This window comes from Chiloscyllium punctatum, chromosome 39, assembly GCF_047496795.1.
Source record: "Chiloscyllium punctatum isolate Juve2018m chromosome 39, sChiPun1.3, whole genome shotgun sequence".
Lineage (NCBI taxonomy): Eukaryota > Metazoa > Chordata > Chondrichthyes > Orectolobiformes > Hemiscylliidae > Chiloscyllium > Chiloscyllium punctatum.
The window spans coordinates 67,753,974-67,826,062 of NC_092777.1; the positions used below are offsets into that span (position 1 = coordinate 67,753,974).

At 43.0% G+C, this 72,089-nt stretch overlaps 2 protein-coding genes across 4 annotated transcripts in view; both read left to right on the forward strand.

Moving 5' to 3' along the window:
- Nucleotides 1–2,884: 2,884 nt before the first annotated feature.
- Nucleotides 2,885–57,016, forward strand: pctp (phosphatidylcholine transfer protein). Of its 3 annotated transcripts, none has more exons than XM_072559005.1 (8): nt 2,885–3,062; nt 6,899–7,016; nt 11,962–12,041; nt 15,219–15,384; nt 16,206–16,273; nt 44,280–44,456; nt 51,396–51,608; nt 56,433–57,016. In XM_072559005.1, the coding sequence occupies exons 1-8, from the start codon at nt 2,943–2,945 to the stop codon at nt 56,466–56,468; spliced, it is 978 nt and encodes a 325-aa protein (XP_072415106.1). In that variant the 5' UTR covers nt 2,885–2,942; the 3' UTR covers nt 56,469–57,016. The 3 variants fall into 3 exon arrangements, with proteins under 3 accessions (XP_072415106.1, XP_072415105.1, XP_072415107.1); XM_072559004.1 differs by lacking the exon at nt 56,433–57,016 and adding an exon at nt 53,560–53,744; XM_072559006.1 differs by lacking the exons at nt 44,280–44,456; nt 51,396–51,608; nt 56,433–57,016 and adding an exon at nt 21,931–25,655 and having other exon boundaries at nt 2,890–3,062.
- A 5,923-nt stretch (nt 57,017–62,939) lies between these two features.
- The window catches only part of ankfn1a (ankyrin repeat and fibronectin type III domain containing 1a), a 338,629-nt gene continuing 329,479 nt past the window's right edge, over nt 62,940–72,089 (forward strand). Inside the window, exon 1 of the mRNA XM_072559008.1 lies at nt 62,940–64,791. The gene's annotated coding sequence lies outside the window, so the exon portion shown is untranslated. The remainder of the gene's footprint in view (nt 64,792–72,089) is intronic.

Sequence of the window (72,089 nt, forward strand, 5' to 3'; positions counted from 1 at the left end):
TGACAGGTATACTGTGTAAAGTGTATACTGTGTGAAGTGTATACTGTGTGAAGTGTACAGGTGTGACAGGTATACTGTGTAAAGTGTATACAGTGTGAAGTGTACAGGTGTGACAGGTATACTGTGTGAAGTGTACAGGTGTGACAGGTATACTGTATAAAGTGTATACAGTGTGAAGTGTACAGGTGTGACAGGTATACTGTGTGAAGTGTACAGGTGTGACAGGTATACTGTGTAAAGTGTATACTGTGTGAAGTGTACAGGTGTGACAGGTATACTGTGTGAAGTGTACAGGTGTGACAGGTATACTGTGTAAAGTGTATACTGTGTGAAGTGTACAGGTGTGACAGGTATACTGTGTAAAGTGTATACTGTGTAAAGTGTACAGGTGTGACAGGTATACTGTATGAAGTGTACAGGTGTGACAGGTATACTGTGTAAAGTGTATACTGTGTGAAGTGTACAGGTGTGACAGGTATACTGTGTAAAGTGTATACTGTGTGAAGTGTACAGGTGTGACAGGTATACTGTGTAAAGTATACTGTGTAAAGTGTACAGGTGTGACAGGTATACTGTGTGAAGTGTATACTGTGTGAAGTGTATACTGTGTGAAGTGTACAGGTGTGACAGGTATACTGTGTGAAGTGTATACTGTGTGAAGTGTACAGGTGTGACAGGTATACTGTGTGAAGTGTATACTGTGTGAAGTGTATACTGTGTGAAGTGTACAGGTGTGACAGGTATACTGTGTGAAGTGTATACTGTGTGAAGTGTACAGGTGTGACAGGTATACTGTGTAAAGTGTATACTGTGTGAAGTGTATACTGTGTGAAGTGTACAGGTGTGACAGGTATACTGTGTGAAGTGTATACTGTGTGAAGTGTACAGGTGTGACAGGTATACTGTGTGAAGTGTATACTGTGTGAAGTGTACAGGTGTGACAGGTATACTGTGTGAAGTGTATACTGTGTAAAGTGTACAGGTGTGACAGGTATACTGTGTGAAGTGTATACTGTGTGAAGTGTATACTGTGTGAAGTGTACAGGTGTGACAGGTATACTGTGTGAAGTGTATACTGTGTGAAGTGTACAGGTGTGACAGGTATACTGTGTAAAGTGTATACTGTGTAAAGTGTACAGGTGTGACAGGTATACTGTGTGAAGTGTATACTGTGTGAAGTGTATACCGTGTGAAGTGTACAGGTGTGACAGGTATACTGTGTGAAGTGTATACTGTGTGAAGTGTACAGGTGTGACAGGTATACTGTGTGAAGTGTATACTGTGTGAAGTGTACAGGTGTGACAGGTATACTGTGTAAAGTGTATACTGTGTGAAGTGTATACTGTGTGAAGTGTACAGGTGTGACAGGTATACTGTGTAAAGTGTATACTGTGTAAAGTGTACAGGTGTGACAGGTATACTGTGTGAAGTGTATACTGTGTGAAGTGTATACTGTGTGAAGTGTACAGGTGTGACAGGTATACTGTGTGAAGTGTATACTGTGTGAAGTGTACAGGTGTGACAGGTATACTGTGTGAAGTGTATACTGTGTGAAGTGTACAGGTGTGACAGGTATACTGTGTAAAGTGTATACTGTGTGAAGTGTATACTGTGTGAAGTGTACAGGTGTGACAGGTATACTGTGTGAAGTGTATACTGTGTGAAGTGTACAGGTGTGACAGGTATACTGTGTAAAGTGTATACTGTGTGAAGTGTATACTGTGTGAAGTGTACAGGTGTGACAGGTATACTGTGTAAAGTGTATACTGTGTGAAGTGTATACTGTGTGAAGTGTACAGGTGTGACAGGTATACTGTGTAAAGTGTATACTGTGTGAAGTGTATACTGTGTGAAGTGTACAGGTGTGACAGGTATACTGTGTGAAGTGTATACTGTGTAAAGTGTACAGGTGTGACAGGTATACTGTGTAAAGTGTATACTGTGTAAAGTGTACGGGTGTGACAGGTATACTGTGTAAAGTGTATACTGTGTAAAGTGTACAGGTGTGACAGGTATACTGTGTAAAGTGTATACTGTGTAAAGTGTACGGGTGTGACAGGTATACTGTGTAAAGTGTATACTGTGTAAAGTGTACAGGTGTGACAGGTATACTGTGTAAAGTGTATACTGTGTAAAGTGTACGGGTGTGACAGGTATACTGTGTAAAGTGTATACTGTGTAAAGTGTACGGGTGTGACAGGTATACTGTGTAAAGTGTATACTGTGTAAAGTGTACAGGTGTGACAGGTATACTGTGTAAAGTGTATACTGTGTAAAGTGTACAGGTGTGACAGGTATACTGTGTAAAGTGTATACTGTGTAAAGTGTACGGGTGTGACAGGTATACTGTGTAAAGTGTATACTGTGTAAAGTGTACGGGTGTGACAGGTATACTGTGTAAAGTGTATACTGTGTAAAGTGTACGGGTGTGACAGGTATACTGTGTAAAGTGTATACTGTGTAAAGTGTACGGGTGTGACAGGTATACTGTGTAAAGTGTATACTGTGTAAAGTGTACGGGTGTGACAGGTATACTGTGTAAAGTGTATACTGTGTAAAGTGTACGGGTGTGACAGGTATACTGTGTAAAGTGTATACTGTGTAAAGTGTACGGGTGTGACAGGTATACTGTGTAAAGTGTATACTGTGTAAAGTGTACAGGTGTGACAGGTATACTGTGTAAAGTGTATACTGTGTAAAGTGTACGGGTGTGACAGGTATACTGTGTAAAGTGTATACTGTGTAAAGTGTACGGGTGTGACAGGTATACTGTGATGTGGTACATCTCAGCTGTGGACGGCCTGGCTCCACCCACCTCTCCTGTGTAACAGGTGTCTGTGTCACGTGATCCATCGGGGCGTGTCACTGAGAGGGCGGGGTTTACCGTTCCCATGTGACCCCGGCTTTTTCCGTGGCGTTGCGAGGGCTCTAGGGTCGTCACTATGGCGTCGTGCTGTCCAGAGGCGGCTTTGAGGGAGCTGCAGGAACCTGAGGTGGGCGGGGACTGGCAATTCTTCTTGGAAATCAGCGATGGCATTCGCATTTACCGCCTGTTTCTCCAGGTGAGCCCGAGGAGTGGAGTGGCCTGGTGGTGTTCTCCTGTGAGAGGAGAGAGAGGCCGCAGGCTCCAGCACCGGCTCGGGAAGGCTGCGGGAAATCAGGGTCCATGAGGGAGTTAGCTGCAGCCATGGTATCATTAAGTTGTGATATAAGTGATGTTAGAATAATATTTCAGACTTTACAGAAACAGCTCTTTAGCCTTTATTACGTCTTTGATTAATACCTATGTCCCACGATTCTGCCCTTAGTCTGCATAGAATATATTTTCACAAATTGTGAACTTTTTATACTTTTCTAACTCAAGACTCATTGAGTTGAGTTAGTAATCTCAGTATAAAAGGTGCAAACATGAGATGTTCATGGTCGTCTCACTCCTATCTTGAGTGTGGTGATGATGGCGATTCTTCTGTGTTGGTTATGTCAGTGTCACAGGCTAACCTCAGTATTCTAGGAGAAAGTGAGGACTGCAGATGCTGGAGAGTATTCTGTCAGCGTTTACAAATGTGATACGTGGAAATGATTTTGAATCCGTTTTCTGTTGTTAACTAAGGGATGCATATTGGTCAGGATGCTGAAATAATTCAGGATTGGTGGTGCTGGAAGAGCACAGCAGTTCAGGCAGCATCCAACGAGCAGCGAAATCGATGTTTCGGGCAAAAGCCCTTCAGTTTTTACCTTGCTGAAATAATTCACCTGTTCATAATACTGAGGATCTTGTACACCCACTTGAACAGACAGATGGGAGTTTTCTGTATACACATCCTAGTGTGAAGATGGTACAGGCACTAACATACAGTACAGTGCAGTTCTCCCTTCATGCTGCACTGATATGTTTTGTTTGCATGAGCCCTGCAATGGGTCTTGATCTTGGAATCTTGTGACTCTAAATGAGTGTACTATGAAAATTGAACCACAGCTGACACTGGTTCAGTTACATTTTGGCAATTTTATTCTGAGATGAAAGTGGAAATATTTCACAGATTGAATTCATATTCTGGAATCATAGAGTCCCTACAGTGTGGGAAGAGGCTACTTGGCCCATCAAGGCAGTACTGACCCTTTGAAGAGCATTCCACCCATTAATTCTACTGCCACCCCACCCCTGAACCCATGTCCATAATCCAGCATGATTTTTTTTTAAACTATGGCTAACCCATTTAACCTGAACATCCCTGGATGCTATGGAGTATGCACTGTGTGACAGGTATACAGTGTGAAGGGTGACTATGGACTATTTAGCATGGCAATCCACCTAACCTGTGCATACTTGGATTGTGGTAGAAACCAGAGCATCTGGAGGAAACCCATGCAAACACTGGGAGAATGTGCAAACTCTACACAGTCATCCAAGGCTGGAATTGGTCTCTGGCATTGTGAGGCAGCAGTGCTAACCACTAAGCCATTGTGCTGCCAATTGAACTACCTATTCAACCAATTTGAGTTGTACCTGCCCAGGAAGATTTTGATGGGGACAGTGCAGAGGAAGGCTGAGATGGAGCTGAGAGGAAATGTTTTGCAAGATAATTTCCTGCTAATGTCTGAGAGAATTACTGAAATTGCTGGGCAAAAGCTCAATGATTGATATTGTATACCTCTGGCTGTAGGGATTGAGATTATTTCCTGGCCTGCATGCCAGTCCCATATGCAATTGTTTGACAAGCTTGAATAAGGCCTCAGCAAATTGAATTACTGAGTGGTCACTTCATTTTTAGAAAAGATGGATGGAGCTGCTAGATACAGTAGAGTACTAAGGATGCTTTACAGAGCAAAAATGATCGCCATTAGTCAGAATGAGGTGGTTTTGGCCAGCTGTCATTGTGAATGAAACATTTATTGCTAAAAAGTTGTAAAAGTGAGGAAGTACAGGGTTCTTGAAACTGCAGGCATTAGTGAGACTGCACGTGGAAAATTGTATCCAATTTTGGTCCCCTTCCTTGATGCATTGGAGGTCGTTCAGAGGAGCTTCACTAAATTATTTCAGAGATAAGGGTTTGTCTTGCGCAAAAAGAATGCCATTTAAGTCTGTACTCTATGGAGTTTAGGTTTATAAGATACTAAAGGAAATTGACAAAGTAGACACAGTGGGGATGTTTCCTCATGTAGATCAGCCTCAAATAAAAGGGCATGTTTTAGGATACGGGGGTGCAAATTTAAAATGAGTGAGGATAGATTGCTTCTTGCAAAGTGTCATGAATCTGTGAAATTCACTACCCCAGAGAGCAACAGATGCTGGGACACTGAATAGATTTGAGGAAACTGGCAGTGTTTTAATTTAGTAATGCCACAACTCTATTTTTGTACAACCTCTACAATGTTAATTGTATATTAAATGTGTATAATTAGACAGGTGATGGATGTGAGCTCAGGATTCTGACTGGATGGCTCTTGTAGCACAGTGGTAGTGTCCTTAACTCTGAGCCAGGAGGCTTGCATTTGACCAACTTTCTTCAGAGTCATGAGATCGCACATCTGAACAGATTGACTTGAAAATATGAGATTAGATTAGACTCCCTACAGTGTGGAGACAGGCCCTTCGGCCCAACAAGTCCACACCAACCCTCTGAAGAGTAACCCACCCAGACCCATTTTCCTCTGACCAATGCACCTAACACTATGGGCAATTTAGCATGGCTAATTCACCTGACCTGCACATCTTTGGACTATGGGAGGAAACCGGAGCACCCCCAAGCATACACAGGTGGAGTGTGCAAACTCCACACAGGCAGTTGCCTGAGGCTGGAATCAAACCTGGGACCCTGGTGCTGTGAGGTAACAGTGCTAACCACTGAGCCACCTTGCTGCCCAAGGTTGAGAAGGAGAGTCCTTCATGGTAACCTCAAATCAGTGATGGGAATTGAACCCATGCTGTTGGTGCCACATTGCTCTGTAAACCAACCCTTCAGCTAACAGAGCTAAACTGATCCCTAATAAAGTATGGAACACTTCACAAATTTACATGTCATATGTCCCATGAAATTGTGGTGGGTGAGGGTTAACAAATGCTGGTAAACTAAATCTGTCGGTAAATGCTTTAAAAAGTGTAAAGATTGACCCCAGTTACACACTTCACCAAGTGGCACTTAGATCTATGGAAGCTAAGGGCTTCATATTTCAATCAACCATTGCCTTGAGTACTTTCATTAGCTGAGTATCCACCATTGTATATGTTAGAGAATTCTAAAGCTCCCCTCTTCAAAACAAAATTTCTTTTCATCTCAGTCCTAAATGGCTACCTATTGTTGTTCTCATTCTTCTAAACTTGGGGCGGCATGATGGCTTCATTGCTAGCACTGCTGCCTTAATGCTAGGGACCCAGGTTCGAATCTGCCTTGGTGCCACTGTCTGTATGAAGTTTGCACATTGTGTCTGTGTGGGTTTCCTTTGGGCGCTCCAAAGATTTGCAAGTTAGGTGGGTAGGCTATGCTAAATTGCCCATCATGTCCAGGGATGTGCAGGCTCGGTGGAATAGACATGAGAAATGCAGGGTAACAGGGATAGGGTTGGGGGGATGGGGAGGAATCTGGGTAGGATGCTCTTCAGATGGCTGGTGTGGACTCGATGGGCCAAATGGCTTGCTTCCGCAATGTAGGGATTCTGTAAAACCTAATTCATTCAGTATCTTCTCACGGCTGATTTATTGGGTGCTTTTCAATCCTTAATGATAATCGGTGACATCGCTGTTTTCCTGATAGTTCTTGTAAAAACCTTGCCTTTTTTGTGTTTTATAAGACCAGACCTTGTGCTCTTTTCTTGTGTTGTGGAATTTCAACAATGTAGGGTTTTGCTCCATTGAGAACTGTACAACTTTTTATAACTTGCTGAGTTTTGTATTTTTCAGGAATCATGTCTTTATGAATACAAAATCTATGGAACCTTTCCAGATTGTGATCCAGAGTTGTTTGTAGATGTGTACATGGACCTGAAATATAGGAAGCAATGGGATAGTTATGTGAAAGGTTGGTTCACACTGTTTACAGTATCAGTGATGTTTTAATGACAGTTTGTCTTAATTCTTTGAAATGAAGGCATGTATGTTGAATAGGGGCCTGATTTTTTTGTTCCTCTTGAAAGCAATAGGTACCTTGTGCGGTACTGAACCCCTGAAGTTCTGAAGAGTCCCATTGAACTGAAATGTTAATTCTGTTTGTCTCTCTACAATTGCTGCCAGACCAGCTATGTTTCTTCAGTATTTTAGTTTCATTTCAGATCTGCAATGTCCTCAGTACTTTGCTTTTAACTGAACTTCATCAGTCACCATCGAAAAGTGTGGTGCTGAAACAGCACAGCTGGTCAGGCAGCATCTGAGTAAAGTTTTGAGCATGAGTTCTTCATCAGAAACTTTGTCAACCTGGAAACTTTTACATTTTTTCAGCTGCGTGTTCAAGAGCATTTAAGAGGAAGTTAAAGCAACACTCCTGCTTCTGACCACTTTCCACTTTACCCTGCATAAAATTTGGAAATAGGGTCCCATCCATATTCAACCAATTCCCGTTCCACCTATTTACTTGACCATGTTGAGCTAAAGCAAGGCAGAATCAAACATTGATGAAAGCCTGGTCCATGCCTTCATTATGACTGTGCTTTCAGCTGTTTCGGCCCAGAACTCTGGAATTTCCTTTTAAATCATTGCTCATCAACTTCTCTTTTCTCCTCTGTGTCAAACAACTTGCACTGTATAAATGCGCATGGTGTGTAGATGTGAAATCCCTGATCTTAAATGGTCAAGTTGTACATCAAAATCCAGTATATAAATTATTAAATATTGTGGGCATCACTCACTATCTTTAAAGGTGGGCATTCTTCTGAGCTGGTACCACTTCCCTCCCATTTGTACAAAATGCGATGAACTGGGGTCAGCTCTGAGGAAATTCCTGACCGAGATATTTTGTTGTAGTTCTTTGTTTAAACAGCTGCCATACATCTGTGAGCTTTGCTGAACTATAGGTCAGGTAGTCTTTGAACAATCATGTTCTTTCCACTTGCTGTGTGTGATGTTAAAGACTCCTCTGGTGTGTGGTGTTTGTGATGGGATGGGGGTGGTGGTAAATGTATTTTTTGCATGATAGTCTATTTGTGTTTTAAAACAACCAGCCCAGGAAGCTGCAGGGAAGTTCCACCCTGTGCATTCTGTATCAGACAGAGATTGTCTGTCTGTTAACTATTTTTGAAGGTTCTGGTTTCTGTTAACCTGACTGCTAGTTACATCGGGTGATATGGTTTATGGGGTAAAGTTGTTGCACTATCAGCTTTCATCTTGGGTGTTCACCCACCTGACCTGGGTTTGGTTTATTTCAAAGATGTCTTCCATTCCTAACTGGCCCCACTAGCTGTAAATCCATTATACTTGTGTGCATGCAATCTCGCATGCTTCTACAGTTATGAGCATCATATTAAGGCAGTTTCAAATCTAAACATGTTTCAGAACAAAATTACCTCAGCACAGGTAATGATAAAATGTGAAAACCAAAGATTGATTAAAAATAAACCACATTAAATGATTAAAACTTTGTATTTATTGGATACAAAATGCTTACTATACAGCGTCTGTTTGTTTTCCATATTTCTGTGTGGGCTGTTTGCAGCGTGGGCTCCTTCTGAACACATTCAGGTATTGTTCATTACTGTCTAATCTTGTGGTTGTTACTAGAGTAGTTGAAACACTTTGTGCTTGTTTGACTTGTTGATGGGTCATGTGATATTCAAACTCCCTAAACAGTGTCTTTGCACAGAATTTACAATAAAGAACAAGCCACTCCTCACTAACTTCATGCTGGCATTTCAACTCCACATGAACATCCTCCATTGGTTTTTCTCAGTCTACCAACGTATCCTTCTACTCCTTATCCCTTGTTTTTTTTAAAATCAGGTAACCTCTTTAAAGCTTTGCTCATCATCTAATCCATTCCTGTGGTAGAGTTCCATATTCTCAGCGCTCTGGATAAAGAAGCCTGTCTATATGTCTTTATTGGACTTATTAATATCTATTGTACATTTACAACTAGCTTTGATTACTCCATAATTGAGAATGTCATCTCTACTTAAATTATGAAGGGCTTTATATAATTGAATAAAAACATTTAAGGTTAAATTAACACATTCATTTCTGATGTTTGAATCCAGCCTCAACTGCTTGACTTAAAACTCTTAAGTTGAAAAATGTGGTGCTGGAAAAACACAGCAGGCCAGGCAGCATCCGAGGAGCAGGAGAATCGATGTTTCGGGCATAAGCCTTTCTTCAGGATCCCTGAAGAAGGGCTTATGCCTGAAATGTCGATTCTCCTGCTCCTCGGATGCTGCCTGGCCTACTGTGTTTTTTCAGCACATTTTTCAACTCCGGTCTCCAGCATCTGCAATTCTCACTTTCTCCTAGTTAAAACTCTCTGAACCAATTGGAACTTGATCACTTTTCAGAAAGGTACAGACCCATAGATCAGATCTGCTTGAAAAGTCCCACTAAATTGGTAACCAAAGGCAGCACTGTTGTGTCCTGGGGTTGTGTTCTAAATTTTGGCCTCAAAGAACATGCTTTGATCCTATCGGATAGTGTGCCTTGTTACAATGGTAGACCAGGCTCAAGAGACGAATGGCTACCAGTGAAAAAGAGGCATTTGCAATGTATTCAAATTTGTTGGTACAAAAATAGGTGGGAGGGCACGTTGCACTGGGGACATCAGGAATCTACAAGTGGATATTGATGGGTTGACAGTGGGGGAAAAAAACCTGGTAGATGGAGTTTAATGTTGGAAAGTGAGGGGTTATGTACTGTACTAAGAATTAAAAGGCAGGCTGTTTGGGGAGAGAGTCCAGAATATCTGCAGCACAGAGATCTGAGTGTTCTGCATCAAAGGACAGTTAGCGTGCAGCAAGTAATTAAGGCAAATAGAATTTTGGCCTGCATTACTCAGGGTTGGAGTTTAAAAATAGGGAAGACTTGTTAACAACCAAATAGGGTGGTGGTAACACCTGCTGTGCTGTGTGCAGTTTTGTCCCCATCTTTAAAGAAGGATATATTGGCATTGTCGCCAATCCAAAAAAAGTTCTCTGGGCTGATTTGTGGAATGAAAGATTTTTGTATTTGTTCATGGGGTGTGAGTATCAGTAGCTGGGCCAGCATTTATTGTCCATCCTTAGTTGTCCAGAAGACAGTAAAGAGTCATTTGGTACAAACCATGTTTTGTAGAATTATGGAAGGAGTTAGCTGCCAAATGAAGGCCTATTTTCCAACAGCTCAGGAAATTCCCAGGTTCCATCCTGCTGTGTGTGGTAACTAATTTCCAGGTTAGGATGGGAGTGCATGGATTAGCTTATTATAAATCAAACAAGGAGAGGTAAAAGGAGCCAGTGTTATCGTTCCCCATTGATATTGGGAGATAATTAGTTAATGCTGGGTCTGGCCTGTAATGGCCCTTGTTTGTTATAAATAGCCTGCTTTGTATTATACTATGCAAGGGAAACTACTGTCTGTGTGGTCCCACACCCTAAAATAAGAGGCCTTGCTAGAACGTTGGCAGCATTGTCCAAAATAGGTATCTAGTTATACAGAAGAAAGCACTCCTCAATAGAGTCGCTACATGCTGATGCTTGGGGAAACTGATGAATCATTAGACAATAGACAACAGGTGCAGGAGTAGGCCATTCTGCCCTTCGAGCCTGCATCACCATTCGATATGATCATGGCTGATCATCCTTAATCAGTATCCTGTTCCTACCTTATCTCCATAACCCTTGATTCCACTATTGTTGAGAGCTTTATCCAACTCTTTGTTAAATGAATCCAGAGACTGAACCTCCACTGCCCTCTGGGGCAGAGCATTCCACACACCCACCACTCTCTGGGTGAAGAAGTTTCTCCTCATCTTTGTCCTAAATGGTCTACCCCGTATTTTTAAGCTGTGTCCTCTGATTCGGCACTCGCCCATCAGCGGAAACATGGTTCCTGCTGCCAGAGTGTCCAATCCTTTAATAAACTTATACGTCTCAATCAGATCCCCTCTCAGTCTTCTAAACTCAAGGGTATGCAAGCCCAGTCACTCCAGTCTTTCAGCGTAAGGTAGTCCCGCCATTCCAGGAATTGACCTCATGAACCTACGCTGCACTCCTTCAATAGCCGGAATTTCTTTCCTCGAATTTGGACACCAGAACTGCACACAGTACTCCAGGTGTGGTCTCACCAGGGCCCTGTATAGCTGCAGAAGAACCTCTTTGCTTCTGTACTCAATCCCTCTTTTTATGAAGGCCAGCGTGCTATTAGCCGCCTTCACTACCTGCAGTACCTCCACGCTTACCTTCATTGACTGGTGTACAAGAACACCCAGATCTCTGTACTGCCCCTTTACCTAAATTGATTCTATTTAGGTAGTAATCTGCCTTCCTGTTCTTGTCACCAAAGTGGATAACCATACATTTATCCACATTAAACTGCATCTGCCACGCATCTGACCATTCACCTAACCCTGTAATCTCCAATCTGCAGGAACTGATCCCGAATCTATCGAACTCTGGAAAATAATCACCAGCGCATCCACGATTTCTTGAGCCACCTCCTTCAGTACCCTGGGATGTAGCCCATCAGGCCCTAGGGACTTATCAACCTTCAGACCTGACAGTCTCTGCAACACCAATTCCTGGCAAATATAAATTCCCTTCAGTTCAGGTCCTTCAGCCGCTGTTACCTCAAGGAGATTGCTTGTCTTCCCCAGTGAACACAGATCTGAAGTACAATTCAATTCTTCTGCCATTTCTTTGTTCCCCGTAATATATTCCCCTGTTTCTGTCTTCAAGGGCCCAATTTTAGTTTTAACCATTTTTTTGCCTTTCATATACCTAAAAAAACTTTTACTATCCTCCTTTTACTATTAAGTAGCATTAAACATTCAATTATTTCTTTCTTTTACTCTGCAGAACTGTGTGAGCAGGAGTGTAACGGGCAGAAAGTGATTTACTGGCAAGTCAAGTACCCGTTTTTTCTCGCCAATCGTGATGTATCCTTTCAAGTGTCCTGTTTGTTTTTCTAACTGCAATGCAGACCCCCTGGTGGGGGTTCAAAGGGATACTGCATTGGGAATTCAGATTTCTTTGACATTAGAATTTGTTTTTTCTCAGTTGTTTTGAGAAAATGGTTTGTTGCCAGTGAAATGTTAAAGTTTTATTCAATGCTGTTTGAATGTGATCTCAGTGACCTTTTACAATCCAATGATAAATGCATTAATGTGGTGAAATATTGGGATCCATTATGTATCCCTCTGCATCTTGGTAGTGCATTGTGGCATGCTGCTGAACTGCTTTTGCTATTGCAGTCTTCAGAAAAAGGAAAGTAATTGATGTCTCTCAGCAACCAGTTTGTGTATTGCAAAAAAATCAAAGTACACTTTTGATGTTATAGTATGGAATTTATTGCTTAAAAGGAAACTGGATAATTACTTAAACAAGAAGTTGGAGAACTGTGGAAATGAATTAGGGGGATGGAGCTAATTGTATAATTCTTTCTTTCAAAATGTGTACCAGGTGCTACTGTCCTCCTGGGGCTAAATTCACAGACTTGGCCTGACCGTTTAATCTAGTTATTTAGAGATACTCGCGACACGTTTGGATGTTCTAGAACCTGTGCTATCCTCGGCAAAGTGCAAAAATAAACATTTTCCTTCAGTTCCTCCCCCTAGCTAAACCCTGAATTCTCCAACATGTTTGGGATGTTATTAGGCCTCCTGTGTTTTCCTAGATCATCTCCTGCAGGAGTTCCTCAGGGTAGTGTCCTAGGCCTAACAGTCTTCAGCTGTTTAATCAATGGCCTCTGTGCAATCATCCTCAGTTCTGACCTTATAATGGAGCAATATTCAGCAACTCCTCAGATACTGAAATAGTCCATGTGTGAATGCAGCAAGACCCGGACAATATCCAGGTTTGGGCTGATGCGGCAGGTAACATTTTCACCATGCAGCTAACCAAGCAATGACTGTCTTTGACAGGAGAGTATTTAACCATTTTCCCTTGACATTCAGTGGCATTGCTATCACTGAATCCCTCCACTCTCAGCACCCAGGAGTTTTACCATTGACTAGAAACGGAAGTGGACCAGCCATATAAAATACAAAAACAAATTGCTGGAAAAGCTTAGCTGGTCTGGCAGCATCTGTGGAGAGAAATGAGAGTTAACATTTCAGAACTTGCTTTGAAGAAGAGTCACTGGATCTGAAATGTTAACACTCATTTCACTGCAAAAATGCTGCCAGACCAGCTGAGCTTTTCCACCAACTTCTGTTTTTGTTTCTGATTTTTAGCATCCACAATTCTTTCAGTTTTTATTCAGCCATAAAAAAATACTTGGCTACAAGAGCAGGTCAGAGTTTGTGAATTTTGCAAGTAACTAACCAGTGATCTGTCTCCTCAAAGTCTGTCCATCTCTTACTCTCACAGGTCATCATGGTGACTCAGTGGCTAGCACTGCTGCCTCACAACATCAAGGACCCAGTTTGATTCCACCTTTGGGAAACTGTGCAAATTCCATATAGACATTCTCCATAGAATCCTTTACAGTGTGGAAACAGGCCATTCAGCCCATTGTGTCCACACTGACCCTCTGGGGAGAATCCCACCCAGACCTGTTCCCTTACGTTATCCATATCTCCCTGCATTTCCCATGGCTAACCTAATGGATACACCCCTGAATACTGTGGGTAACTTGGCATGGCCAATCCACCTAACTTCCACATCTTTGGACTGTGGGAGGAAACAGGAGCACCTGGCAGACATGGGGAGAGCATGCAAACTCCACACAGACTGTCGCATGACGGTTGAATCGAACCTTGGTTCCTGGCACTCAGAGGAAGCATTTTTAACCACTGAGCCACCACTCTGCCCTCGTGTCTGCATGGGTTTCCTCTGGGTGTTTTGGTTTCCTCCCATGGTCCAAGGACGTGCAGGTTAGGTGGATCGGCAATGCTAAATTTCCTATGTTGTCCAGGTATGTGCAGGCTGGGTGGATTAGCCATTGGAAATGCAGGTTACAAGATTAGGGTAAAGGGTTGGCTCTGCGTGGGATGTTGTTTGGAAGGTCAGTGTGGACTCTATAGACCAAATGGCCTGCTTGAACACTAGGGATTCTATGAAGTCGTGATGAGCGTGATGAAATGCTCCCCTACGTGCCTGGATGAGCACAGCTCCAGCAATGCTTGAAACATGACTCCATCCAGGACAAAGTAGCTTGCTTGATCAGCATTCAGTTCGCCATTTTAAACATTCTTCTTCTACCACTAAAGCACAACAGCAGTGTGTACCATGTGTAAGATACAGCAGTAACTGATCAAGTCATCTTCGAAACCTTCCAAACGTGTAACCTCCGCCATCAAGGCGGCCAAGAGCAGTAGATATGTAAGAACACTACCCCTGCACGATACCCCCTCCATGCCATTCATTATCCTGAGTTGGAAATATATTACTGTTCACTTTCACTGGATCAAAATCCTGTCACTCCCTGTTTTACAGTTAATAAGACGACAAGGACTGCAGCTGTTCAAGGAGGCAGCCAACCAATACCTTCTCTAGGACAATTAGAGATGAGCAAAAACTATTGGCCTGCTGCGCAATGTTCATTCTCGAGAACAAAAGCTGCTTCTGGAAGTGTATTATTCAGTCTTTAAAGAGGGAGCAAATTACTTCCAAAGAAAGTAGCAGTGTAACTTTGCAAAGTAAATTGTTTCTCCATTATTGTAACAGTATTGAAGAACGTCCTGTTGTCATTACGTTACTGGTGTTGTAATCCATAGAATGAGTCAAATTCCTACTATGGCTGTTTTTGAGAATTAACATTAACCCCGACATAAGTGATCTTGATGTTGCATTATCACGAAACACTCGTCTGTTCCATGTATGCCCTTGTGAAGTCTGCTGTATGTGCCTCAGTCACATGTTGATGTGATTGCATCTTAACTGACCTCTGTAGTAGTCGGTTGAGCCCTGTAGTAGTTTTCAAATTGCTAGGAATGTGCAGTAATGAAGGAATAACTGAATGAGAAGCTTTAAATTCATTTTTTGTTTCTGTAATCCTGTGACATGAGATTGAAGTTAGTTTAAAAATGCAGCATTTCAAGTGACTCCACTTTGTAAATGAACAAAATTGTTATTTTGAGTCTTCACAGTTCATTCTCTAACTTCACCCTCAGTATGTTTTCATTCGTGAGCACCATGATTTGGATGTTGATGGACGAAAGATTTGGGTGTTTGTGTCAAAATGTGTGCCCGGATTATCTGTGAAATCCGGTGTCATCAGAGTGGAGGATTATCATCAAACTGTGGCTGTGGAGAGTGATGGTAAACAAGGCACCAAAGGTACCACAGATTTTCAACCCTCAATATTGCCTTAACATTTCAAATATTCAGTGAAAAATGGGAATCCTTTTAGACTGTTCATCTGGATTGTGTGTTCTGATTCCAGCCTTCTAGGTTGGCTTGTCTGGATGAAGTATTTTGAGCTATGTAATGATATTCAGTGGGTATGATAGATAGGGTAAAGTTCTCCTATACACTGCTTTCCAAAAGATTATTTGGCACAACTGGTCCATGCTGGTATTTACAATCTTATCACCACATAATCCTCGGCTGCAGTACTGGTGGGGACAGATCTGTCACTGCAAAACAATGGGGTGCCGTGCTGTTGGGTGGAGGTCTGTCATTGTGTAGCACCAAGGTATGATTCTGGTGGGGACTGATCTCTCACTGTACACATTGGGGTACTGTAATAGTGGGATCAGATCTGTCACTGTAACAATGGACAGTGGTGGAGACAGATCTGTCACTCTTTAATACTGGGCGGCAGTACTGGTGGGGACAGGTACAAACAATGACTTGGTTCCCCTGATTGTTTTATTGAGGAAGACAGCTTTGATCCTTTATTGACTATGAATCCCTGGAATAGCTGTGACCCATAGGGTTTTGACTTGTGTATTCAGCATCTTCTCTAAATAGAGTTGAAGATATGATGAGAAGGGAGTGCATGATGGTAAGAAGTTCCTTGGCGCAGCACAAAAGTTCAAAGTCAAATTCTATAAACCCCACTTGGGTAAATTTATCATTCTAAATTTGTTAATAAATGTAGTCTGTGGTAAGATTAGTTTGTGGTCTGTCTTACAGCTGACATTTTGTTCTTTCAGTGTTCATGCATTACTTCGATAACCCTGGGGGTATGATCCCAACATTTCTTGTTAACTGGGCAGCAAAGGTAGGTGGCTTCATTTTATGGGAAGAAACATGTAATTGTTTATAGGAAATTATTTTCCAGCTTGTGACTGTGGTGGAAGAATCTGTAACAGATGGTGATAGGAAGTTGAATGTCTTGGAATCATCAGTCAACTCCTGTTTGTGGAAAAGTGTAACTGAATGGATGTGGGAATAGCAGTCTGCTCTTTGCTGGAGTTGACACGTTTCAGTGAGTAACAGCAGATCAGGAAAGGTGAAACCAGTCTCTCAATTGCTATCCTGTCTCAACAGTTGATCTAGGCCGGACCTGGCTGTGGTGCCCTATGTCATGCAATATATTGCCAGGAATCAGGGTTCATAGAACATAGAATCTTACAGTGCAGTACAGGCCCTTCGGCCCTCTGCTGCTCCAACCTGTCATACCAACCTTAAGCCCATCTAACCTACACTATTCCATGTACGTCCATATGCTTTTCCAATGATGACGTAAATGTACTTAAAGTTGGTGAATCTACTACCGTTACAGGCAAAGCATTCCATGCCCTTACTACTCTGAGTAAAGAAACTACCTCTAACATCTGTCCTATATCTACCACTCCTCCATTTAAAGCTATGCCCCCTCGTGCTCGCCGTCACCATATTTGGAAAAAGGCTCTCCCTGTCCACCCTATCTAACCCTCTGATTATCTTATGTCTCTATTAAGTCACCTCTCAACCTTCTTCTCTCTAACGAAAACAGCTTCAGGTCCCTCAGCCTTTCCTTGTAAGACCTTCCCTCCATACCAGGCAACATCCTAGTAAATCTCCTCTGTACCCTTTCCAAAGCTTCCACATCCTTCTTTTAATGCGGTGACCAGAACTGTACATAATGCTCCAAGTGCGGCCGCACCAGAGTTTTGTACAGCTGTAGCATAACCTCATGGTTCCGGAACTCGACCCCTCAGTTCTGACAGATAAAAATGAATGACTTGCCATAACCAATGAAATTTTCTACCTTTCATGAGAAAGTTAGGAAGGACAATTTCTGTTTAAAGGGTCACCAGTGGATCCATGTGTTTTTGTTTGGGAAGTCAATGATGAAAGATTTTAATATCTCAGCACTTGGAAAGCAGTGATAGAATTAGGTGGAATCGGCATGGCTTTACAAAAGAGAAATTATGCTTGACAAATCCAATGGAGTTTTGAGGCACGTAGCTAGAAGGGTTAATAAAGGGGAGCCAGTGGATGTGAACAAAAAAAAAACTGGATGTTGCAAATCATAAACAGAACTTGAAATTCCTGGAAAAGCTCAGTAGGTCTGGCTTCATCTGTGGAGAGAAATCAATTAGTTTTGGGTCAGGTGGCCCTTCAGAACTGATAGGAGCTAGGAAAATGTTCTTCTTTTGCAGAAGATAGGATGGGGGGGGTGGGGGGGGAGGGGTAAGGAGTAAATTATAGGTGGCAATAGAGCCCGAAGAGAGAAGGACAATTGGACAAACAATGGATTGGTAACAGCCTAGGAGAATGAATGGGTTGTATGTAATAACAAACCATGTGATAAGGCCTGTTGTGAGGGGTTTACAGTAAGGACATGGGAGAAGGTGCCTCAAGTCTGAAAATGATTGAACTCTATATTGAATCCAGAAAGCAGCAGGGGTCCCAAGTGGAAAATGAGGTGTTGTTCTTTCAGCTTGAGTGGAGTTTCGTTGGAACATTGCAACAAGCCTGAGACACAGATGTTGGCTTGGGAACAACATGTACGTTGAAGTGGCAGGCAACCAGAAGCATGGTCATTTTTGCAGATAGACCATAGGGGTTCTGTGAACTGGTTACCCAGTAGAGGTGGTTTACTTGGACTTTCAAATAAAAAGTTAACATATAAAACTAAAATGCGTAGTATTGGGTAGTATGCTGTCATGCATAGAAAACTGGCTGACAGACAGGAAACAGGAATAAAGGGAACTAAATATATCTCCAAATTTGCAGGGACGATGCTGAGATACTTGTGTGATTTGGACAAGCTGTGTGTAAATGGATCACAGATGAAGTATAATGTGGAGAGATGAGACATTATCCATTTTGGAAGCAAAAACAGGAAGGCAGGTTGTTTATTATTTAAATGACAAATTAGTAAAGGGGAGGTATAATGGCACCTGGGTGGTGTTGCACACCAGTTGCTGAAAATAAGCATGCAGGTGCAGCAGGCATGAAGAGGGCAAATAATATGTTGGCTTTTGACAAGAGGATCAGCGTACAGGAGCAGGGATGTCTTGCTATAGTTGTACAGGGCCTTGGTGAGACTCCCCCTTCAGAATATTGTGTGCAGTCTCCTTACCTGAGGAAGAATGTGCAACAAAGATTTACCAGACTCATTCCTGGGATGGCAAGAGTGACATGATGAGAGACGGGATCAGTAAGGAATATATTCACTAGCTTAGAAGGATGAGAGGAGATCTTGTAGAATCTATAAAATTCTAATAGGGTGAGACAGGGTAAATACAGATAGAATGCTTGTGATTGGGGAGTCCAGAACTGGGATCATGGTCTAAGGATGCATTTAGGATGAGATGAGAAGTGTCTTTACCCAGAGAGTGGTGAGCCTGTGGAATTCTCAGTCACAGAAAGAGCTTGAGGTCAAAGCTTAGTTTTCAAGAAAGAGTTAAATATAGAACTTTGGCTAAGAGAATCAAAGGGTGTGAGAGAAAGCAGGAGCAGGGTACTGAGGTGGGCAGTAAGCCTGATCATATTGATCCAGCTCCAAGTTTCTGTTTTGGGTTTGTAGGAGGAGAACAAGCCTCAGACAATAGCTATAGGGAAATGCTCAGCACCTCCCAAGCTTGAATGAGGGAAGGAATAAAAGGATAAAGGGGGTAAACCAATATCTGAAGAGGTGGTGTAATGTTCAGGGATTCAGGTTTTGGATCATTGGGATGTCTTCTGGGGCAGAATAGTCTAATTCAAAAAGGATGGGTTTCACTTGAACTGGAAAGGGACTAATATCTTAGTGGGAAGATTTGCAACTCCTATTCAGGGAGACTCTAAACTGTTAGGACACCCCCTGCATAGCCTGTAAGTAGCAGAGCAAGTAGAAAGATAATTGAGCATGTTTTGGAATTTGAAAAGAACCACTTTCTTAGAAAAGACACAAGCGCAAGTCAGAAGGAAGTAACTCTGTAATATTAAACTGGATTTATTTCAATACAAGGGGTCTTACAGGTAGAGTTGATGAACTCAGGGCATGTTGAGAATATGGAATTGGAATGTTATTGGGATTACAGAAACTTGACTAAGGGTAGGGCAGGAGTGGTAGTGCATTGCCTCAGGTATCACATGTTACAGGAAGGATAAAAGGTGGTGGGGTTGATTTAAGGAAAATATTGTTGTAAATAGAAGATATTTCTAAAATATTGTCCAGTGAAAATGAAATAACAGGAATTAGTTTGATGGGATTATTTAAAGGTAAATTGGGGAACAACGATGTAGAGAAATCTCATATGGAAGAGTAAGAAGATTTTAATAGACCTATTTCTAAACATTGACTAAGGCTATCATAGTGTTGAAGGTTTAGATGGTGAAGAATTTTAGGTGTGTTCAAGGAAATTGATATTGATAAAGACAATGTTCCTACGAGAGAGCAAAATGTGGCCTTTACTTGGGAAATAAGGCAAGCATGTCACTGATAGTAGCGGAGTACTTTGGGTATAATGATCATAATTCTATGTTGAACCTCAGGAGTTGGGAGACATTAATTTAAATATTTTGCATCCGCTTCTATTATGGAGAAATAAATGGAGGCAAGAAAACTCTGGGAAATAGATACTGATGTTTTTGAACGCAGTTCTCATTATAGAAGAGGAAGTGTTGGAGGTCTTAGAAAATATGGAAGTGGCTAAATCTTCAGGACCTTTTTATCAAGTATTTCTCAGAACATTATGGGAAGTTGAGGAAATTGCAGGAATCCTTGCAGAAGTATTTATCATTTCTAACTACAGATGAGATGTCAGATGACTGGAGAGTGGCTAATCTTGTACTTTTGTTTAAGAAAGAATGTAAGGAGAAAGCTGGAACACTTCTGTGTGTCTGACCTCCATGGTGGGTAAGTTGTTGATTCTGAAAGATAGGATTTTTATGCTCCTGAGAGGTAAGGAATAATTAGAGATAGTCAGCATGGTTTTATACAAGGGAAATAGTGTCTCAAACTTGATTGACTTTTTTGAGGAAGTAACCAAGAAGATGGAGGGAAGACTTTACTGAAAACTTTGACAAAGTTCCACATGGTGGACTAATCAGTAAAGTTAGATTGCATGGGAGTCAGGGTGAACTTTCAAATTGGATACAAAATTAATTAACAGCAGGTGACCCGGTGAGTGGAGGATTATTTTTCTGACTGGAGGCCTGTGGTGTTCCATAGGGAGCAGTGCTAGGTCCACGTTTGTGATTTTTTTTTTATAAATGATTAATGAGAATATAGAAGGCTGGTAGGTAAGTTTCTGGATAACACCAAAATTGGTAATATACTGGACAGTGAAAAAGGGTATCTAAGATTACAAAGAGATCTTGATCAGTTGGGTCAAGAGCTGAGGAGTGGTGGGGGAGGGGGGTGGAATTTCATTTGGATGAATGTGAGGTATAGCATTTTAGTAAAATAAACAAGGGCAGGACTTCAATTAAATTCTGGATTAGTGGTGCTGGAAGAGCACAGCAGTTCAGGCAGCATCCAAGTAGCTTCGAAATCGACGTTTCGGGCAAAAGCCCTTCGTTTCCTGAGACCTCTGGAGTCATGTGCATAATTTTTTAAAGTTTGCATTACATGTAGACTGGTTAAGAAGGCATTTGGCCTTCGTTGCTCCGACCTTTTGAGTATTGGAGTTGGGACATATGGAGGTTACACAGGTGAGACCTATTCTGGAATACTGTGTCCAGTTCTGGTTGATCTTTTATAGGAAAGATATTATGATAAAGGTTCAGAAGATATTTACCAGGATGTTGGAGGGAATGGAGGGTTTGAGTTATAAAAATAGGCTGGGACTTCTTCCACTGCTGCGTAGGAGGTTGAGGGTGACTTTGTAAAGGTTTATAAAATCATTAGGGGTGTAGATAATGTGAATGGCAATTGTATTTTCCCTAGGGTTAGGGGCTTCAAGACTAGGGGCATATTTTTAAGGTGAGGAGAGAAAGATTAAAGGTGGTCATGAGGGGCAGTTTTTTTTTAGTGGTTCGTGTGGAATGAATTTCCAGAGGAAGTGGTGGATGTGGGTACTGTTATAACATTTAAAATACATTTTAATAAGTACACGAATAAGAAATGTTTCAGAAGGATATGGGCCAAGCGCAGGCAGGTGGGACTAGTTTAATTTGGGATTATGGTTGGACCAAAGGGTCTGTTTCCATGTTGTATGATTCTGTGACCTTTTTGTCTTTGCCAGAGTTGGATCTCTTTAAATTGCATACAAACCATTACTTCACCATTTTTAGCTTTTCAATGGTGTTGAGCACATTCTTGCAGAGGAAAGAGGGAATCTGATTGTAGTTTGATTAAACACTCCTTATTCCCATTTATACGTGGATCTGGATCAAAGGATAGGCACTAGTCATACATTGAGCTTAAAGTGACTGCTATTCTGAACTGTGATAATTGATATGCATATTTAAATTTTGGATAACTTATTTCGGGTCATTAACACTTGTGTATTTCTGCAGACTGGAGTGCCTTCATTTCTGAAAGATATGCACAAGGCTTGTGCCAACTACCCTGAGTACTGCAGGAATTCTGGGAAATAATTGCCATACTGCTGATTCAGATTTGATGCTCAAAGGATGAGAAGACTTGTCCCAATTTAAATACCCTGTACCTTTTTGCTATACTGTGGTTGGATTATACTGTTTGAGCAGTGCAGAAATCATGTGCTCATCAATAAGACGGTCTGCACTCACTGCACTGTATAGCTCCCCTTTTTATACTGTTCTCCTTCTCTAATGAGACCTTGGCATCCCAGTCATGTAATGTTAACAAACTTGAAATAATGACCATCCAGAAACTACACTTTCATAAATGGGCAAAAATTCTGCAGCCTTAAACTTAGCCATGCAATGTTTCAATGAATGAGCAATGGGAACAAATGGCAGGTGTGGAGTTGAAGTTTCTTTTGAGTGAAGCAGGGAGAAAATTGTCATTGCACTTTGAATTGTTCGGGATTTTTTTATGTCTCTTGGTATTTGAATAAATTTTCCATTAGCTATGTATAGGAGATAGCTCTCCACTGCTTGCTCTTAGTTGGACTATGCATTGTAGGGATAACTTAATGGAGGGAACAAGAAAAAAAATTAATAAATATTGCTGAGCCTCTCCTGAATCTAGATCTGACAATTTTGTGTTCTTTACTCTTCTTCTTCCACCTTGCTTCCATCCCTCTTTATTTTTTCCTCAGGCATTTAGTTGAGTCTATTTTGTACTTGAGGCCCACGTATAGACAACAATGAGCTACACTCAACCACAATGACTCGCTGGTTGAAGAAACTTAGTGCTTAGTGCGGGATTATAAAATGCCAGCTGCTTACGTTTACATTCTGTATCTGTCAGTTCTACCTCTGCCCTGGAAAACAACTTAATCCAAATATTCACTGCTCTTGAGCAGTAAGTTGGAGCACGAGCTGCTGTCTAATTAAACTTGATATGAGTTTAGAATACTACCGTACTGAGTACAGAGCTGTGGTGCAATGTCTTTCCCATTTCTTGATGGACTGCATATTATATTTAGTGGAATTATTAATGTAAATCTTGGCACGTTCCTAGCTATCCACTTCAATGCTCTGCTTATTATTCATCATTAATAAATAAGGCATTCTCTGGCTGATATCATATCAGAATGCAAGATTTAGTATTGGATTCTGTAAATCCCTGACTTACCTTTCATGAAACTGGATGTTGAGCACAGTCTTTTTAAGACAGCTGCTGACATTTAATACTTAATTCTCTCTGTCATGGTCAGAGGTGTTGTCCTTGTTTTTTTTGCACTATCTGGGGTCATGTGAGAAAGCTGTATACCACCCCATTGATACTTTTCCCTTGGCTTCTGGTATTCTTGACTGCGTGGCTCGGAATGAAAGTGTTTCTGTAATTTTCCCTTGATGGTCTCCATTCACATTCCACAGTGGCTACAGTTCCTAACACAGACTGATTGTTTGCTAATCTTTATACATCCCAGAGGATTTTTCTGTGCTCTTTCAATCCTAGCTCATTCTACATCTTTGAGCCTGAGTAATCCCACCCACTCCTCTTCACTTTTTTTGTTACCCTTCTGATCAGACCCCATTTAAAACTGCCTCCTGCTCTTCCCTATGACTGCTAGTAAGTATTGCCTTGAACTCTGGCTACTCAAACTATTTCTGTTTTGCTTTCACTTAAATTTTGCTTTGACTGACCCTGTTTTCTCTTTGTATATCTCTTGGTTGGGTGATGGAACACATTTAAACAAAGTTTTCTTTTCCCAGCATTTTGTTCCATTAGTTTCTGACTTTCTCATGTTTCTTCTACAGCATTAGTGTTTTGTACTGAATCTGTTCCTTTATTTAGATGCTCCAGTCATGCATTGTACTTGTCCTGAAACTTCAAAATTTGGAGGTTGAACTCCATTTGCCACTTGTCAGCCCAGTTCTGCATCCTGTCAATGTCCTGTTGCAACCTACAACCACCCTCCTCACTATCCACAATTCCACCAACCATCATATCATCAGCAAACCTACTAACCTACCCTTCACTTCCTCATCTAAGTAATTTCTAAAAATGAAAGAGCATAGGTCCCAGAACCAATCCCTGCGGAACACCACTTATCACCAAGGTCCAGGCTGAATACTTTCCATCTACCACTATCCTCTGTATTCTATGGGCCAGCCAATTCTGTATCCAGACAGCCACATTTTGCTGTATCCCATGCCTCCTTCACTTCTGAATAAGCCTACCATAGAGAACCTTATCAAACACCTTGCTGAAATCCATGTACACCACTACTCTACCTTCATCAATGTGTTTTGTCACATTCTCCATTTAATAAGGTTTGTGAGGCATGACCTGCACCTAAAAGCCATGCTGATTATCTTTAATTAAACTATGGTTTTCCGAGTAATCCTAAATCTTTTCTCTCAGAATCCTCCCCAATACTTTGTCCAACACTGATATAAGACGGACTGGTCAGTAATTCCCAAAATTATCCCTATTCCCTTTCTTGAACAAGGGAATAACATTTGCCATCTTCCAATCATCTAGTACTACTCCAGTAGACAATAAGGACGCAAAGATCATAGTCAAAGGCTCAGCAATCTCTTCCCTCATTTCCTGTAGTAACCAAGGGAATATCCTGTCTAACCTAGGGGACTTACCTATCCTTATATTTTTCAAATATCAACCTGTTCTAACATATCAGTCTGTTTTATGCTGTCCTCAAAAATAAAGTCCCTCGAAGTAGCAAATACTGAGGCAAAGTATTCATTAAGGACCTCCCCTACTTCCTCCGACTCCAGGTGCAAGTTCCCTCCACCATTCCCTAAAAGACCCTATCCTCACTCTGGTCATCCTGTTGTTCCTCACAAACGTGTGGAACACCTGAGGGTTTTCCTTAATCCTACCTGCTAAAGTTTTTTCATGCTCCCTCTAGCTCTCCTGAGTCCATTCTTCAGTTCCTTCCTGGCTACATTGTAACACTGTAGAGCCCCTGTCTGATCCTTGTATCCTGTGCCTTAAGTAATCTTCCTGCTTCCTCTTGACTAGATGTTCCACATCCCTTGTTACCCAAGGTTCCTTCACCCTACTATCCCCTTCCTTGCCTCAGTGGGACAAACCTGTCCAGCACAATCAGCAAGTGCTTCCTAAACAACCTCCACATTTGTCACACTTTTCCATGAGAACATCTGTTCCCAATTTAGGCACCCTAATTCCTGCCTAAGAGCATTGTAATTCCCCCTGCCCCCCCGTTATATACTTTCCCATAGAGTCTGCTCCTATTCCTTTCCATGAGTGTAGTAAAGATCAGGGAGTTTGTGATCACTGTCACAGAAATGAGAACTCCTACTGAGAGACCTGACACCTGACCTCGTTCTTTGCCAAGTACCAGATCCAACATGTCTTCCCCTCTAATAAGCTTTGTTCCACCCAAACCATGTCGGTTCCAATCAATATTAGGGAAGTTAAAGTCACCCATGACAACAACCCTGTTACCTCTGAACCTTTCCAAAATCTGTCTCCCAATATGCCCATCCGTGTCTCCATTGCTATTAGGGAGCCTGTGGGAAAACTCCAAATAAAGTGACTGCTCCTTTCTAGTTTCAGATTTCTACACCTATCAACTCTAGCCAAATCCTCCTCTACGACCTCCCTTTCTGCAGCTGTGACACTATCCAAGATTAGCAATGCCACTCCCTCATCTCCTTTCCTCTTTCTCTTTCCCCCCCCCCCCCCCCCCCCACCCAAACAGCTGTTCCTGCCCCTGTGATATCCAAGCCTCTGTAATGGTCACAACATCCTAGATCATTACTAGGAACTACAGTAGTGCCTCGACATATGAATGATCCCATTCAGGAACAAATCGGTTTATGACCAGGATTATGTAAAACTTTGCTTCAACGTACGTACGAAATTCAAGGTACGACCGCAAAAAGCCTGTGTGCGACCACATGGTTTAATTGTTCTGCTTTGCTACGCGCTTGTTGAACGCAAAAGCTCTCTGGCCCCGCGTGATCTCATTCAGTCTATCTTTGGTGCGTGCCCTGTGAACAGCCATCCAAGCATTCTTACGCTATCCAAACAATGGGGAAAAATTGATTCGGTTCGTGAACCAGGTCCCGGAATGGATTAAGTTTGTAAGTCGAGGCGCTACTGTATGTCCTGAGTTTGTCATCCTTATTCCTGATACTACCTGCATTGAAATAAACGCACTTCAAGCCATCTCACTGACTGACTGCATCTTTGCCCTATCAAGTGCCTCTCCCTCTTCACAGACTCTCTGCGCGGTGTATCTGGCTGTTCATGACCTATTCCAGCACCTGATCTGTAGCTCAGGTTCTGACCCCCTACCAATCTAGTTTAAACCGTCCTGAAGAGCTCTAGCAAACCTCCCGCTCAGCATGTTGGTGCCCCTCCAGTTCAGATGCAACCTGTCCTCCTTGTACAGGTCTTATCTTCCCCAGAAGGTATCCCAATGATCCACATATCAGAAGCTCTTCCCTCCTACACCAGCCCTGCAGCCACATCTGCATTCACTGTCTGTTCCTAAAATCACTAGCACGTGGCATCAGTAGCAATCCTGAGATTACTCCCCTGCTTGTGCTGCCTTCTAGCTTCCAACCTAACTCCCAATATTCTCTCGTCATCTCCTCCTCCCATTCCATACCCATGTCATTGATACCGATCTGTACCTCGACTTTTAGCTGCTTTCCTTCCCCCTTAAGAATCCTGTAGACTTGATCCGAGACATCCCTGACCCTGGCACGAGGGAGGCAACACACCATCTGGGACTCACTTGCTACTACAGAATCTCCTGTCTTTTCTCCTCTTGAGTGAATCTCCTATCACTTTGCTCTAGCTTTCCTTTCTTCCCCCTTTTCCTTTCTGAGTCACAGAGCCAGGCTCAGTGCCAGTATCTCTCAAGATTATTTTCTATTAGTATTTTTTCCCCTCACTTCCAAATTGGCTCTTACTATTTAAATGGAGCTGTGAATTTCTGGGAAATTCTTAGCCACCTTGCTTCCCCATTCTGTGCCATGCATGGTTCCTCTCACTTCACTTTCCCATTGCTGAAAACTTAACATTGTCCTTCTTTAAATCTCTGCAGGAAATTAGAATCGCCAGCAATACCTCTGTAATTGAAGAGGCCCTGTGTCTCTGTCTATAAATGTAAAGTGGTCAGTTGGTTTGTGTGCTTATACTTCAGCTAACCTCAGCACCTTCAGCAAAGAAATGTAGAGTACAAACCTGTATCTGTCCTAGAGGTCTTTGGAATATTCACTGAGGTGAGAAGGTCTGCCTTTGGTGTCAAGACAGAATTTGACTGGGTGGCAATGAGAAGTCATTGTAAAATGGGGTTGAGTAGAGGGAAATGTACTCTTCAATGTGCTGAGGCTGGCTTCAGGTTCAACCATAATCCTTTCATCATAGGGTCCAAAGTGAGGATGTTTGCAGATAATTGCAATGTTCAGTTCTAGTCCTGACTCTTCAGAAACAGGTGGAGTACATTTTCCCCCATGCAGCAAGACCAGCTTTGGCTGATAAGTGACTAGAAACATTTCCTCCATACAAGTGTCAGACAGTTATCTCTAACAAATGACAAGCAACTGAGCTACATAAACCTCAAAATTCAATGGTGAGTAACTCTGCTCCTGGTATAATTCGGATTTCAATTGTCTGTATTGGTACAGGTTTAATAATGCTTTAGGTAATAAACTCCCTCCGGGCCAAAAGAGTGCTAACTGTACTGGCTGCTCTGTTAGTTTGAGCATTTAATTTTCTCCACTGACAGCAGAGAGTACCAGCTGTAACAGGTACTTGGAACATCACAGCTTCCAGGTCACGCAGTGTCTTGACTTTGAACTATATCACTGCTTCTTCACATCCTTCATAATTGCTATTTCAACATTCTGTAATCACTTACCTAAACATACTGTGGGTGTACATCATTTGACTGGTATTTGGAATGAGCTGCTTGTGGAGGTTATTAAGGTGGATACCTTAACATTTAAAAAGCACTTGGACAAATGCATGGATAGGAAAGGTTTAGAAGGATGTGGGCCAAATGCAAGGCGATCGTGTTAGCATAGGTGGACATTTTGGTCAGCACAAACTAGTTTGGGCTAAAGGACTTGTCTTCATGCTGTAGGACTTGGACTATAATTGTATGTTGTTCATTCCTAATTAACCTGGAGAAGATGGTGACTAGTTGCCTTCTTGAACTACTACAGTCCTTGGGGTGTTGCAGGGAGGAAGATTTTAGTTCAGGAGTTTGACCTAGTGACACTGAAGGAATGGTGATGTATTTCCAAGTCTGGATGAGACTTGGATGGGCACTTGCAGGGGCTGATTTCCCATGTATCTTCTGTAATTATCCTTTTTACCTAGTAGGGATTTCGAGGTTGGAAGAGCCGATGGTGATGTACTACAGTACATCGCAATCATTGTAGCAATTCAAGAATGTGGCTTCCCACTAATAAGTCAAGGGAAATTAGGGAGCAGGTGTATATCAGTCAGCCCTTTAGAAACAGGCCTCTTCCTCCCTCAGCCTTAAATAGTCAGTGAATTTGTTTCTACCTTCTGAGGCAGTGTTTCGAAATTGCACAACACTCAGTGAAAATATTCTCCTCGGCTGTGGCCTAAAAGGATGACCCCAAATCTTAAAACAGTGCCTCCTGGGTTTGGACACTCCAAGTGGAAGTGTCCTTTCCAGGTATACCTTGTCAAGATTATTCAGGACCTTGTACACTTCAATTGTCAATTTTCAATCTTATAACACATCAGTAAAAATAAAAAATCAGACGTTGCTGGAAATGCTCAACAGATCTGGCAGTATTGGTGAAAAGAAATTAATGTTAATGTTTTGGGTCCAGTGATCTTCCTCAGAACCGGACCAGAAATGTTAACTCTGATTTCTCCATAGATTCTGCCAGATCTGAGCTTTTCCAGCAATTTGTTTTCTCTTTTTGATTTAAAACATCCACAGTTCTTTCTGTTTTTTAGTGAAAACAAACCCAGTCTCTCCAAGCTACCCTGCTTATTTCAAGCCCCTGAACAATCACCAACGTATTTACAGTTTACTTACATAAGGAGACCAAAACAGCGCACATGATTTGAGACATGGTAGCACCAGGCCCTGTATAACTGAAGCACTGCTTCCTTCGATCTGTTCAATTCGTCTCCTAATAAATATAGACTCTAGTTAGCTACAGCTGAACAGATTAGTCAATTGATCTAAGGCACGATACTACTGGCATTGGAAACCATCCAGAGAAGGTTCACTAAGCTGATACCAGGTACGGAGGGACTGTCTTATGAGGTGAGGTTCAGTAGATTGGGCCTAACTTATTAGAATATAGAATGAGAGGTGGCCTTATTGAAATATCCAAGATTCTTAGAGGACTTGGCAGGGTAGAATGGTTGTCTCTCCCTATGGGAGGGTCTAGGACCGGATTGCATAATCACAGAATAAGGGTTCACACATTTAAAATGAAGGAATTTATTCTGAGGGGAGTGAATCTGTTAAATTCTTCATCATAGAGGACAGTTGAGGCTGTATCATTAAGTATGTTTCGGGCTGAGAGACTTTGTTTTTTTTTAAAAATCAGGGAATCAAGGATTAGAGGGAAAAGACCGGAAAATGGACTTGATTATTAGATAAGCCATGATCACATTGAATGGCAGCATACTCGATGGACTGAATGTTCTACTTCTGCTCCTGTTTCTTATGCTGGTATTACCTTTTATACGTTGTACTACTTTTTAACTAATGCATTGGAACACCTGGATGGCTTTGCATCCCAGAAATCTGCAGTTATTACCCATTTAAGTAATACTGCCCTTTGTTCATTTTGACAAGCATAAAAAATGTTACACTTTCTGACATTGTTCCATCTGTTTCTTTTGTTCATGCATATGCCTAAGAATCAGTTTGCAATATTGTTACATCCTCTTCACCGCATACTCCTGTATTTTTGTCACCGGCATCTTTAGCTACAATGCCTTTGATTCCTTCATTCTTCAACTGTCTCCCTAATTCTAGTCTCCTCCATTGCATTCCTCTCCATTGCATTCAGGTCTTGTATGTCTCAATAAGATCAACCCTCATTGAGCCAACCTGTTAAATCTTTGTTCAAAAAATAAATACTTCAGTCTAGGAATGATTGCATAGTATTCCATATATTCCACCTCAAAGGTTCTGTACAACTGCAGACATATTTCCGCATTCCCCTTCTAACCTTCTCAGCCAAGGTTTATGATGAATCCAAAGAGATCCTTTAACTAAAGTAAAGGAAAAAGAGTAACTAGAGAGAGAATAGGACCCCTCCAGGCCCAAAGTAGATGTGTATGTGTGGAACTGCAGGAGATAGGCAAAGTCTTCAATGAATTGCACTTTGGCAAAAAGAATAAAAGCATGGACGACTTTCTAAATGGTGAGAAACTTAATAAAGCCAAAGCACAAAGGGATCTGGGAGTGCTAGTCGAGGATTCTCTAAAGGTAAACATGCAGGTTGAGTCTGTGATTAAGAAAGCAAATGCAATGTTGTCTCTTATCTCAAGAGGGTTGGAATATAAAAGCAGAGATGTACTACTAAGACTTTATAAAGCTCTGGTTAGGCCCCATTTGGAGTACTGTGTCCAGTTTTGGTCCCCACACCTCAGGAAGGACATACTGGCACTGGAACGTGTCCAGCGGAGATTCACACGGATGATCCCTGGAATGACAGGTCTAGTATATGAGGAACGGCTGAGGATACTGGGATTGTATTCATTGGAGTTTAGAAGATTAAGGGGAGATCTAATAGAGACGTACAAAATAATACATGGCTTTGCAAAGGTGGATGCTAGAAAATTGTTTCTGTTAGGCGAGGAGACTAGGACCCGTGGACACAGCCTTAGAATTAGAGGGGGTCATTTCAGAACGGAAATGCGGAGACATTTCTTCAGCCAGAGTGGTGGGCCTGTGGAATTCATTGCCACGGAGTGCAGTGGAAGCCGGGACGCTAAATGTCTTCAAGGCCGAGATTGATAGGTTCTTGTTGTCTAGAGGAATTAAGGGCTACGGGGAGAACGCTGGCAAGTGGAGCTGAAATGCGCATCAGCCATGATTGAATGGCGGAGTGGACTCGATGGGCCGAGTGGCCTTACTTCCACTCCTATGTCTTATGGTTTTATAGGAACCTGACTTGCCTGCAATCTTTAGGAATCTGTGGACATGTATTTTTAAAGTCCTTCTGTTCCCCCTACACCATCTGTGTCCTACTATTTGTTATGGATTTCCTTGTCCTGCTGCCTTTTCCCAAAAAGCATTCAATTCCATTTGTCAGTTTTCTGCTCCCTTGACCAGTGTGTGGTATCTTCCTGCAGGGTGGTAAAAACAATGACTGCAGATGCTGGAAACCAGATTCTGGATTAGTGGTGCTGGAAGAGCACAGCAGTTCAGGCAGCATCCAAGTAGCTTCGAAATCGACATTTCAGGCAAAAGCCCTTCATCAGGAATAAAGGCAGTGAGCCTGAAGTGTGGAGAGAGAAGCTAGAGGAGGGTGGGGGTGGGGGTGGGGAGAAAGCTAGTGTGCTTCCAATTAAACTTGTTGGAGTATAACCTGGTGTTGTGTAATTTTTAAACTTTGTACACCCCAGTCCAACACCGGCATCTGAGTCATATTCAGGAAGTAGTTGATTAAACAAATAGGATATTGGGCGTCATTAAAAGGGAATTAGATATAAAAGTAAGGATACTGTGGTAAATATTTTGTATTAACCGAGAAGGCATGAATAGGCTCGCTTTTTATTTGCTCCAGATGGTCATGCTGTTTGGGGCAATAAACAGCATTGTTCACTCTGTAAACAATGAGACAATCACAAGGTTGTCTTGAGTGAAAAATCAATTTTATTACATAAGCCCTCCCACTATATGACCTTCATGCAGTATTTCTGATGGGAAAATCATGCCTTGACTAATGAGATCAACGAGCTAACAAGGTGGGCACAACAATGAGGCTAGCATACTTAGGGTCTACATGGACTTTAGCAGGGACCTTTTAAAAGGTCGTACATGGCAGATTGCTCAGAAAATCCAAATTTGACTGAAGCAGGAAGTAAGGGATATGCGCTGACCAGTGATTTTTGTAACCCAATTTATCTGAGGAGTTCCACAGGGCTCAATATGCGGACCCTTGCTTTTCAAAAGGTTTAAACTTTAACCCAGGAGCCATGCTCAAAGTGTTTGCAGATAAGGAGAAAACTGACCACGTTGTTAGTCACCGAGACAAAAACAGTAAACTGCAGGAAGATCCCGACGTTTCGGGCAAAAGCCCTTCATCACCTCTCTTCCTCCTCCTCTCCAGAGAGAAAAGTCTGAGCTTAGTCAACCTTTCTTCATACGGCAAGCCCTCCAGTCCAGGCAGCGTCCTGGTAAACCTTCTTTGCACCCTCTCCAAAGCCTCTATCTTTCCTATAGTAGAGCGACCAAAACTGGACACAGTATTCCAAGTGTGGTCTCACCAGGGACTTTTAGAGCTGTAGCAAAACCTCGCGGCTCTTAAACTTGATCCCCTGTTAATGAAAGCCAAAACACCATATGCTTTCTTAATAACCTTGTCTGCTTGGGTGGCAACTTTGAGCAATCTATGCTTTGAACACCAAGATTGGGCGGCACGGTGGCACAGTGGTTAGCACTGCTGCCTCACAGCGTCAGAGACCCAGGTTCAGTTCCCGCCTCAGGCGACTGTCTGTGTGGAGTTTGCACGTTCTCCCCGTGTCTGCGTGGGTTTCCTCCGGATGCTCCGGTTTCCTCCCACAGTCCAAAAGATGTGCAGGGTCAGGTGAATTGGCCATGCTAAATTGCCCGTAGTGTTAGGTAAGGGGTAAATGTAGGGGAATGGGTGGGCTGCTCTTCAGCAGGTCAGTGTGGACTTGTTGGGCCGAAAGGCCTGTTTCCACACTGTAAATCTAATCTAATCTAATCTAAAAAAAAATCTAATCCCTCTGTTCCTCCACACTGCCAAGAATCCTGTCTTTAATCCTACATTCAGCATTCGAGTTCAACCTTCCAAAATGCATCACTTCACATTTATCCAGGTTGAACTCCATCTGTCATTTCTCAGCCCAATGTGCATCCTGTCTATGTCGCGCTGCAGCCTGCAATAGCCCTCAATACTATCAACGGCACCTCCAATTTTTGTGTCATCTGCAAATTTACTAACCCACCTCTCAACCTCCTCATCCAAGTCATTTATAAAAACTACAAAGAGCAGAGGCCCGAGAACAGAGTCTTGCGGGACCCCACTCAACACTGACCTCCAGGCAGAATGCTTTCCATCTACATCCACTCTCTGCCTTCTGTCAGCTAGCCAATTCTGAATCCAGGTAGCCAAGTCTCCCTGTATCCCATACTTCCTGAATTTATGAATGGGCCTATCATGGGGAACCTTGCTAAAGTCCACAAACACCACATCCACTGCTTGACCTTCGTCGACCTGTCTTGTCACCTCCTCAAAGAACTCAGTAAGGTTTGTGAGGCATGACCTGTCCCTCCCAAAACTATGCTGACTGCCTTTAATCATGCTAGATTAGAGTGGTGTTGGAAAAGCTTTGCTTTTTCCAAATAGTCATAAGTCCTATTGCTCAGAATTCTTTCCAAAACCTTGCTCACCACAGACCTATTACTGCCTATCTCTGGTGCAGGTGGGATTTGAAGCCAGGCCTTTTGACTCAAAGGAAGGAACACTATCACTGTGATTATGTTTTTTTTTAAATAAGTAGATGAAAATTGCACACCAGTCCAAATGGGGTTTCAATAACACTGCAGCAAAATTTTGCTACTTTATGTTCTATTTCCACTGCAATAAATGCCAACATTTATCTTCCTAATCACTTGCTGTACTCTTATATCAATCTGGGATGCCAGACATCCAGGCAACACTACGTACCACTTTAAGCATAGCAAAACTTTTCACAAATATTTATCTCAACCATTACCTCTGCTGTTTCTGCTTCTAGCAGTATTTTGTCAACAACTTTGTAGTAAGCAGCAAATCAAATTACTTAACTAAATATTCAAGGCTTTGCCCTGTGCATCAAAGCATGTATCACCCTCTTTGTCCTTGATAGGCCTGATACTGGCTCTTACTACATGTTGAAAATGTGTTGCTGGAAAAGCGCAGCAGGCCAGGCAGCATCCAAGGAGCAGGAGAATCGACTTTTCAGGCATGAGCCCTTCCTGAAGAAGGACTCATGCCCGAAACGTCGATTCTCCTGCTCCTTGGATACTGCCTGGCCTGCTGCGCTTTTCCAGCAACACATTTTCAGCTCTAATCTCCAGCATCTGCAGTCCTCACTTTCTCTTACTACATGTTTACTGTTTACATGCTGGTAGATGACTTTTATGTTTATGACCATTTCAATGTCATATTCTTTCTTTTACAATTTTATTTTCTGCACTTCTTGTCTCAATTTATTATATTTGAGCTGCTTCTCATTTGAAGAATCTACCTGACATGCATCATACACTGTCTTTTTAAACATTTGTTCATGGGATGCGGGCATTGCTGACTGGACCAGCAATTATTGCTGTACCCTAATCATCAGATTCCATATCTCCCTTGTCATCCAAGAGACAGAGCCTTTGTTTCCTTTCTGTCTGTTGGCCTGAAATATCTCATTAAAGATCATCTGTTTGCTTTGTTATGATTTTTTCCTGATTATTCCTAGATTCCTTCTCATCTCGTTGAAGGTAACTATCTTCTATTTGGAAGTCCTACTTTAGATTGGTAATGGAGTAGAGAAAATAACAATCTCGCCTTTATGATGGTGATTTTTATCCAAGTGTTTCCCCAGACAGCTTGTCCATTTGGGCCCATCTCATTTCTCATCACCTGATCCAGCAATAATTCCTTTCGGGTTGAATCAAAAGTGTTGTGATGTAGGAATTTCTCCTGGGATGTTATCAATTCCTCCTCCCCCTCCTACGATTTACTCATAACATTATTCCAATTGATATTTGTGTAATTAAAGCTCCTCACTATTACTGCTGTAATGTTCTTATTGATTTTAAGGATTTTTCAATGTTATTAATTGTAGAGCAAGGATGTCCCTTGTAAGACCATTAGACATAGAAACAGAAATTAGACTATTCAGTCCATTGAGTTTGCTCTGCCATTCACTCATGGTTGATAGGTTTCTTAACCCCCATTCTCCCCCTTTCTCCCTGTAACTCTTGATCCCCTTGACAATCAAGATCCTATCTACCTCCATCTCAAATATACTCAATGACCTGGCCTCCACAGCCTTCTGTGGTAATGAATTCCATAGATTCACCACTCTCTGACTGGAGAAGTTTCTCCTTATCTCTGTTCTAAACCATCTTCTCTTTACTCTAAGGCTGTGCCCTCAGGTCCTAGTCTCTCCTATCAATGGAAACATTTTCCCAACATCCATTCTGTCCAAGCCATTCAGTATTCTGTAAGTTTCGATTAGATCCCTCTTCATCCTTCTAATCTCCATTGAGTCTAGACTCTGAGTGCTCAAATGTTCCTCATAAGTTATACTTTTCATTCTTGGGACCATTCTTGTGAACCTCCTCTGAACACCCTTCCGGGCCAGTACATCCTTCCTGAGATAAGTGTGCCCAGAACTGCACACAATAGTCCAAATGTGGTCTGACCAGTCTTTTACAGTCTCAGAAAAACATCCCTGCTTTTATATTCAAGTTCTCTCAACATAAATGCCAACATTGCATTTGCCTTTCTAACTACTGATTCAAGCTACAAGTTTACTTTTGAGAGAATCTTGGACTAGAACTCCCAAGTCTCTTTGTAGTTCAGACTTCTGAATTTTCTCCCCATTTAGAAAATAGTCCATTTTTCTACTCTTACCAAAGTGCATGACCTCTCACATTCCCACATTGTATCTGTCACTTCTTTGTCCACTCTCCTAACCTGTACAATCCTTCTACAGCCACCCTGCCTCCTCAATCCCTTATTATTCCTTCCTCAACAATATTAATTGGTTATTTACTGCATTGCTGTCTGTGAAATCTTGCAGTACAGAAAATTGGTGGTTACCTAACCAGTCTACACTTCAAGCTGGAGAAAATCAAATTACTGCAGATGCTGGAATCTGAAACCATACCCCTTTTCATGGGGTATGTGGAACATTTCTTGTTCCAGGCCTACCAGGGTTCCCGCCCAACTGCTTTATCGGTACATGGATGACTATTTCGGTGCGGCTTCATGCTCTCGTCCTGACCTGGAAAAATTCATAAACTTCGCTTCCAGTTTCCATCCCTCCATCACTTTCACCTGGTCCATCTCTGACACTTGCCTTTCTTTCCTTGAAATTTCTGTCTCCATTGCCGGCTATAGTCAATCCACTAATATGCATTACAAGCCCACTGACTCCCACAGCGATCTGGACTACAGCCCTTCTCACCCTACGTCCTGTAAGGACTCTATCCCTTTCTCTCAGCTCCTTTGCCTCTGCAGCATTTGTTCCGATGAGGCCACTTTCCAAAGTGGTGCTCTTAATAAGTGCTCCTTCTTCTCCAACCATGGCTTCTCACCTACAGTTGTTGACAGGGCTCTCGACAACGTGCGGTCCATCTCCCATACCACGACCTTCACCCCTCCCTCCCCTTCCAGAACAAGGATAGGGTCCCTCTTGTTCTCACCTTTCAACCCACCAGCTTTCACATGCAAAGAATAATCCTCCGCCATTTTCACCAACCCCAACACGAAACCACACTAAACACATCTTCCCTTCCCTCCCCCTGTCTGCATTCCGCAGAGATCGTTCCCTCCGGGACAACCTAGTCCACTCCTCCATCACACCTAACACCTCTCCCATCGCACACTGCACCTTCCCATGCAATCGCAGAAGGCCCCAGACACTCATTTCAGATTAAGCAGCGTTTCACTTGTACCTCTTTCAATTTGGTCTATTGCATTCGTTGCTCCCAATGTGGTCACCTCTATATCAGAGACATAAAACACTGACTGGGTGATCGCTTTGCTGAGCACCTTCGGTCTGTACACAATCAGGTCCCAGACCTTCCCGTGGCTTGCCACTTTAACACCCAATCCTGCTCCCATGCCCACATGTCTGTCCTTGGCCTGCTGCAATGTTCCAGTGAAGCTCAACGCAAACTGGAGGAACAGCATCTCATCTTCTGACTAGGCACGTTACAGCCTGACGGTCTCAACATTGAATTCAACAACTTCAGATGATTATCCCATCTCGACCCCTCTGTTTTCATTCTGCTCTGTAATTTTATTTCATTTATTTAATTGATTTTTAAATATTTTTTCACTTCTGTACCTCTTATTTCTTAATTTTGTCTTTTTCCCCACTCTCTCATCACCTTTTTCCTCTCCTCTTCCCCCTTTGCTACCCTTCTCCCCTGTTTTCCATTTTGCCTCTGCTTCACCCATCCCCCACATATTTTGACACATAGCACTGGCTTCAGCCTTGGTCATTCACAGCTCATAATCTCTCTATAATCTCTCTATGCACTGTCATTATCACCTCTTTATTGCTACCTTTGCTTCTGGAGCCATGACTCTCCTTCAGGCTCTCTGCCATTATTCCTGATGAAGGGCTTTTGCCCGAAACGTCGGTTTTACTGCTCCTCGGATGCTGCCTGAACTGCTGTGCTCTTCCAGCACCACTAATTCAGAATCCGTTACCTTGTTGATTTTCACCTTGTCTCAGCCTAGTATAAATACCTCCCTATTTCTCCCTTTTTTTTAGCTTTGACAAAGGGTCAGTTAGACTTGAAACGTCAGCTCTTTTCTCTCCATACAGATGCTGCCAGACCTGCTGAGATTTTCCAGCATTTTCTCTTTTGGTTACACTTCAAGCTGACTCATTATTGTGCGTTATATTTCTGAGTGATATGATGTGGTTCTCAATACATCTTCACTGTACATAACATTGGAAGGTAGGTTTCACATGCAGTAAGATATTTTGCTAATTGCTGTGATCTTCAAGATGGTGGTGGAGTAGCAGCACAGCGTGCGGGCACCTGCCTGGAGCCGATCGCTCCATCAGGTTTTATTCTTTTTTTTCCTTCACGGTTTTTAAAAAAAAAATCTATTTACCTTCGGCAGAGAGATTAAGCCAGTGCGGGGGTCAGGGGGAGAGCAAGAGACTGAGCTCAACACAGCAGAGTGACCCAGCATTGGGGAGATTAAGCCCTGCACGGTGGCAGTAGGGAACCCTTGGCATCTAATACAGCAGCAGCAGCAGCAAAGAGAGCAGGCAGGCCAAGGTCCCTTAGCATCTGCGGTGGCCTCAAGTGTGGGGAGATGGAACCCCTTGTGGAAATGCAAGCCCAGCATGGATAAGCACTTAAGATGTTGAACTTTATTTTTCTTTTTTCTACTTTATTACTAAGAAGGACTTTAATGTTGAACTTTTAACCATATTTCCTTATTTTTCTACTTTGTACCTAAGATTTTGTACCTAGGATGAGAGGTGACTTGATAGGAGTGTACAAGATGTTGAGAAACATAGATAGAGTGGATAGACAGAAACTTTTTTCCCATGGCAGAAATGTCTATCATGAGAGAGCATAATTTTATGATAATTGGTGGTACATTTAGGGGAGATGTCAGAGGTAGGTTCTTTACTCAGAGTAGTGGGTGTGTGGAATGTACTACAAGTTAGTATAATGAAGGGTACGTAGGTTAGTCTTAGATTAGGGAAAAATGGCTGACACAACATCAAGGGCTGAAGGGCCTGTACTGTGCTGCATTGTTCTGTGTTCTAGGTTCTCTGTTCTCGATACCTTTTTACCCAAGATGGCATTCTTTTTCACTATACTCCTATATCCCTTTACTTGAGTACACACATAATAAAATCTAATTCTAATTCTCATTCCACTAGGAAGCTTCAGAGTGGGCCCTGCAGGGGGATCCCTGGCTTGGAGACAGAGATTTAACACTATTGCACCAAAACTCCAACTTACACTTTGAGCAGTTTACCAACAGGGCTGAGAAATCAGGAAATTTGTCCTTTCGGATTGGGGCTAAAGATTTCCCAGTACTGTTCAAAGAAGAGCAGGTTAGTTCTTCCCAGTGTCCGTGCCTACAGAATCAGCAGTCAGTCAATATCAGAAAACCAGTGGTCATGATCACGGTGCTGTTTGTGTAATCTTATTGTGTAAAAATGCTGTTTCATACATTATTATAGTGACTACACTTCAAATGTACTTCATAGACTATCAAACACTTTGGCATGTCTTGAGGCCATAAAGATTGCTATAGAAGTGCAGGACTTTTCTTTTTCAACATAGACCTGGTTTCAAGACTCTTCAGAGTTTTACTGATGTGAAAGGCACAATATAAATGTAAGTTATTTCTTTTTCTTTCTGAGGGTCTGTCAGTGGTTGAGCCCAACGATTCTGTGCTGTCCAGAAACGGTGGAATAAGAAAGAACTATGGGTGCAAGCATTCAGGTCTTTTCTTTTGCTCCTTCCTCTCTGGAGAAGTACCAAATCTTTGCTCAGTCCCTGCACCACACGCCTAGCCGGAGATTGGAACTCCAGCCAAGCAGATGATCAGAATTAAAAATAGATGAAAGAGAGAGAGAGGGGGGAACAGGAAAAAAATAGAATGAGGGAGAGAAGGTCAGAACTTTATTTAAAACTGAGCCAAAAGGAGGAGCTGATGCACTTCCTGTAACCTGAAGTCACTTTATAAAAATCTTCATTTATTGTTGCCTCAGCCCTCAGATACTTTCTTCTAAATATTTCACAAGATTTAAAACCAACAGCAGTCACACCTACCCATTTCCTCATTGTGATATAATTAAATCCGATTTAATTCAACATGTCATGTCTACATGAGTGTCAATACTTTTTGAACCAGTTGCTTCTCTTTGTAATTAGTTAGCTTTCACTAGCCACAGGCTGAAGGTCCCATTTACCTTCTGCTAACATACTCAGATGGCCATTCTCAATCTGACAGACTAACTAGTGAGAGCAGGCAGGAAATGGAACAGTGGGAATATCATAGCCAAGGCCAAACCTGTCACCCTCTGCACTGTCATACATTATCTGTCGATAGAAAGAGTATCAGAGCACAGACCCTTGGCTGCTTTAATCCCTTACTACTCAGACATTGTTGAGGATAATTGTAGAAATAAGTGTGACCCTAGTTGAAATGAGTTAAGCCAGCAGAAGCTTAATGATAGGGCTGGCCCCTCCTGGTTACTTAGAATATGCCTGGCTCATTTTCAAAGAGCATTTGGGCAAATACAAGTATTTTCCTATCTTCCACTTTTTATGAGAACAGTAGACCCTGTTACAAACTTCATTCTTCCCTGAAATAAAACACAATATTCAAACCTTTTACTGAACACACAGCTACTTTTCCCGTACAGAATGTAATTTTAATTTCTTTATTTAAAGATTGAAAATGGCTTTAAATTTCCACTCAAGGAAATGTAGGTCAATTAATGCAGGCTGTGTCTCCCTTGGGAGCTGGGGAATGTGAGGAGATGAACTCAAAGCATGATGTAGCTCATTGCCATTTGGTGGCTGTGCATTCTGCCCCCTCCAAATATTCCCACACTTTTTTTTTGTTAACTAATTGACTTGTAATCAACCTAATGACCTATTTGAAAACTAGAGCATCAAACAGATGTTTCCTGAATGAAGGCTGTTTTTATTTCCTTTTGCCGATCGTTTATAAAGGGTTGTGGTCATTAGTTTACAATACATCTGTTTCTGGCTTTGCTTTAAGTCAAAATAAGCCTTTGAAAAGTTATGGTGCAAATCCTTGCAGAGACACTGTTTAAAAAAAAAAGTTTTGGGCTGATTCTATCTCACTGACTGACCACGCATCATGAATAATCTTCAGTATTTTTGTTTATATTGAAAGGTCAGGTGAATTTTGGAACAGGTGGAGACCATTCAGCCCTTTCAGCCCACTCCATCTACCATGACTGATTTGTGACCCACCCCCATATCTTCTGCCTTTGCTCCATATTCCTCCTTATCCTTGCTTCACTGTAATCTCTCAATTTCAGATTAAATGAACATTATTCAGAATTAATTACCGTTTGCAGAAGAGAATTTCAAACATCTGTCACCCTTTGTGTCTAAAGATATTTCCAGTATTCATTCCTCAAGAGACCTGGCTCCCATTTTTCAACTCTGCCCCCTCATTCTAGACTCCCCAAGTAACGGAAATAGTTTATTTATCTACTATTTCTGTAGCCCTTAAAACATTGAAAGTTTCAATGAAATCACCCCTTACTCTTCTAAATTCCAGAGATCCAATCCCAGATTGTTTCATCTCTGCACAGAATTAAACTCATGAAGTCCCAGCAGCTTTCTGGTGCATTCCCTCCAAGATCAGTCTCCTCCTTCCTGAGGTGGTACTCCGAACCAGGTGTGGACAGCTAGAACCTTGATTGTCTTGTGTTCGTGTCCTTGCGATATGAAGCCACCATACCACTTTCGATTAAAACGTCATGATTGGGAATAGAAGATAATGATGAATTCACTTTGACTTCTGATCTTGTTGCTCATTGTTTCTGGTTGTCCACCATTTAGAAAGTCCCACTTTACATACTTTCCTGATTCAAAATGGGCAGCCTGTAATTTTCCTGCATTGATATTCACTTGCCACAGCTTCTCCTGTTCACACAGAGTCATAGAGGTGTACAGTATGGAAACAGGCCCTTCAGTCCAACTCATCCATGCCGACCAGATATCCTAAACTAATCTAGTCCCATTTGCCAGCATTTGGGCCAGATCCCTCTTCCTATTCATCTTCCTATCCAGATGCCTTTTAAATGTAATTGTACTCATCTCCACCACTTCCTCTGGCAGCTCATTCATACACATGCCACTTATAATCTATCAATAAGTAGATTGAATCTTTTTAAGGTGGAGTCACTGCTGCAGATGTCAGATTGGTCTTCCTGAGAGCCAACCCAAGGAAAGTGTCAGGCCCAGACAGGGTCCACTGCTGTGCACTGAGATGCTGTGCAGACCAGCTGGCAGAGGTATTCCCCAACACCTGCAACCTCTCTCTCCTACAAGCCAAAGTCCCATCTGCTTCAAGAAGACCACCATCATCCTCGTACCAAAGCACATGCAAAATGCCTTAATGGCTACTGCCCAGTGGCTCTGACCTCAATCATGAAGTGCTTCAAGAGCTGGTCATGGCCCACCTCAACTCCAGTCTCCCAGCCTGACTTGATCTGCTGGAACCTGCCTACCGACGTAACATGTCCACAGCGGATGCCATTTCCTTCGCTCTGCACACATCCCTGGAACATCTGGACAATAGGACACCAACGTCAGACTCCTGCTTATTGACTGCAGTTCTGACTTCAACGCCATTGTCCCCTCCGGAATGATCTCAAAATTCCGAGAGCCAGGTCTTGGCTCCCCAACTAGATCCTCACCTTCCTGACCCACAGACCACAATCAATGCAGATAGACAACTGCATCTCCTCCACAATAACACGCAACACCAGAGCCCCCCAAGGATGTATTCTCAACCTCCTACTGTACTCCCTGTACACCCACAACTGTGTAGCCAAATTCCAAATGAATGCAATTTACAAGTTTGCTGATGACACCACTGTGGTAGGATAGGTCAACGATGAGTCACAATACAGAAAGAAGATAGAGGGCATGTTGGCCTAGTGCAATGTGAATAATCTCTCAATGTTTGCAAAACAAAAGAACTGATCATTGATTTCAGAAAAAAAAAGAGGAGACCGTGCCCCCAGCTACATCAACGGGCCTGAGGTTGTGAGGGTGAAGAGCATCCAGTTCCTTGGAGTGATGATAACCGACAACCTATCCTGGACTTCCCACATAGATGAGATGGTCAAGAAGGCACAACAATGCCTCTTCTTCCTCAGGCAGCTCAGGAAATTCAGCACATCCATGAGGATGCTCACCAACTTTTACAGATAAACCATCAAAAGCATTTTATCCGGGTGCATAATGGCCTGGTAGGGCAACTGTTCTGCCCAGGACCATAAAAAACTACAGAAGATTGTGTGCACAGCCCAGCCTATCCCAGAAGCCAACCTTCCATCCATTTACACATCTTGTTGCAGTGGAAAGGCTACCCAACATCATTAAAGACCCAACTCAGCCCGGTAATACTGTCCTACAACCTCTTCTGTCAGGCAGAAGATGCAGAAGCTTGAACACACGCACCAGTAGCTTCTTCCCTGCTGTTATTGGACTGATGAGTGGACATCTCTAATTTTAAATAATGGTGATCTTATTAATGTTAAAAAATCACACAACACCAGGTTATAGTCCAACAGGTTTATTTGGAAGCACTAGCTTTTGGAGTGCCGCTCCTTCATCAGGTAGCTGTGAAACAGGACCGTAAGGCACAGAATTTATAGCAAAAGATTACAGTGTCATGAAACGGAAATTAAAAATTGAGCAAGCCCAGATTGCTGTTAATCCATTCTTCCTTTAGAATGGGTTGCAGGTTTAGGTTCATAATGAACCTGAAATTTCAAATACAAGCAGGTCAGTCTGATCTTATTGAATGGTGGAGCAGGCTTGAGAGACCAAATGGCCTACTCTGCTCCACTGTATGTTGGTATGTTTTTATGTACATATATAATTTTCTGTTACAATTCAGCTTCTCATTGGATATGTGGCTTTTTACTCAAACATTGAAGTCATTTATAAATCTGAAGAATAGTTGAGGCCTCAACACAGGCCGTTGTGAGCCAGCACGAACCAGCCCGCCATCAAAGGACCTGCTGAAATAACTGTACAGAGACCAGTATCCCGTCAACATGCCCCCTCTCCACCCTTTATTTACATCTGCACAACACATGGGCTCTGACCAGCTAGCTTAGAGTTAGTCCTGAGAGTGATGGGATTCTCTGATACTCCAGTTTATTTTGTTTTATTTTCTTCAAAGCTCCTGTTTGTTTGTTTTTCTAAAAACCCCCACACTACCATTATTGCAGTACTGATTTTTCTTTTCCCCCCAGCACCCATTTTTGTGTGTGTAGGTCTGAGACACAGTGAAAGACAACAGGTATACAAATCTTCATTCAGTTTCCATCACCAGGAAGAAAGGAAACATCCAATTGGCCCATGACAAGCAGTACCCTTCACGTCATACGGCAATGCTGTGTGATCAAACATTGAAGGGGAGGGGAGGGATTAAATCAAAATAGGTTTTTTTTCCTCAGACAGATGCTGGTATCCCATCACCAAGTCACCCTTTATTTACTCATGGAGAGTCTTTGGCACTGATCCAGGTCCCTCAAAGCCAGCTTGCAGTGCAAACTGAACCTCTGATACTCCTGTTTTTCTTTCTCTTTTTTGCAGGTATGTGACACAGCGAGAGACGCAAGGTGTTCAAAAAATTTCCACCACCAGGAAGAAAAAGAAACACCCAATGACAAATTGGCCAGTGACAAGCAGTGCCCTTCCCATCGAAGGGCAATGCTGTGTGATCAAACAATAAAGGAGAGGGCAGGGACCAAATCAAAATCAAATCACCAGGTTTGTGTTTTTTTCTAATGTTGTCAGTTACTTCCAGCCTGGTTTTCAACATAACACATGGAGATCAAAATTGTGAAACACTACCTCATTGACTAATGATTTCACACCTCTGACAACAACTATAATTGTTAATATAACTAAAATAATGTTTTATAGATAAGCCTTGAATGGAATTACACAGCATTATTCACTGCACAAAAACATGAAAAATATGAAAATATAAAATATCTCCACAGAGGCCACTATCCTGTCAACAAATCACCCTTCATTCACATGTGGAAAATCCCTGAGTGATCCAGGTCCCTCAGAGCCAGCTCTCAGAGTGAGCAGAACCTCTGACACTTTTTTTAAATCTCTGACACTCTTGTTTGTTTATTTTTTTTCCAGTACTTTTTTTCCTTTTACCCCCACACTACTGTCTAACTGTGGTAGTGCTTATCTTTTACCCCAGCACTTGTGTGTGTGCAGGTGTGAGACAGTGAAAGACACAAGGTGCACGAATTTTTTTTAGTTCAGTTTCCACCACCAGGAAGAAAAGAAACACCCGAGTGGCCAGTGACAAGCCCTGCCCCTCACATCAAAGGGCAATGCTGTGTGATCAAACAGTGAAGGGGAGGGCAGGGACTAAATCAAAATAGAGTTGGAGGGGGAAATAATGCACTCCACTCCCTGCGGCGCCCACCTCTCCCTGAATGACTCCAGGGTGTTGGTGGACACCGCGTGCTCCTTCTCCAAGGACGCCCGGGCTCTAACGTAACCCCGGAAGAGGGGCAGGCAGTCGGCCCTAACGACCCCCTCCACGGCCCGCTGCCTGGACCTGTTGATGACCAGTTTGGCCAGGCCCAGGAGCAGACGCACGAGGAGGTCTTCAGACCTGCCCTCGCTCCTCCGTACCGGGTGCCCGAAGATCAGGAGCGTGGGACTGAAGTGCAGCCAAAAGCAGAGGAGAAGGTTTTTGAGAAAAATCAAAAAGGGAATGCAAACACCCACACCCAATATATACATGGTCCACAGACTCCACAGCGCCACAGAACAAGCAGCTGGGCTGGGAGTCCGTGAACCACCGCAATCTGCAGTTGTAGGGGATTGCTGCGTCCAGCACCCTCCACCCCAGATCCCCGAGAGAAAGGGGGAGGACTCCCACGTAGAGAGACCTCCACTGGGGATCCCCACCACCCGGTGGCAAATGGGCACGCCAAGGCGTGTCCGGACGGTGGATGAGGGAGAAGAGGTGGACGGTGTGCAGCAGCAGTCTATACAGGGCCCTCCTTTTTACATCCTTGAAGGAGACAAAATTAAAATTCCGGAGGCAGATCAGGTTGTGGGGCACAGGCTCCCGCGGGAAGTACGGGAAAAACTCCTGTTCATTTTTTTAAAGGGCAATGCTGTGTGAATCTCCTGGTTATATATTTTTTTTCTTTTTCTTTTCTTTTTTTTTATAACACACCTGTTTATATTTTTTTTTCCTTTAACCCCCACACTACCACCTAACTGCGGTAGTGCTTATTTTTTCCCCAGCACCATGGTGTGTGTGTGCAGGTGTGGGACACAGTGAAAGACACAAAGTGCACGAATCTTTATTCAATTGTCACCACCAGGAAAATAGGAAAAACACCGGAGTGGCCAGTGACAAGCACTGCCCTTCATATCAAAGGGCAATGCTGTGTGATCAAAACAGTGAAGGGGAGGGTAGGGATTAAATCAAAATAGAGTTGGATGGGGAAAAAACTCCTGTTCATTTATGTCAGCCAGGGCTCCCTGATTGGCCCAGGTTAACCACACCAATCAGGGAACTCATCCTCAATGAGATCCAATCACTAAATCCCTCTCCCACCACATCTGTGGTGTAGGCCTGTTTTATTTTCTTCTAGCTTCTCCTAGGACGTTTATTCCCCAGTTCCAGTTTTTACCAAATCTGACACAGATGGGTGGCGTGTACTGGACCATAGGTCATTTCTTGCACCCAAAGAATCTCAGGAGAGTTTCCTCCTCATCTTTAGGCTGCATCTATCTCAGAATCTGAGATTTCTTCAATGCTGGATGGAGGGGGAGAACTCTGAGTTTCTGACACTTTTCCAGCTGTTCTGAGGGGCAAGATATGTTTTGCTCCAGCCCCTTTGCGAGGTAGCAGCTTCCTTGTGATCCACATGTTTGTTCGGGACAGTTTCAGCTACCCGAACTTTATATGTCACAGGACCTGACCTTGTGTAATCTTGACTTGTATCCATTCAACGTCATTTTTGTATTTTCAAGTCGTGCTCCCTAAACTCAGTCGGAGTGACGAGGGTGTTCACTTCCATTGGGATACCCTGTAGCTGACTTGCTCTACTTGCCAAATTGTCTAATGATTGTCTCCCGCTAATGACTAAACTAGTTGTAGTGCTTGTTTGAAGTCCAATTGGGCTTCAGCTAGTAGGTGCTTTTGCATGGCTATGTCATTAATGTCACATACAAGAAGGGTAGTAGGGATATTCCAGGTAACTACAGACTGCTGAGTCTGAGGTCAGTGGTGGGAAAGTTGCTGGAAAGGTACTATTTATATTTGAAAAGAATGGGCTTATCAATGATAGGCAATGTGGTTTTGTGCAGGGGAGATCATGCCTTAATAACTTTGTAGAGTTCGTTGAGGAAGTGACCAAGTTGATAGATGAAGGAAGGGCTGTAGATGTCATATGCATGGATTTTAGTAAGGCTTTTGATAAGGTTCCTGTGGAAAACTGAAGTCACATGGTGTGCAGGGTGTTCTGGCTCGGTGGATAAAGAACTGGTTGAGCAGCAGGAGACAGAGTAGTAGTTGAAGGGAGTTTCTTGAAATGGAGAAAGGTGACCAGTGGTGTTCCACAGGGGTCAGTGCTGGGGCCACTGTTGTTTGTGATATACATAAATGATCTGAAAGAGGGCATTGTTGGTCTGATCAGCAAGTTTGTAGATGACACGAAGATTGTTGGAGTAGCAGAAAGCATAGGGGACTGTCAAAGAATACAGGAGAATATAGATAGACTGGAGATTGGGTGGAGAAGTGGCAGATGCAGTTCAATCCAGGCAAATGTGAGGTGATGCATTTTGGGGAGTCTAATTCTAGAGTGAATTATACTGTAAATAGAAGAGCTTTGGGAAAAGTTGATGAACAGAGAGATCTGGGAGTTCTGGTTCATTGTACCCCGAAGGTGGCTGCATAGTTGGATAGTGGTCAAAAAGGCATCTGGTATGCTTGCCTTCATTGGACCGGGGTATTGAGTATAAGAGCTGGCAGGTCATGTTAAAATTGTAAAGACTTTGGTGCGGCCACGTTTAGAATACTGTGTACAGGTCTGGTCTCCACACTACCAAAAGGATGTGGATGCTTTGGAGAGGGTGCAGAGAAGGTTTATGAGGATGTTGCCTGGTATGGAAGGTGCTAGCTATGAAGAGAGGTTGAGTAGGTTAGGTTTGTTTTCATTAGACAAAAAGGAGATTGAGGGGAGACCTGATTGAGGTCTTACAGAATCATGAAGGGTATAGACTGGGTAGATAGAGATAAGCTTTTTCCCAGGGTGAGGGATTCAATAACGAGAGGTCACGCTTTCAAGGTGAGAGGTGAAATGTTTAAGGGGGATACACGCGGCAAGTACTTCACACAGAGGGTGGTAAGTGCCTGGAATGCATTGCCAGTAGAGGCAGGCACGGTAGATTAAGGTGCGTCTGGAAAGATGCATGAGTAGGTGGGGAGCTAAGGGATACAGATGGTTAGGAATTGGGCGATAGGTTTAGACAGTGGATTTGGATCGGCTCAGGATTGGAGGGCTGAAGGGCCTGTTCCTGGGCTGTAAATTTTCTTTGTTCTTCCCAAACAGTCTCTCAGCATCTCATTCAGAGTTAACTCAAAGTCACATGCCTACTCCAGTCATTATTTTAAAAATATATTTTTCTTGTTTTTTTTAAATATTACAGCAAATACAAAACAGTACAATTCAAAACAGTACAAAAAACACGAAAAACAGTAAAAAAAAACCTCAACCCACCCTCATGTACAAATGTATAAATATATAGAAAAATATATAATAAAATAATACCCAACTAACTATTTAACTGAATAAATAATAACCAATAACAAACTAATAAATGATAATAACTCAACTCAGCCGAAGAAGGCACTCACAGTTCACCATTCCTCCTCCCTGGATATTGGGCTCATAAAACACAATCGTTATGGCTATAGAAAAGTCCTTATTAGTGTGGCAGATAAATGTGTCCAGCTATTCCAAAAAGGGCTAACATGTCTTATAAAAATTCTCAGTTTTCTGGTGTACCATATTTGTGAGAAAACCCAAGGGAATATGCTCCACAACAGTCTTCCACAAATCTGACAGATCCAGGAGGCTTTCAGATCCCAACCTAGCAAGATATTCTTTCTTGCGCAAAAAGTGAGAATATTGAAAAGATTTTTCTTATACAAGTCTGCAGGGAACACACTGGGCAGACCCAGAAGAAGAGAGATAGGGTCCTTCTCCACTCTTACACTCAAAATCCTCTCCATTGTACCTGCCACAGCACTCCAGTATGTTTGAAGCCTACCACAGGACAAGAGACAATGGGTAAGAGCACCCGTACAAACCTTGCACTTGGGACATGCTGAAGATACCCCTGGTTTAAATTTTGACAAATGGTCTGGAGCCAAGTGGACCCTATGGAGAATCTTTGCATGGGTCCTATTGCAAATTGATATATTTCTTGCGGTTTCCCAAATATCTTCCCATGCCTCTGAGGAGACTTCAATGCCTAGCTCTCTCTCCTACATTCTGCAGAGTTAATTGTACTCATCTGAGGGGGCAGCCCCCCCCACCTGATGATTAAAGTGCTAACAGAAAGTGTACTCTTAGCACTGAGCACCCTCCTCTCTTAAGTCAGATTTGTAAGGATCAATCAAAAATGTAGTCTTTTTTTGAATAAAATCCCTAACTTGAGAAAGCCAAAAGAGGCCCCTGTTATATCCACTTCCACCTGTCTGTGAGGCATTTGCAGTTTAGCTAATTTAATGAGGGGGCCAGTTATGATGCCAAATAAAGGAGCTGAACCAGCCGTTCAGTGTCCTGAATGTTCACTCATTGAAAATCAGGGGGAGTATCCTTATAAACTATAGCAAACGGGGCAATATTCATCTTAGTAAGCAGTATCCAACCCAACCACGAGACTGGAAGCACCTCGCACATTTGAAGGTCTTGTTTGATTTTGTTAAATAATTGAACAAAATTGGCTTGAACAACCGATCCAGAACTGGAGCAATGAATATGCCCAAGTACATAAGCCACCTTGTGGCCACTTAAATGGGAATTGATATTCACCCTCAAGACGTAACACCTTCATAAGACCACCTATAGGCATAGCCTCTGATTTTGCAAGATTAATCATGTACCCTGAAAAGGTGCCAAACGTGCAGATGCATTATACCAGGTGAAACACTGAAACTGCTGAATTTGACAAAAAAAATTAGGACATTGTCCGCATACAATGAAACCTTATGTAATTTTGACCCCACCTCTGGAGCTGATATGTTAGGATCCCCATGAATTCCCTCCACCAATGGTTTAATCCCCAACGTAAAAAGCAGTGGTAAAAAGGGACAGCCCTGCTGGCTGCAACTAAAAATGTTAAAATTGCTTGATCGTACCCCATTGGTGATGACCGCAATGAGAGGATCACTGTAAAGAACCTGTACTATCTTATAAAGACTTTGTTAGGTTCCCAGACCCTTCCCTAATTGCCGTAATGGCTTGTGGGGCACTCCTTTTCCTGGTGAGATATGCTAAATATTTGCCTGACCTGTCATCATGTTCATATAACGTATACTTTGCAAATGTAAGCTCCTTTGCTGTCTGCATGAGCACGGAATCCAATGCAGAAGACAATGCCGTAATCCTCTGTAATTTGACTGAGGGCCTGTCAAAGTAAGCCTTCTTGGCTATCTTCAACCGTGCTTCAAAGAGATGTTGTTGCTCACCCTTCTGCCACCTCCTACTGGCAGAGTAGGAGATAACTAACCCCCTGGCATAGGCTTTTGCAGTTTCCCAAACGATGGATGGGCTACTAACCGAGCCTGAGTTAATGTCTAGGAATGCCTGAAATTTCCTCAAGAAATATTCCACACACTTGAGGATAAAAGGATCTGTTCGCCAAGTGCCTCGAACCCACAGTAAAGTCCTCAATCTTAACCAACAGGTACACTGGAGCATGATCAGAGATGGTAATATTACCAATCGTACAAGATGCCACCAAGTCTAGGGTTGCCACAGGGGTCAGGGAAAAATCAATCCTGGTGTGACATCTGTGCGGATTGGAGAAAAATTAGGTTAACTTGTCCAAAAAGTCTCTTGCCTTCTCCGACGTGTCAAAGAGATGTACGGATCCATCTAAGGTGAGCCGAAGCACCGCTGGATACCTCAGAGAGTACCGGATCCCAAGCTCCCTCAGCCTTCTCTTGACACCGTTATAGGATTTTGTTTTCTGGATCACCACCGCTGAGAAGTCCTGGAAGAACATGATCTTAGAGCCCTTGTAAATTAGGGCTTTCGGATCCTTCCCCTGGATTCTGGAAGCTTCCACAATTCTTTTCACTGTAGTGATGGAACTTCACCAGGAGAGGACAAGGGCGTTGACCCAGACCTGATCTCTGCGCCGTGACCCGGTGAGCCCTCTCAATCTTCAAGCCTCTCATTCCAGCTTCCAAATTAAGGAATTTTGGCAACCAGTCCTCAATAAATTCCGCAGGCCCTCACCTTCCTTGCCCTCAGGTAGACTGACAATCCAAATATTCTTTCTCCTGCCCCTGTTCTGAAGAGCATCCACTTGGTCACGCAAACTACAAACCTGCGTCTCCAGGGCTTGGATCCTATCCTTGGAGGAACTGGCATCAGCGTCCATCACTGTGACTCTGTTTTCAACCTCATCTGTCCTCTTTTCCAGGTCTCCCAGCTGCTGTTCATGCTTCTGCAGCACGGTAGAGGTCAGGGACAGCTTCTCCTCCACCTGCTTCCCCAACATCTCATGAGATTTTGTGAGCTCCTTCACCAGTACCTGGTAGGTAATCGGGTGCGAGGATCCTGCAGGCTGGGCCGCGGGCCTGGCCTCGGACGTTCCTCCTCCCTTCTTCGGCATCTCTGGATGGCAAAAACACAGGTAAGTCCATTTTTCACAGTTTCCTGGGAACTCCATGACCTTTCTAGAGTCCCAGGATATCGCAATGGTCCAGTTTGGGTGGATTAGAAATTCGGCCCGCTCGTGCTGCAGTGTTGAGCTCTGCAACATGATCCTCCTAGATCGCCACCATCTTGGATCCCCATTCTAGTAATTTTAAACTCATCAAAAATCCCAACACAGATTCCCCTAGTTCTCAAACTCCTGAATAAAACCAACAGTATCTCAGGATTAGAGGAGGCTTGTGGTGTTAATATTCCTTAACTAAATCCGTCAACTCTTGAAAGGCTTTAGTATCTGGTGCTTCAGGGAAGGTTAGGGTCGTAATAACTGAAAAGGCTGCAGGTTTGCATGCAGTCAGAAGGATTACTTGTTGCTTTTCATCAGCCCCAATGTCATTTGTCTGGAAAAAAGTAACACATTCTTTCCACATGTTGGGCCCAGTCTTCAATGGCAGGATCAAACGAATCAAGCTTCTCAAATAACGGCATGATGCCAGAAATGCTTACCCCAACTCAGAGACAACTGTTGGGAGCAAACTTTCTTCAAGATCGCACTATTTTCTCTCATCGCCACTGAAATAAGTTTACAGTGGCCAGCATCCTGTCATCAAGTCACCCTTTATTTACATCTGCACAGTATATGAGCTCTGACTGGCTCAGGGCCAGTCCCTAGAGTGAGGAGACTCTCTGAATCCCTTGTTTATATCTGTCAGCCAGGGCTCCTGGACAGGCCCAGGTTAACAACCCCAATCAGTGATCTCATACGCAATGAGATCCACTTGGACCTTGTTCCCGTCACTACACTTTCTCATTATCGCCACTCTCTGTCTCCTGGTGTTCAGTCAGTCTCGTAACCAAGTCCATCATCTACTTTTAATTCCACCAGTTCCAATTTAACAAAGAATTATACACATTCAGACTCTTGGCTTCCCCAGCACCACCTTAGTGATGACCACGGTGTTCACCTCTGCCCCCTGACTCTCTTGAAGTCCTGGTATCCTGCTCGTGTCTTCCACTGTGTAAACTGATGCAAATTACCTGTTCAATTCCTCTGCCATTTCATTGTTCTCCATGACTACTTCTCCAACCTCATTTTCCAGTGGACTGATGTACACTCTTGCCTCGCTCTCTCTTAATTTTAATATATCTTAAAATAACTCTTGCAAGCTACTTTTATATTACTTGTTAGCTGACCCTCATATTGCATTTTTTCCATCCTCTATGATTCTATGAAACCTTTGGATGAGCAAGAACCAACCCAGCACATCTTGTGAATAAAGACTATGGAACTGTTTTCCCAATTTTCCCTCTACCCACTGGTTTTTCCTTGTTTATATTTGTATGTGTATGTAAAGGGAGGGGGGGGGAGCTTATGAGGTGTTTAGGGTTTTAATCTAGTTTAATTGTTTACCTCTGGTTGCTAGTCATTGGTCCATAGACCCATGAAGTACTTGTTGTATCAGTACACCCCCTCGGCTCCAAATCACCCACGTAGTGGGCGGCACAGTGGCACAGTGGTTAGCACTGCTGCCTCACAGCACCAGAGACCTGGGTTCAATTCCAGCCTTGGGCAACTGTCTGTGTAGAATTTGCATGTTCTCCCTGTGTCTGCATGGGTTTCCTGCGGGTCCTCTGGTTTCCTCCCACAGTCCAAAGATGTGCAGGTTAGGTGAATTGGCCATGCTAAATTGCCCATAATGTTAGATGAAGGGGTAAATGTAAGAGAATGGGTCTGGGTGGGTTGCTCTTTGGAGACTTGTTGGGCCGAAGGGCCTGTTTCCACACTGTAAGTAGTCTAATCAAACTCTGCAGAACTGCTTGTTCAAATAATTGTTCACATGATGCCTGATGTGAATGCCATGTTACTTGCTTTCACAATTTACAGCTACTCTTTCAAACACTGGTGTTAAAACACCTCTTTCTCACTTCAGTCCACAGTTTTAAAAAAGCATAAAATGAAAACACGGCTCTTACCGGACTAAGATTAGATTCCCTATAGTATGGAAACAGGCCCTTCAGTCCAGCAAGTCCACACCAAGCCTCCAAAGAGTAACCCACCCAGACACATTCCCATAAATTTATCCCTGACTAATGCACCTAATACTATGGGCAATTTATCATGGCCAATTCACCTGACCTGCACATCTTTGGGTTGTGGAAGGAAACCAGAGCAGACACTAGGAGAACGTGCAAACTCCACACATACAGTTGCTTGAGGCATGAATCGAACCCAGATCCCTGGTGCTGTGAGGCAGCAATGTTAACCACTGAGCCACCGTGCCACCCCAAAATGCAAGAAACAAACTTTGAAAAAGAGACTCTAATCTATACAACATGACAACAGAGTGTGATTGTTAGTGTCATCAATGGGATGGAAATGCAGCAGGAGCTGTTACTGTCAACCTTCATTCTTAGACTAGGATTGGTAGGTAACTGTCCTTGCCACATCTCCATAGCAATGATGGCCCAACCTATCAGCACCCCCTTATCATGCTGTGTAAGATGGTGTCTCTTTCTTCTGTCTGTTTCTTATATCCAGGTTCTGATGAGTACAATGAAAGGTTTCAATTTCTAATCTCATTTTATCAGAGAGCAGTACAGCACGGAAACAGACCCTTTACTCAACTTGTCCACACAGACCGGATATCCTAAAGTAATCTCGTCCCATTTGCCAGCACTTGGCCCATAACCCTCTAAACCCTTCCTATTCATGTACTCTTCTAGATGCCTTTTAAACGTTGTTATTGCACCAGTTTCCTCCTCTTCCTCTGGCAGCTCATCCCATATACGCACTACCCTCTGCATGAAAAGTTGCACCTTAGGTGATTTTTTATATCTTTCCCCTCTCACTTTAAATCTACGTCCTCAAATTTTCGACCCCCTCCATGCTGGAAAAAGAGCCTTGGTTAGAGACAAAAAAAATCTGCAGATGCTGGAATTGAAAGTAAACAAGCAGGAGACTGGAAGAACACAGCAAGCCAGGCAGCATCAGGAGGTAGAGAAGTCAACATTTTGGGTTGACTTGCAGCATCAGGATGAGGGGTCTCATTCCGAAACGTTGATTTCTCCACCTCCTGATGCTGCCTGGCTTGTTGTGTTCTTCTAACCTTCTGTTTGTCTATTTAGGGAAAAAGACCTTGTCTATTTACCCTATCCATGTCCCTCATAATTTTGTAAACCTCTACAAGGTCACCCCTCAGCCTCCGGCGCTCCAGGGAAAACAGCCCCAGCCTATTCAGTCCCTCCCAATAGCTCAGACCCTCCAAACCTAGCAACACCCTTGTAAATCTTTTCTGAATCCTTTCAAGTTTCACAACATCCTTCCTATAGCAGGGAGACCAAAATTCCATGTAATATTCCAAAAGTGGCCTAACCAATGTCCTGTACAGCTGAAATATGACCTCCCAACTCCTGTACTCAATGCACTGACCAATGAAGGCAAGCACACCAAACGCCTTCTTCACTACCTTGTCCATCTTTGACTCCATCTTCAAGGAACTATGAACCTGTACTCCAAGGTCTTTTTGCTCAGCAACACTGCCCAAAGCTCTACCATTAAGTGTATAAGTCCTGCCTTGATTTGCTTTCCCAAAATGCAGCACCTCGCATTTATCTAAATTAAACTCCATCTTCCACTCCTCAGCCCATCAGCTGACTGTATCAGGATCCCATTGTACTCTGAGATAATCTTCTTCACTGTCCACTACACCACGTATTTTGGTGTGATCTGCAAACTTACTAACCATTCCTCCTATACTCACATCCAAATCATTTATATAAATGACACAAAGCAGTGGAGCCAACACTGATCCTTGCAGCACACTGCTGGTCATAGGCTTCCTGCCTGAGAAACAGCCTTCCACCACCACTCTCTGTCTCCTACCTTCAAGCCTGTGCTACCAAGAAATTATTTTTGCATTTCTAGCTAGCTTCCTCTCGTAGTATAGTTCTTTCTCCAGGTTAATTGTTTTCATCGTTCTTGGCTGTTCTTTATATTCTGTCCAATCCAGAGGACACTGCTCACTGTTTACTCTTGTCCTTTTTAAATACCAGTAGAAACTGTGCCTACATATGTTTCTATTTCTAGATTGATTTCTTTTGTACTGTAGTTTGTCCTTTATTATAGCCTATTCTTTGCAACTTCTCATAATCTGCCTGATCTTCCAATCTGCTGGCAATCTTCACTGAATTATAATACTTCCTAATCAGCCTGATCAGAGATGTTAATACACTCTGGAGCAGGTCGGACTTGAACCCAGAGTCTCCCAGCTCAGAGGGAGCGACACTATCACTATGCCACAAAAGCCCTGAATTAGGCGATTTTTAAATTTGATACTATCTGTAAATTTCCCAGTCAGCCACCAATGGTATTTCCTTCCCTCAAAGTCTTTCCTTCTGAATGGAGTGTATCTCTTGTCAAGGTCTCCACGTTTGTCCTTTTTTTTGGACTGTGAACTGAATTGGAAGTTGAACATTATGATATAGCTAAAATACCAAGAAAGGTTTGCAACATAATAAAAACCAAAATAACTGTGGATGCTGTAAATCAGAAACAAAAACAGAAATCGCTGGAAAAGCTCAGCAGGTCTGGAAGCATCTGTGGAGAAAAATCCGAGTTAATGTTTCAGGTGAAGTGATCCTTCCTCAGAACTGAGGATGGGCCCTCATCCTGAAACGTTAATTTGGACATGTTAACTCAAGGTTTACAACTTGAAAATCAAGTGGGATGGTCTGGTATGTTTGCAGCTGTACAATCCTATGTTACTTTTTGAAGCAGTGAGGTTGTTATTTTCAAATTCGGCAGCATCAAGACTTTTTGAATGAAGGGAACACAGGCTGATGATAGCTCTCAGATTGGTTGAACTGCAGTTTGTTACGGACTGTAAATGCAGAGCAGCCAAACACATCCAAAGCCTGCAAACGGAAGGCATCTCAACCTCCTCCCCTCTTCCTTCATGTGACTGAAAAGATAAAAATAAAAGAAAACTCAAACCAAAGGTTTCCTGTAAGAAAATACGTCGGTCCACTGAATCAACTATCAAAGTGAAGAATGACCATCACTTTACAGACATCAGTGGGTCCTCATTGCTAATAATTAGAAGAGTTGAGAGAGACAATTTAGCCTGACCTTGTCATCAGGACTTCTGAACTTCAGATTTTGTTTTTCCCTGTTTATATTTTTCAATCCCATATTTGTGTCAAACTATCTGTCTTGTCTGTTTTTTTCAGACATGTGTGTATGTTTGGTGTTTTAAAGGGGAATAGTATAAGTTACATTGTAATAGATTAGGAATCCTTTTATTTTTTTCTGTCATTTATAAAGTTAAGTGTTTTGCAATAATAAAGTTATTTCCTATACATGACAAATCCTAGTATGAACTGCTTTTAATCCGAATAGCAGTCAGTCAGCGAATTGGATCATCTTAGTAGTTTGATTGATTATTTACATATTTGTCTCATTTATCTCTCCACTCTGCAGGCACACTGCCTCTATTCCTGATGAAGGGCTTTTGCCCGAAACGTCGATTTTCCTGCTCCTCGGATGCTGCCTGACCTGCTGTGCTTTTCCAGCACCACTCTAATCTAGAATCTGGTTTCCAGCATCTGCAGTCCTTGGTTTTACCTATTTACATATTTGTGACTGCTTGTGAAACAATGGGTCTCAATTATTGTGTACTGTTCCAAGTTACACTGAGACACTTTGTTGAGTGTTCTGAGATATCTCCTTAAATGCCTGCTACTGCATCTCTACAGGCCCATCCATAAGACTAGAAGATATAGGAGCAGAATTAGGTTGATGTGTTTTTCAAACCCCATTCTTCTGTCTTCTCCTTTACTTTGATCCCTTAGCTAAGAACCTAGCTATCTCTGTCTTAAATACACTCAATGACTTGGGCTCAGACCCATCTATGGCACTATTACAAAATCCCCTGAATATCCCTTAATCTATTGGGATTATTGGGATTGTATTATAGATCCCCCAATAGTCAGAGGAAAATTGAGAAACCAACTTGTAAGGAGATCTCAGCTATCTGTAAGAATAATAGGGTAGTTATGGTAGGGATTTTAACTTTCCAAACATAGACTGGGACTGCCATTGTGTTAAAGGTTTAGATGGAGAGGAATTTCTTAAGTGTGTACAAGACAATTTTCTGATTCAGTATGTGGATGTTCCTACTAGAGAAGGTGCAAAACTTGACCTACTCTTGGGAAATAAGGCAGGGCAGGTGACTGAGATGTCAGTGGGGGAGCACTTTGGGGCCAGCGACCATAATTCTATTAGATTTAAAATAATGATGGAAAAGGATAGACCAGATCTAAAAGTTGAAGTTCTAAATTGGAGAAAGGCCAATTTTGATGGTATTAGGCAAGAACTTTCGAATGCTGCTTGGAGGCAGATGTTCGCAGGTAAAGGGACGGCTGGAAAATGGGAAGCTTTCAGAAATGAGATAACAAGAATCCAGAGAAAGTATATTCCCGTTAGGGTGAAAGGAAAGGCTGGTAGGTATAGGGAATGCTGGATGACTAAAGAAATTGAGGGTTTGGTTAACAAAAAGAAGGAAGCATATGTCAGGTATAGACAGGATAGATCGAGTGAATCCTTAGAAGAGTATAAAGGCAGTAGGAGTATACTTAAGAGAGAAATCAGGAGGGCAAAAATGGGACATGAGATAGCTTTGGCAAATAGAGTTAAGGAGAATCCAAAGGTTTTTACAAATACATTAAGGACAAAAGGGTAACTAGGGAGAGAATAGGGCCGCTCAATGATCAGCAAGGTGACCTTTGTGTGGAGCCACAGAAAATGGGGGAGATACTAAATGAATATTTTGCATCAGTATTTACTGTGGAAAAGAATATGGAAGATATCGACTGTAGGGAAATAGATAGTGACATCTTGCAAAATGTCCATATCACAGAGAAGGAAGTGCTGGATGTCTTGAACCAGTTAAAGGTGGATAAATCCCCATGACCTGATCAGGTGTACCCGAGAACCCTGTGGGAAGCTAGAGAAGTGATTGCTGGGCCCCTTGCTGAGATATTTGTATCATCGATAGTCACAGGTGAGGTGCTGGAAGACTGGAGGTTGGCAAATGTGGTGCCATTGTTTAAGAAGGGCGGTAAAGACAAGCCAGGGAACTATAGACCGGTGAGCCTGACCTCAGTGGTGGATTCTGGATTAGTGGTGCTGGAAGAGCACAGCAGTTCAGGCAGCATCCAAGGAGCAGCGAAATCGACATTTTGGGCAAAAGCCCTTCATCAGGAATAAAGGCAGTAAACCTGAAGCATGGAGAGATAAGCTAGAGGAGGGTGGGGGTGGGGAGAGAGTAGAATAGAATACAATGGGTGAGTGGGGGAGGGGATGAAGGTGATAGGTCAGGGAGGAGAGGGTGGAGTGGATAGGTGGAAAAGGTAATAGGCAGGTAGGACAAGTCCGGACAAGTCAAGGAGACAGTGCTGAGCTGGGGTGAGGTGGGGCAAGGGGAAATGAGGAAACTGTTGAAGTCCACATTGATGCCCTGGGGTTGAACTGTTCCGAGGCGGAAGATGAGGCGTTCTTCCTCCAGGCGTCTGGTGGTGAGGGGGCGGCGGTAAAGGAGGCCCAGGACCTCCATGTCCTCGGCAGAGTGGGAGGGGGAGTTGAAATGTTGGGCCACGGGGCGATGGGGTTGATTGGTGCGGGTGTCCCGGAGATGTTCCCTAAAGCGCTCTGCTAGGAGGTGCCCAGTCTCCCCAATGTAGAGGAGACCGCATCGGGAGCAACGGATACAATAAATGATATTAGTGGATGTGCAAGTAAAACTTTGATGGATGTGGAAGGCTCCTTTAAGGCCTTGGATAGAGGTGAGGGAGGGGGTGTGGGCGCAGGTTTTACAGTTTCTGCGGTGGCAGGGAAAAGTGCCAGGGTGGGAGGGTGGGGGACAGGATGTACATGTATTTGGAAAGGCAAGGACTGATTAGGGATAGTCAACATGGCTTTGTGTGTGGGAAATCATGTCTCACAAACTTCATTGAGTTTTTTGAAGAAGTAACAAAGAAGATTGATGAGGGTAGGGCAGTAGATGTGATCTATATGGACTTCTGTAAGGCGTTCGACAAGGTTCCCTATGGGAGACTGATTAGCAAGGTTAGATCTCATGGAATACAGGGAGAACTAGCCATTTGGATACAGAACTGGCTCAAAGGTAGAAGACCGAGGGTGGTGATGGAGGGTTATTTTTCAGACTGGAGGCCTGTGACCAGTGGAGCGCCACAAGGATCGGTGCTGGGCCCTCTACTTTTTGTCATTTACATAAATGATTTGGATGCGAGCATAAGAGGTACAGTTAGTAAGTTTGATAATGATACCAAAATTGGAAGTGTAGTGGACAGCGAAGAGGGTTACCTCAGGTTATGACAGGATCTGGACCACATGGGCCAATGGGCTGAGAAGTGGCAGATGAAGTTTAATTCAGATAAATGCAAGGTGCTGCATTTTGGGAAAGCAAATCTTAGCAGGACTTATACACTTAATGGTAAGGTCCTAGGGAGTGTTGCTGAACAAAGAGACCTTGGAGTGCAGGTTCATAGCTCCTTGAAAGTGGAGTTGCAGGTAGATAGGATAGTGAAGAAGGCATTTGGTATGCTTTCCTTTATTGGTCAGAGTATTGAGTACAGGAGTTGGAGGTCATGTTGCGGTTGTACAGGACATTGATTAGGCCACTGTTGGAATATTGCGTGCAATTCTGGTCTCCTTATCAGAAGGATGTTGTGAAACTTGAAAGGGTTCAGAAAAGATTTACAAGAATGTTGCCAGGGTTGGAGGATCTGAGCTACAGGGAGAGGCTGAACAGGCTGGGGCTGTTTTCCTTGGAGCGTCGGAGGCTGAGAGGTGACCTTGTAGAGGTTTACAAAATTATGAGGGGTATAGTGAGGATAAATAGACAAAGTCTTTTCCCTGGGGTCAGGGAGTCCAGAACTAGAGGGCATAGGTTGAGGGTGAGAGGGGGAAGATAAAAAAGAGACCTAAGGGGCAACTTTTTCGCACAGAGGGTGGTATGTGTATGGAATGAGCTGCCAGAGGATGTGGTGGAGGCTGGTACAATTGCAACATTTTAGAGGCATTTGGATGGGTATGTGAATAGGAAGGGTTTGGAGGGATATGGGCCGGGTGCTGGCAGGTGGGACTAGATTGGGTTGGGATAACTGGTCGGCATGGGTGGGTTGGATCGAAGGGTCTGTTTCTATGCTGCACATCTCTATGACTCTATGACTCTAATTCCTCTGTTCACTACAGCTAGCTCTGTCCTCATATCCTCGTTATTGCCCTTATTAAGCTTAATTAAGTCTTGGCGTAATGTTCTCTTTATGAAACTGAATGGGAAATTCAAGCAAGTTATGATCAGTGTTACTTAGAAATATATTTACAATGAATTTATTACTTAGCAATGTAAGAAACAGAAGTGGATAATTCAGCCTTTCAACCCTGCACCATCATTCAATTAGATCATGGCTGTTCATCTACCTCAATACAATTCTCTCGCACTTTCTTTATGTCACTCAATGTCACTGAAATCTAGAGAACCATTGATTCCTGTCTTGAGCTTGCTCAAGCGCTCTGGGTTAGAGAATTCCAAAGATCCACCAGCTTCTGAGGAGAGACATTTGTCCTCAGTTTTAAATGGCCTGCCCTTATCCTGAGACTGTGACCTTGAGGGGGGGGCGCGGGGGGGCATCCTATACACATCAATCCTATGGGGAACCATCCTGTAGACATCAATCCTGTGGATTAGAACTTGGATCAGAAATTGGCTAGCTGAAAGAAGACAGAACGTGGTGGTTGATGGGAAATGTTCACCCTGGAGTTCAGTTACTAGTGGTGTACCACAAGGATCTGTTTTGGGGCCTCTGCTGTTTGTCATATTTATAAATGACCTGGATGAGGACATAGAAGGATGGGTTAATAAACTTGCCGATGACACGAAGGTCGATAGAGTTTTAGATAGTGCTAAAGGATGTTGCAGGTTACAGAGAGACATAGATAAGCTGCAGAACTGGACTGAGAGGTGGCAAATGGAGTTTAATGTGGATAAGTGTGAGGTGATTCACTTTGCAAGGAGCAACAGGAATAAAGAGAACTGGGCTAATAGTAAGATTCTTGGAAGCGTAGATGAGCACGAGATCTCGGTGTCCATGTGCATAGATCCTTGAAAGTTGCCACCCAGATTGATAGGGTTGTTAAGAAGGCATATGGTGTGTTAGCTTTTCTTGGTAGAGGGATTGAGTTTCAGAGCCATGAGGTCATATTGCAGCTGTATAAAACTCTGGTACGGTTGTATCTGGCGTATTGCATACAGTTCTAGTCACTGCATTATAGGTAGGATGTGGAAGCTTTGGAAAGGTTTAAGAGGAGATTTACTAGGATGTTGCCTGGTGTGGAGGGAAGGTCTTATGAGGAAAGGCTGAGGGACTTGAGGATGTTTTGTTAGAGAGAAGGTTGAGAGATGACTTAATTGAGACATACTAGATAATCAGAGGGTTAGATAGGGTGGACAGTGAGAGCCTTTTTCTTCAGATAGTGATGGCGAGCACGAGGGGACATAGCTTTAAAATGAGGGGTGATAGATATAGGACAGATGTCAGAGGTAGTTTCTTTACTCAGAGAGTAGTAGGGGTGTGGAACGCACTGCCTGCAGCAGTAGAAGATTTGCCAACTTTGAGGTAATTTAAATGGTTATTGGATGAAAATGGAATAGTGCAGGTTGGATGGGCTTCAGATTTATTCCTGATTCAGGTCGGTGCAACATTGAGGGCTGAAGGGCCTGTACTGTGCTTTAATGTTCTATGTTCTATCACCACCCAGGGGAATCATCATCTCTAAATCCACCTTATCATGTCTTAGAACAATTTTGTCAGTTAGAGTGAGTTCACTTCTCATTCTTTGAAACTATAGAGAATAATAACTCAGTTTCCTCAACCTCTCCTCATAAATCCTGCCATCCCAAAGATTAATCCAGTGAATTTCTTTTGCACTCCCTCTATGGCAAATGTTTCCTTCTTTGGATAAAGAGACCTGAACTAAACACAGTCCTCCAGATGAGGACACAGCAAGGCTGTACAAATGCAGCAAGACACCTTTACACCTGTGCTCAGATCTGCTCATCTTCCTAAATTGCACCTGCCCATTGTTGCTCGCTACTCACTCACTCAGGAGAAAGTGAGGACTGCAGATGCTGGAGATCAGAGCTGAAAATGTGTTGCTGGAAAAGCGCAGCAGGTCAGGCAGCATCCAAGGAGCAGGAGAATCGGGATTCCTGAAGAAGGGCTTATGCCCGAAACGTCGATTCTTCTGCTCCTTGGATGCTGCCTAACCTGCTGCACTTTTCCAGCAACACATTTTCAGCACTCACTCACTCACCCAGCCTCTCTGACCCACTTCACACCTCCTTGCATCCTCCTAACATTTTAGATTCTCACTCACTTCTGTGTCACCAGTAAATTTGGAAACATTATAGCTGGTTCCTGAATCCAAATCATTGACATAGATTGTGAATACCCAGGCCCAAGCACTGACCCTTGTAGAAATCTGCCAACCTTAGAATGATCTATTTATTCCAATGCTGCAGTAATCGAGAGCTGGTGGTATAAAGGCAATCTACTGCAGTAGCAATAGAAATGTGAATGGGTAAGTAATCCAGAAACTTAGATTAATATCCTGGGGACATAGGATCAAATCCTAACCACTGGTTAAATATAAATTCACTTCAATATAAAGTTAGTTTCAGTAATAGTAACTTTGGTAACTGTCATTGAATTTTTGTAGAAATCTATCTGATTCAATAATGTCCTTCAGGGAAGGAAGTCTGCTGTCTTTACCCAGATACATGATTCCAGCCCCACATTAACGTGGCATGTCTTAATCACCCTCTGAAACGGATTAGTGCTGGCTATAATCTGTCTAAAGTGATGCTTTGCTGCCATCTGGTGATTGTACCTTAATTCACTGATCAATGCAAAGTGTGAATCTTGTTTGGGTTTGAGTTTAATGTACCCGGATCACTTTTTAGACTCATCATTGCCCCAAGAATAGTGTTAATCCTCCTCATTATCCTATCCCTTACCATCACAACATTTCATTTTGTTCCCTCTGCCTGATTTGCTTCCTATACCAGGGTGCCATGTTAATTTTGCCCATGGAATGAGCTTCCAGAGGAAGTGGTGGAGGTTAGTACAATTGCAACACTTAAAAGGCATCTGGATGAGTATATGAATAGGAAGGGTTTGGAGGGATATGGGCTGGGTACTGGCAGGTTGGACTAGATTGGGTTGGGATACCTGGTCAGCATGGATGGGTTGGACTGAAGGGTCTGTTTCCGTGCTGTAAGTCTCTATGACTCTATGATTCAGCCTTCCTGAAGCTCTGCTGCGAAAACCTCAAACTTATTGGACAATTGCAGAGACTGACACTGCTGCCCTCCTGTTATCTGTGTCCCTTACCTGCCCCACTCACAGCCTCCTTGACAGCCTCAACTTGGATCTTGGGTTCATGTCACACTATAGGTGACCCACCGCACTATACACTCTCACATGCACACAAGCACACGTGCAGACACATACACTGTGACACATAACCATATGCACACACTCACACGGACCCTCTCTCATACACATGCTCTCTCTCTCACACACACACACACACTCATGATCACACCTTCTCACAGGCATATATTTTGTCACACTTGTGCACACTGTCTCAAGCATGCACACACACACACACTTTCCCTCTCTTTCTGTCCCTCTTGCACACACAAATATACACACGTGCATGTAGGACTGTGGGGTGAATTTGCATTTGCAGATTTGTATTTGCAGATGCATTCTACTTTGTTCAAAAAGCACACAATTTGTAGACAGTCAGTCAATCTGACATGTTATAATTTCCTACTTTGGAAATAAAAGCAGTCTGACTCCAGGTCGGAATACAGACAGACTCTAACCTCACACCTTTAATGCATTGTCTGAGCTGAGATGTTACCTTTTCTAATACAGAGGAACCTTGATTATCCGAAGGACGCAGGCATGGAGTATTTTGTTTAGTTAATCGAATTCCAGATTATCGAATGCCAGATAACATAGTTTAACCAAGCATCGGGACCCTGCGATCTTGCTGGATAATCGGATATCAGGTAATCAAATGCCGGGTAATCGAGGTTCCTCTGTATACTGACAAAACCTTCAGTTATCTCAGGGTTGTGACTTGAAATAAATTCTGGGATTGAGATATTAATCAATCGAAGCGATTACAAACTTAACAATCTAGGTTTGTCAAATACATCGCATCAGTGATGACACTTTGATATTTTACTTATAAATTCTGTGTGCTATGTATCCTGCCCTATTAGCTACTTCATGAAGGAGTAGTGCTCTGAAAGCTTGTACTTTCAGATAAACCTGTTGAAATATAGCAGGTGTGATTTTTAACTCACTAGAAATGAGACAGTGCTACGTTTAATCAGGTCAAGTGGTTGAAGTGTCACTTTGTGAACATTATGGACACAGTAACTGAAATAACTCCACAGAGGCCAGTATCCCATCACCAAGTCCCCCTTTACTTACACACAGAGAGTCCTTGACACTGATCCAGCTCCCTCAGAGCCAGCTCTCAGAGTGAACAGAACCTCTGACACTCCTGTTTTTATCTGTTAGTCATGGCTCACTGATTAGACCAGGTTAACAGCCCCAATTGGGAACTCATATTGTGTGACATACACCTGTCTGACTTCGTTACAAATACTACAGTAACCATAACTCTAAGATTTAAAGTCATCCTGCAAAGGAATAAGGATAGTGCAGAAGTTAAGTGTCTAAACTGAAGGAAGGCCGATTTCAACATGATCAGACAGGATCTGGCAGACAAACGCTGGGAGCAGCTACTTCCAGGTAAGTCTACATTTGGTGTCTTTGAAAAGTAGTAAAGTGAGAATTAAGGGCCAGCATGTTCCTCCAAAACTGAAAGATGAGGCTAGAAAGTCCAGGCAACCCTGGATGTCAAGGACATCAAGAATATGATAAAGAAAAAGAAGGAAGCATATGTCTGGTACAGTGCATTAAAAGTGGGGAGGCCCTTGAAAACATGAGAGTGTAGAGGGTTGCTTATAAAGAAATTAGGAGTGTCGAGAGGAGTCACAAAATATTTTTGGCAGATTTTATTAAGGAAACCCCCAATGCATTTTATAAGTGTATTAAGAGTAAGAGGATTTGAGGTTTTGGAGAAGATTTGTAAGAGGATTACCAGGGTAAGAGTGGGATGTTTTAGAGACCAAAGGGGCAACCTGTGCATGGAGCCAGAGGATGTGGGTGAGGTCTTAAATGAATTTTTCTCATCTGTATTCACATGAAAAACATTGTAGCCAGGGATTTCATTTGGGATGGTGAGATTCTCAAACACATTATGATTAATAAGGAGGTTTATTAGATGTTGTAGCGAGCAAACAGGTGCATTAATCACCAGTGCCTGATGAGATGTATGAGAGGCAAGTGAAGAGATTACTCAGGGCCCTGGTGGCAATATCATTACGATATAAAGAATAGCTCATGTGTCTCTTTTTTCAAAGAAGGGCAGTAGGGATAGGCCAAGTAATTACAGAGCAGTTAGTCTGAGGTCAGTGGCAGGGAAAATATTGGAAAAAATTCTGAAGGACGGGATTAATCAATATTTGGAAAGGCATGGATTGATCAGGAAAAGTCAGCGTGGATTTGATAGAGGAGATCGTGTCTGACTATTTAATTAAGATTTTTGAAAAGTTGTATAATGATGAAGGTAGTGCAACTGAGGTGGTTTATATAGACTTCAGTAAGGCCTTTTGATAAGGAACGCTGGTCCAAAAGGTAAGGGCCCACAGGATCCAATGCAAGTTGCCAAAATTGGGTAACAAAAAGGAGGCAGAAGGTGTAGAGGGTTGTTTCTTTGATTGGAAGATGTAACCAGTGGAGGATCACAGGGACTAGTGACGATACTTTGCTGTTATGGTTCTGTTCGCCGAGCTGGGAATTTGTGTTGCAGACGTTTCGTCCCCTGTCTAGGTGACATCCTCAGTGCTTGGGAGCCTCCTGTGATGCGCTTCTGTGACCTTGCTGTTTGTTATTTATGCCAACGCCTTGGATATGAATGTAGACAGTTTAATTAGTAAATTTGCAGATGACACTAAAATTGATATTGAGAAGGATGGTCTCATGCTACAGCCTGATATTAATCAACTCATAAATTGGAAATAGCAATGGCAGATTGAAGTTAATCCTGATAAGTGTGAGGTGATGCATTTTGGAAGGTCTAATAAGGGAAGGATTTGCACAATGAATGTAGGTCCCTAGGGAGTACTGCAAAACAAAGGAACTTGATGTACAAATCCATAGATCCCTGAAGGTGTCAGCACAGTTAGGGTGATGAAAAAGGAATACAAAATGCTTGCCTTCATTAGCTGAGGTATTAATAATAGGAGCAAGGAAATCTTGTTGTAACTTTATAAATGGCCATAGATGGAACACTGAATGCAGTTCTGGACACCACACTATCAGAAGGATATGATTGCACTGGAGACAACACACAGGAGATTCATCAGGATATTGCTTGGGATGGAAAGTCTCAGTTATCAGGGGAGACTGGATAGAGACTGAGATGAGACTCTGCTTTCCCTAGAGCAGAGAAGACAGAGGGGTGAATCTGATTGAGGTTTCCAAAATTATGAGAGGCACCAACAGGGAAGATCATGAGAATCATTTCAGATGGCATGTACACGACCAGAGGGCACAGGTTCAAGGTGAGGAGTGATCTGAGCAAAAACCTTTGAAGCCTGAGAATGGTAGAAATATGGAAGGTGCTGCCTGAGAGGGTGCGGGAGGCAGGTACTCTCTCAACGTTTAAGAAGCTTCTTGGAAAGCATTTGAAATGCCAGGGTGGAGTAGGCTATGGACAGAGAGCAAGGAAATGGGATTAGTGCAGTTTGTTCCTGGTTGTGATGTGGAAGAGCTGGTACTGGACTGGGGTGGACAAAGTTAAAAATCACACACCACCATGTTATTAGTCCAACAGGTTTATTTGGAAGCACCAGCTTTCAAAATGCTGCAGCTTTATTTTTGCAGATACATTCTATTTTGTTCAAAAAGCACACAATCTGTAGGAAGTCAGTCCATGTGACATTTTATAAATTCCAACTTTGGAAATAGAACCAATCTGACTCACAGTTGGAAAACAGACAGACTCTAACCTCGCACTTCTATTGCATTGTCTGAGTTGAGATGTCAACTTTCTTTATAAAACCTTAAGTAATCTCGAGAATGTGACTTGAAAGAAGTTCTGGGATTTACATATTAACGATTCAAAACCTGTAACCCCATTCTAAGTGATTAAAGACTTAAAAGCAATCTATATGTCGCTTCAGTTGTATGACACTTTGATCTTTTACTATAAATACTGTGTCTTATGATCCTGTCCCACGAGCTCCCGGATGATGGAGCAGTGTTCCGGAAGCTTGTACTTCCAAATAAACCTTTTGGATTATAACCTGGTGTTGTATGATTTTTAACTTTGTACTGTGTTGGTCAGTGTACACGTGCGGTGTCAATGGGCCAGTTTTTATGCTGTATGATTGTATTACCTCACACCGCTCACTGTGAGACTCGGATATACCCCACACACCACACTGGAATGCCCTGATATACCCCACACACCACACTGGAATGCCCCAATATACCCCACACCCCTCACTGTAACACTCTGATATACCCCACAACCCTCACTGAAACAGACTGTTTTATCCCACACCCCTCACTGTAACACTCTGATATACCCCACACCCCTCACTGTGAGACTTGGATATACCCCACACCCCTCATTGTGAGACTCTGATGTACCCCACACCCCTCACTGTAACACTCTGATAGACCTCACGCCCCTCACTGTGACACTCTGATATATCCCACACACCTCACCGCTACACACTGATACACTCCACACCCCTCACTGCAACACTCTGATATACTCCAAACCCTCACTGTAACACACTGATGTATCCCACATCCCTCACCGTAACACTCTGATAGACCTCATACCCCTCCCTGTAACACTCTGATATATCTACATCCCTCACTGCAACACTCTGATATACCCCACACCCCTCACTGCAACACTCTGATATACCCCAAACCCTCACTGTAACACACTGATGTATCCCACATCCCTCACTGTAACACTCTGATAGACCTCATACCCCTCCCTGTAACACTCTGATATATCTACATCCCTCACTGCAACACTCTGATATACCCCACACCCCTCACTGTAACACACTGATATACCCAACAGCCCTCATTGTGACACTCTGATATACCCCACACCCCTCACTGAAATACACTGATATAGACCACACCCCTCACTGTGACACTCTGAGATACCCCATACCCCTCACTGTAACACTCTGATACATCCCACACCCCTCACTGCAACACTTTGAATTGCCCCACAGCCCCCCACCGTAACACCCTAATATACACAACACCCCTCACTGGAACACTCCGAAATACCCCACACCCCTCACTGGAACACCCTGATATACCTCATACCCCTCCCTGTAACACTCTGATATATCCTACATCCCTCACTGTAACACACTGAAATACTCCACACCCCTCACTTTAACACTGATATATCACACACCCCTCACTGTAATAAACGGATATAGACCCCACCCCTCACTGTAACACTCTGATATACCCCACAACCCTCACTGGAACACACTGATATACTCCACACCACTCACTGTAACACACTGATATGCCCCACACACCTCACTGCAACACACTGATATACCCCAAACCCCTCACTGTAACACACTGATATGCCCCACACACCTCACTGCAACACACTGATATACCCCAAACCCCTCACTGCAACACACTGATATACCCCAAACCCCTCACTGTAACTCTCTGATATACCCCACACCCCTCACTGTAATGCTCTGATATACCCCACATGCCTCACTGTAACACTCTGATATGCCCCACAGCCCTCACTGTAACACTCTTATATACCCAACACCCCTCACTGTAACACACTGATATACCCCAAACCCCTCATTGTAACTCTCTGATATACCCCACACCACTCACTGTAACACACTGATATACCCCACACACCTCACTGTAACACACTGATATACCCCAAACCCCTCACTGTAACACACTGATATACCCCACACCCCTCACTGTAACACACTGATTTACCCCACACCCCTCACTGTAACTCTCTGATATACCCCACACCCCTCACTGTAATGCTCTGATGTACCCCACACCCCTCACTGTAACACTCTGATGTACCGCACACCCCTCACTGTAACACACTGATATACCCCACACCCCTCACTGTAACACTCTGATTTACCCCACAGCCCTCACTGTAACACACTGATATACCCCACACCCCTCACTGTAACACTCTGATATACCCCACACCTCTCACTGTAACACACTGATTTACCCCACACCCCTCACCCCTCACTGTAACACTCTGATATACCCCACACCCCTCACTGTAACACACTGATTTACCCCACACCCCTCACTGTAACACACTGATTTACCCCACACCCCTCACTGTAACACACTGATTTACCCCACACCCCTCACTGTAACACACTGATTTACCCCACACCCCTCACTGTAACACTCTGATGTACCCCACACCCCTCACTGTAACACACTGATTTACCCCACACCCCTCACTGTAACACACTGACATACCCCACACCCCTCACTGTAACACACTGATTTACCCCACACCCCTCACTGTAACACACTGATTTACCCCTCTCCCCTCACTGTAACACTTTCATATACCCCACACGCCTCACTGTAACACACTGATATGCCCCACAGACCTCACTGTACCACTCCGATATACCCCACACCCCTCACTGTAACACACTGATATACCCCACGCCCCTCATTGTAACACACTGATTTACCCCACACCCCTCACTGTAACACTCTGATGTACCCCACACCCCTCACTGTAACACTCTGATATACCCCACACCCCTCACTGTAATGCCCTGATATACCCCACACCCTTTTCTGTAACACTCTGATAAACCCCACACTCCTCATTGTGAGACTTGGATATACCCACACGCCTCAATGTAACACACTGATATACCCCACACCCCTCACTGTAACACACTGATATACTCCACACTGCTCACTGTAACACACTGATATACTCCACACTGCTCACTGTAACACACTGATATACCCCACACCCCTCACTGTAACACACTGATATACTCCACACTGCTCACTGTAACACACTGATATACCCCACACCCCTCAATGTAACACACTGATATACTCCACACTGCTCACTGTAACACACTGATATACTCCACACCCCTCAATGTAACACACTGATATACTCCACACCCCTCAATGTAACACACTGATATACTCCACACCCCTCACTGTAACACACTGATATACTCCACACCCCTCAATGTAACACACTGATATACTCCACACCCCTCAATGTAACACACTGATATACTCCACACCCCTCACTGTAACACACTGATATACCCCACACGCCTCAATGTAACACACTGATATACCCCACACCCCTAACTGTAACACACTGATATACTCCACACCCCTCAATGTAACACACTGATATACTCCACACCCCTCACTGTAACACACTGATATACCCCACACCCCTCACTGTAACACACTGATATACCCACACGCCTCAATGTAACACACTGATATACCCCACACGCCTCAATGTAACACACTGATTTACCCCACACCCCTCACTGTAACACACTGATGTACCCCACACGCCTCAATGTAACACACTGATATACCCCACACCCCTCAATGTAACACACTGATATACTCCACACTGCTCACTGTAACACACTGATATACCCCACACCCCTCAATGTAACACACTGATATACTCCACACTGCTCACTGTAACACACTGATATACTCCACACCCCTCAATGTAACACACTGATATACTCCACACCCCTCAATGTAACACACTGATATACTCCACACCCCTCACTGTAACACACTGATATACTCCACACCCCTCAATGTAACACACTGATATACTCCACACCCCTCAATGTAACACACTGATATACTCCACACCCCTCACTGTAACACACTGATATACCCCACACGCCTCAATGTAACACACTGATATACCCCACACCCCTAACTGTAACACACTGATATACTCCACACCCCTCAATGTAACACACTGATATACTCCACACCCCTCACTGTAACACACTGATATACCCCACACCCCTCACTGTAACACACTGATATACCCACACGCCTCAATGTAACACACTGATATACCCCACACGCCTCAATGTAACACACTGATTTACCCCACACCCCTCACTGTAACACA

What these genes read in the sequence shown, in the direction of transcription:
- pctp (XM_072559004.1), top strand. Translation starts at nt 2,943, where the DNA reads ATGGCGTCGTGCTGTCCAGAGGCGGCTTTGAGGGAGCTGCAGGAACCT. An exon ending in TGGTAAACAAGGCACCAAAG is followed by an intron (nt 15,385 to 16,205) that starts GTACCACAGATT and finishes TTGTTCTTTCAG; the next exon opens with TGTTCATGCATTACTTCGAT. An exon ending in AATCAAAATCAAATCACCAG is followed by an intron (nt 44,457 to 51,395) that starts GTTTGTGTTTTT and finishes CCTCTTTTCCAG; the next exon opens with GTCTCCCAGCTGCTGTTCAT.